Here is a 72,089-nt window from a genome sequence, read left to right on the forward strand (position 1 = left end):
TTAAAATCTAATCTTTGACTTTGTCTTATTTCTACTGATTATTTCAGACTTTTTATTTTCCCAGGTGACTCACACCTCCTGAGAAGCAACCTGCACTGTTGGGTGCTGGTCACCCCATCATAGGTTGACACTGGACTTTTGATAAAACATGTAGATCTATTTCTCAAGATTCTATTCTGTTTGATTTATTTTGTTCTTATCCTTTAGTCAATACCACACTGACCTGAATTCTATAACTTTATAGAAACACTTAAAATCAGATGATATGATTACTCCAATTTTTTTCTTTTTTTCCAAAGTTATTTTAGTTTTTTCTTTGCCTTTCCACTTACTCTTTAAAATCAGTTTGTCTGTATCAAAAACACTCTTGCTGGGATGTTGACTTTTTAAAATTAATGCAAAATGAGTGCTTTCTAGATACATTTTAAAAGCCCTATAAATAAACAGAAGAAACACCAGTAGAGTAAGAGGAAAGAGAACAGGGAGAGGAAGGAAAGGGAAAAGTAAAGTACTGGGGACTGAATTAGAGCAAATGATATTACATTCTCATATACTTATGTCAAAATGAAGCCCAATATTGTGTAAAACTATAGTGCACCAATAAATTAATGCAAAATTGCATTAAATATGTAGATTGATTTGAAAAGAATTCTCCTTTTTAACTATGTTGAATCTTCTATTCCACAAATAGTGTTTTTCTGCATTTACTTTGAGCTTCGATTTTCTTTCATCATGTTTGTAATCATCTGCACACAGGTTCTGTTCATGCTTTGTAGACATACCTAAATATTTCAAGATTTTTAAAGTAATAAAAATATTATATACATTAAATATATGTTCATTGCTACAATAGAAATTGAGTTAATTTTTATGTGTTGACCTTGCATTTTATAATCTCACCTAACTCACTTACTAGTTTTTATTTTGTAGACTTCTTAAGATTTTCTTAGGATTTTTATACATATAATTATGTCATCTGAAATAGGAACATTTAAATTTTTTCATTTAAATTTATTTTTTAATGTTTTTAAAATTTCTTTTTTCCTATCTTATGGTGACAATTTGATCTTTAAGTACTATGTCCATAGCTGTGTTAGTTTCCTGTTGGAGCTATAACAAATTAACAGTCTTAGTGATGTAAAAAAAAAACAAAAAAAACAAAAAAAAAACCTCAAATATATTTTGAGTTTTCTAACTTACAAATTTATTTCTACCTTACAGTTTTGGAGATCAGACATCTGAAATAAGTCTCGTTTTGCTAAAATAAAGAAATTGATTGACAGCAGGTCTGTCTTCCTTGTTGGAGGCTGTGGAGGAGAATCATTTTTCTTTCTTTTTCCAGTTTCTAGCGGCAGCCTGCCCTCCAGGGCTCATGGCCCGCTTTCATTTTCAACATTAACAACATAGCTTCAACTCTGTTTTTGCCTCTCACTTCCCTCCTTCTTTATTCTACTTAACAAGACCCTTGTGATTCTGTTGGACCTACTGGAATACATAGGATTCTCATCTCATGGTTAGCTGATTAGCAATATTAATTCCATCTACGTTCTTAATTCTCCTTTACCATATAACATAATCACAATTTCTGGGGATTTGCCCATGGATATCTTTGTGGAGCCCTTATTTTGCATACCTCAGTAATATTGAAAGTATACACCTTTGCTTTATTGTACTTGAACTTAGTGGGAAAATATTCAGTCTTTTACCAAAGGTGCCTTGTTAGCTGTGATTTTTTTCTGGATGCCTTTTATCAGGTTAAAATTCTGTTCTATCCCTAGTTTCCTGAGAGTTTTCATCAAGAATGGGTGTTTGATTTTGTCAAATGATTTTTCTGCATCACTTGTCCTAATTATGTTTTATTTTTCTTTTGGACTCTTAATATGTTGCATTACATTGATTGAATTCACATATTCATTCAGCCTTGTGTTCCTGGAATAACTCCCTTTCTAATTATATATTATTCTTTTTATGTATTTCTGAATTCAATTTGACAGTGCCTTATTGAGTATATTTTTCATCTACTTTTGTGAAGGATATTGATTTTGATATCAGAGTCATGTTGACCTCATAAAATAAAAAGGGGAGCTTTCACTTCTACTTGTTGAAAGTAATTACATAGAAATTGATATTACTTCTTCTTTAAATATTCAACGGAATCCACCAGTGAAATTGTCAGGGCCTTCTACAGATACTATTTTATCATTTTAAACTATGAATTCAGCTACTATAGTAAAGGACTGTTCAGGTTATTGATTTCCTCTTATATGAGTTTGGTATATTTGTCATCCTCAAGGAATTGGCCACTCAAGTTGCCAAGTTTATGTGCATCGTGTTGATTGTAGAATTCCTTTATTTTAATTTTAATAAGTGTGGAGTCTATTGATAGCTCCTCTTTCACACTACATTGGTAATCTGTGTTTTCTCCCTAAGCCTTGCTAGATGTGCATCAATTTTATTTATCTTTTCAAAGAATCAGCTTTCAGTTTATTTTTTCTATTGTTGCTTTGCAGTTGTACTAATTTATCTGTTATTTTCTTTCTTCTCATATTCAATTTATTTTGCAAGTTTCTGAAAAGAGAACCTCGATTGTTGATTTGTAATGATTCTCATGTTTATTACAAGCATTTAATGCTATGAATTTCTCTTGAAGCACTCTTGACCTGCATCTCACATTGTGACATGTAGTGTTTTCAGTTTTGTTCACCTCAAAATGTGTTATAATTTCTCTTGATACTTCTGCTCTGATCTGTGGGTTATTGGTAAACACACTGTTGGATTCTGTATTTGGAGATTTATCTACTATCTTTCTATTGAGTTTTAGTTTGATTCTTTTATACTCAGAAATTATATTTTGCCTGACATAAATTCTTTAAAATTTTTTTTTTATTTGTTTCATGTTCTTGATGTTTATCTTGATGACTGTTCCATGTGCACCTGAAAATAACGTGTTTGGTTTAGTGCTGGATGAGGTGTTCTATAAATGTCAATTAGGTTGATAGTGTTACTCTGTTTTTCTGTATCCTTTCTGATCTTCTCCTCATTTGCTTTGTCTATTATGGGAAAAGTAGTGTTGAAATCACCAGTTACAATTGTAAATTAGCCTATTACCCTTTCGGTACCATGACTCTTTTGTTTCATCTATTTTGAGATGCTGTTTTAGATGCAGGCATATTTAGGATTTATTTATTTTTCTCTTCCAGTTGAATTAACTCATTTATCAGTATGTAATGTTCCTCTGTATCACTGGAAGTTTTCCTTGTTCTGATATCAACTCTGCCAAATATTAAAATAGCTACTCCAGCTTTCTTTTGTGTTAACAATATACATCTTTCCATTCTTTTGCTTTAAGACTATTTGAATCTTTATATTTAAAGTGGGCTTCTTATAAGCAGTAGATTGCTCCATGCTTTTAAATCCACCCCAACAGTCTTTTTTTTTTTTTTTTTTTTTTTTTTCTGATTTGGGAGTTTTATGCATTCATAGTTAATATATTACTAATATGGTATGTTTAGGTATGTTTAGAAATACTACCTTACTTGTTTTCTGCTCGTCTCCGGTCTTTTGTTCCTATTTTCTGCCTTTCATTTATTTTCTTTTATTAATTCAGTACTCTTTTATTTATTTTCTTTTATTAATTCAGCACTCTTTTACATCTCTTTGTTTCTTGTCTTAACAGTCACTTCTTGTATTTTGTGATTTCCTTATGAGTTCAGTTTTTGGCCTTTATATTGCTCTTTGAGCTCCTTGGATCATGTTTGATCCTACATCTGGGAATTTGGAAATACTATAGCCCTTATTTCCATTCCTCCAGGCTTTCTTATTCTATTTAGAGTGTGATGCAAACAGTAGTGAGTCCAAAAATACATGTTCCATTTTAGAGGATAACTCTCTTGAGCTTCCTCCTCTCCAGAATTCCCTTGACTCTTTCTGGTTCCCTGGGGTCTGCATTTTACCTCTTCTGACCAAAATTTGAGACTTCAGTTTCTTTACTCTGCTGTTTCATACCTCCTGCAACTGTGTGTGCAGACCTGGTGATGGAAGGACAAAGAAAGAAAAAGCCAAAAACCAATAGGTATTCTCCCCATGGTGTTGGGACCATAGGTACTCTGGTAAGATGAAAGGATTCTCTCTGAGTTTCGCATTCATCCCAGCCTCCTGCTGCAGTTGATTCTTTGGAGGCTCAGGCAAAATGCACAAATGAACAAAAAACTTCTATGGAATTTACGTTAGTTCACAACCCCTTTCTTGTTCTTCTGACTAGCAAGCCAGGATACTCTTCAAGCTTATGTCCACAACTAGCTGCCTCTGATCCCAACCTAGGCGGTAACAGGGTGGGGTAGTGTACTTTGTGGGGCTTGGGAACTCATTGCAGATTTGAAGGTACTCTGAATTTTGACCTTATTTCCCCATTTGCCTGCTGTCATCTATTTTTCAGAGTCCTAAGATAGTTGTTCCACAAGGTGTTTGTGTTTGTATTCAGTAGAAGCTTGAGGAAGTCTTACTCAATCTTGCCTGAAACCAGAAATGCATTAAAGGATTCTGAATAGTGGATTTTAAAACACAGCAGCAGGAGTGAAGGTTTGGGATATAAAAGGCAGGAGAAAGGATTTGGACCCTTTCTTGTTTAAATTTAGTTCCTAGACATCAGCAAAACAAAAGGAAATTATTTCAAAAGACTTTGATATCATTGTTTTATATAAGACTAATTGTATTACTATTGTTTCTAAAGAAGCATTGAAGTAGTTAATGTAAGAAAAAATATCATTGGATGACACTACATTTATTTTGCAGGTTAATATTTTTTTTATTTTGATTTATATGTAGGGGAATTGCTACACCCTCTATTTAGAGCTTCTAAAGCCAGGTGACTAATGCCATTCTCAGGCATTCCAGCCAATCTAGTAGCTAACATATTTCCAAGATTATTAGAGAGCTCTCACAACCAAAATTCTGGAAAATAATTCTTTAAGCTTAGACCAAGAATAACTTTATCCTTTCTTCGCCCACTTCTTTCTGGCCACCTGAACTTAAAATATATGTCCAGAAACTTTTCATCTAACAATTTAGTTGGTACTTTGGGAACTAATGTCTTATCATTCAAAGGAAGGGAACAATCTACTATTATATAATCAAGTCCAAGGTGCAAGGTACTTTCCTGATTTCCTTTATTCTCCACTGCACTGTAGGTATTGTGAAGCAAGCTCATAGTACATTGTTACCAACTTGTCTGCATCTGGTAAGACAGAAGACATTCCCATGCAGTAAGTTATATGAAGCAGACTTATTATACACAGATAGGCAGCAAGGGACCAAAGACTAGGATCCATTGTGAGCCAGTTTCTCAAGTCTCCTAAAAGCTGCCTGGAGCAGATGGAGTCTTGATGACACATGCTCCATTTGTACCACAGCTAAAGGACCCCAGAGACAGTCTGCCCTGGGTGATGCTCCTCAGGTGCTGCATGAACCACTGGACTAAGCTTTGAAGGACATTCTGCTTAGGAGTGAGAGAAATAAACCCAAGCTCTCTCAGGTAGTTCTTCCTTACTCAAGATGTTACTTCCCTCCAGGGAGAAGAACTATTTCAGGCATTTCCTTCCTATCTCAGGGCATTGCCTTCCCAGTTCATTCTAGAATCACTGTTGATAGTTACAAGCTAGAAAGGTGGAAGAATTGAGTCATCCTGAAGCCACCTGGAGAACTATGTGTACAATAGTACCTCAGAACAGATGGGGAACCCAAGACTCAGAGAGATTCAGTAACTTGTCCATGAGTACATCATCAATTCCAAAATAAATGTTCTCTCATCATGCCACATATTCCTGCCCATTCTTGGCATCCATCTTTGAGCAGATAAAATTTAACAGATAACTTAGGGCTGGAGATATGTAAGAGATAAAGGATCTGCTGGGGAGGGATGGAATAGGAGGGAAATGGCTTCTGAGATTGAAATCCTTCCTGCATCTGTTCTGTTTTCCCTTTCGATACAGGGATTTTAGTGGAAGAAATAATCTATTTTCCCTTCCTTTCTTTTCCTTATTCTTTCTAAAGAACATCTTTATTAGGACTGCGGTATCTAGGTAGAAATGCTAGACCTCAGTCCTCATCCCTCAAACCCATTGGCACTCTTTTCCCTTTCTCTCTTTGTGTTCTAGAACTTCCTCAAATAGATGTAGTGAATTTGCTTCTGTTCCTCTCTTCTGCTTTCCAGGCCCTAGATGAAAAATAAAGGATGAAGTGTCCAGCTTCTGTGAATAAAACTGTGTGATTTTCAGGCTTGGCCAAAGACAATTGTAAAAGCTTTACCTCTCAGGCCCCAGACGGAAAATCTGCCTCCCCATGGTATTCTGGAAGGAGTCTCCATGAAGGACTCATCTCCCTCTGGCTGGTTGTGCTCTTTCACATTCCTAGTCTCAGTGCTTTCATGACTAGGTCTCTTTCTTATATTATTTATTTATTTATGTTTGATTCTCTTTATTTGAGGCCTTGGGCTGAGATCTTCGTTGCCTCTGTGGATGGCCCCTTACTAGAGGAAAAAGGGGAAACTTGAAGACATCTTCCCTGCTTCTGACTGAGTACCCATTACCTTTCCATGCATAGCACTCAGTCTTTGCCTTCTTCCCCTATTTCAGCATCCGTTAAACTGGCAAAGCCTTTATTTGGGGTTCCCTCAACAGTGAAAGGACCCTTGTGTTTATCAACTGCCCCCTGCCATGACTCTCCATTTTTGTGTTGCTCCCAGGGAAAAATAAAGCAGGGAGATTTAGGGTTTCCTCTGGTTTAGACTCCAGCTTACCCACTGCAGTAAGTGATTAAAGGCTTAACTCATTTTTCACTTGTTGCTTCAGTGGCTACTCAGATACCTGACGGCTAATTACTTGCAGCTCCGCTGAGATGCTGACAAAACGAAGTCCACTAGGAGCAAAGATGAATCTGGAAACTGAGGACTCACTGAATGTTTCACTGAAGGAAACTTGCAGGCCAGCTTCAGAGGAAGAAAGACTCCTGGCAAATTGTGTTCCCACTCTCATTTCCCAAACCCAATTGCTTCTCTCTAAATTCTCACTCACTTTCATAGTTGCTCAGTTTGAGCAGGCTTCCCATGGTGAGAAATGGCTTTCTAGTAGTGTCTGCTATATACCTAGTACTACATCATAAAATAGTTGTTTTATTTTATGAAGTCATGCAAATTCTGTTATGAACCTCACACAAAACATGTGCATATGTTTCATGAACAACTAACTAAACAAATAAATGAATGGCCAGACAACCATATAGCTACCTCAATCCTGAATCCTGGGATCAGAGAAAGGAGAAGCCACACACAGAACAGACCTGGTGATTGCAGAATCTGACAGGGGAAGGAGGGAAGAGAACAGTAGGTAGTAGTAAGTAGGAGGGGGGAAAACACAGGAAGTAGAAAAAGCAATATAATACCTCTATTCTTACCTCAAAAGTGAAAAAATCAATTTTCTGTCTCCTGACTGATGTTTCTGAAAGCTTAATATGCCTCTGTAGAACAAGACCAGGAAATTGGAGAATGTCCCTAGCACTACCCTGCTGAGCTCCACCAAGTTTAGATTGAAAGAAATGAAAAATCAAAGTATCGATGTGTTCCATTTCCATTGGAAGTTAAAAGGGTTTTTCCTTCATTTTTTTTTTTCTCCAGAAAAAAATCTTACTCTTTGAAAAATCTAATACAATCTAATCTGGAGCCACATTATTCTTCTCCCATCAGTAAATGTAAGGTCAATCAACATTATCCCAGAAACTTCATTGTCTTGCTGACAACAACATGGTAATCGGTATTAATGCCTGAAAATCAAAGCCTTTCAGAAATGATAGACTTGATTTAGTACCACTGGCAATGCTCTCATTAAATCAGTGAGGACTGTGTAGTACAAATGTACAGTTCCTTTATGCATCACTGTAGCAACCTCAGGGAGCCTCATTTAAAATGCACATGACAGATCAGGTAGGTAATGCTATTGCCCAAATAAAGAGAACATAGAAATGAGAGTAAGATAATATAAAATTTACCTTACAGAAATCATTAAGTAATCATTACCTGGGTAAATTATGCATTTTACACAATCTGTAATATTCTATATTTAAGAGCCTTGGAGGGACAAATATACATTGCACTAAATGTCTGACGATTCTAAGTCTGAAAGGGATGGCTCTTCATTATTAGCTGCTAACACAGGTCCACTGGATTACTTTAGGTGAGAATATGCAAATACTCTCCCTTAGGAAACTTGGAGGTAGAATTCTGCCTCAATTGACTATGGTCATCGCCATTTCTGCTCCCACTGTGCTCATGTCTGTGCACCGTGCACCCTGCACCTACATAAGTGCATCATACACACACACACACACATGCACGCACACACACACACAGAATGAAGATATACTATATGAAAATCTCTACAGAGAAGAAGTCATCATTCATAAAGGTAAGTGAAGAATAAAGAGAAAAGAAAAATGTGAAATGATGGGGGAAGTTGAGAAAGGGGAAGAACAAATGGGAAATAGAGAATGACATATATAGGAGGGTAGGCAGAGCAGAGTTTAGAGAGAGCATAGAGGAACATGCACCTAGGACTCTACGTGTGGCTTTTATTGTCACAAAATAAGGATTCTGCTTAAAATCGCATCCAATGGGATGTAATTACTGAACAAGTAAAAGGCATTTTAATCTATAAAACTGTCTTAGAGATTAATGACTGAGAAAAGTGAGAAAGGCATCAGTTTTGCCCTTCCAGGTATAGCAGAATTCAAGATGGGACAAGCTCATCTGCATAATAATATTTGGAAGCCAGGAACCAGCCACCAATATCAATAGGAGATCTATTAACCTGCAGATCCAGTGGAACTCTCAGATTAAATGATCCTGAGGAACTTAAAAGATTTGGGGGCTGGGGAGATAGCTCAGCTGGTAGAGTGCTTGCCTCACAAGCACAAGGCCTTGAGTTTGATCCCCAGTACCGCAAAAAAAAAAAAAAAAAAAAAATTTGGTTGCATGGTCCCAGGAAAGGGGTATAAATAATCCCAGAGCAAAGCTAACCTGTTTGGGAATCACCCAAATACTCTTGGGCAGAGTATGTGGCAACCTTGCTGGTGGAATCAGTGTGGATGGTGAAAGTACATGACAATTGTTGCTCCCTGACGGGCAACAAGGTCCCATGTACCTCCTCAGGGCCCGCCTGAGGAGAATACGGGCTAGCTGGATGATGAGTGTAGGCAGCAAAGGAAACACACCAGAGCCTGGAGGTCTGTCAGCGCAGGAAGCACAGCAGAAATCTCAACTTTATTGTATGGGTCAGGCGAATATAAGGCCTTAGGGGGTGGAGATAAGCAGGCCAATCAGGGAGTTACACATAACTGGTTGCTGGGTAAGAACTCGTTTTTCAGTTTCCAGGGGAGAGCAGCAGTACAAGGAAGTCTGGGTAAACTGTTGGCGGGTCAGACAGTGGCACATATGAGGAAGAGGTTGCCATGAGGGTGCAGCCGCCATTATAGGGTGCGTCCCCTATAGACAATCTCACGAGAAGGTGAAGTTTGGTATCTTTCATCAGAGACAGGCCAGGTACTGCAGTTAAGACAGCTGGTGAGTGGAGAGAGTTCATCTCTTGTGGCTACTGCAAGAACATTTGGCTTGTCTTGATAATTTTCCTGACAGGTTTGCAAACCAACCACTATTTCCCCTCTTACTGCAATTTTGACTAGTCCTTCTTGATTGACCTCTTATGATTCAAAGCAGCCTGGGGAATTCTAGTCCAGGGAATGGTTGCAAAAGCACAAAACAGAAGTCAAATCAACTCATATAACAGAGAAAGCCTGGGTTGTGCTTGAATAAAGTGCTTCACAATTTAAAATAAACCAACATGAAAGGGAAATCATCACTTTTTCAGAGACTATAAATAATGCAGCTATCTTCCAGAAAAAAGCCAGTTTTTCATTTAAGATCATGTTTGCTATTGAGCTATAGAAAACAACATCAAGCCCCAAAAACTGGTAATCTTTTTTTAAAATTATCCCTGAAATTCATGTCATTGCATTCCCTGAGACAGGAGCAGTTGGTTTTAGTCTGAATCTTGGTACTTCCTAAGTTTTTTGTTGTTGTTTTTTTGTTTTTTTTAACCTATATGATATAGAAATGTCCTCTCTTATTTATGTGACTGGGACACATATAAATGTCCCATTTAGTTATTTGGGTTAGTTTTAGTCTTTCATCTCATGAATTGTTCCTTGTTACATTCGACTGGTAAAGCTTTCAGCAGGTGGGTTCTCCAATATTGAAAATTCACCCTAGCTCGGTTCAGACATTTTAAGATTATGAGTGATGGAAGAATAAAGTACACCAAAAAGTAGCTTAGATTAAGCAACAGGGCATTGGTTGAGCATGAGTGCCCAAGGATGTATTTGCTGAATTGTAGCCTGAAGCAATGTAACATCACAGCAGAGAGCTGAGGAACAACTGTAGCCAAGAAAATGTGCTAGTGTGTGGCAGTCAAGGACAGGGTGACTTAGTTTGAGCAAAATTGCTGTCTACAGAACAAGAGCACCATTCTTCAAATAGCAACAAGGCCCCTAGCCTTAGTCATAAGCAAGAGATGCTAGGAAAATGCCATATGTCTTATCAATGTGACAGAGCTTTGAAGTCAGATATTATATATTTACCTATTTCTATATGCAGGTCAAAAAATCATTAGTGCATTGGTTTTGTTTTCAAGAAAAATGACTTGTAGGTGTATAGAAGGACATACACAAATATTACAACCTCAGGATAACATGATGGAAAACAGAACTAGAATTGAGAATGAGGCATATCCATGTCCAACAAAATGGATTAAATAGACCACACATTAAATGATGAGGAAGACTTACAAATTGGTTTTGTGCCTTGAGTTCCAAGGAAGTTGATAATTATGAATTCTAATAGATTGTAAAAATGTCTACCTGTGGGAAGCCATCCATGTTTAGCAGAACCAGGTTTGGCTGAGCCATGGGATACAGAGGTCTGACTCCCAGGAACTGGCAGCCATGACAGACTGTTTCAGATAGCCTGGGGTAGGTGACCCTGTACAGAGGTGGCTCACCATCCGAGGATATGCTAATTCTCTAAGCAAATGGCTTCCCTAACTCACCCCATCCTGTTCCTCACAGAAGAAGCTCCCCCTGCATCCCCCTTTACCTGTGAGTATAAATAAAGGAGAGGTTGGGCTCCACTATCTTGTATTGAGGCCAGATCTTAGCATGACCCAATCCGTTATACCCCTTCCCATTTGAAAAGTTTGTTGGCTCCTGTGTTTATTTGATTAGATACATTTCTTAGTGATTAATCAATAGCTGGCACCATCCTCCAACAGAAATCCTTTTCTTCATTCACGCTGGGCATGGCAGAACCCCCCACATCTAACAGTAATTTCAGACCCTCTACCCAAATCCCTGGTATTGCCTTCTGACAAGACTCAAGGTCCTGGTGATCTGCCTAGTGATCTTCTCTCCTGTCAATGAGATTCTAGTAGAGATGAGGTGAAGGGAGGCTCAGAAAATGTTTATGTATCAGGACTTTCTCTTTTTGAGGTTGTAATTATTTGTATATTTCCTTCTATACACCTACAAGTCATTTTCTTGAAAACAAAACCAATGCACTAATGATTTTTCAACCTGCATATAGAAATAGGTGACTATTAATGTCTGACTTTAAAGCTCTGTCACATTGATAAGATGTACAGTATTTTCCTACCAACTGTTGCTAGTGACTAGGCTAGGGGCCTTATTGCTATTTGAAGAATGGTACTCTAGACAGTAATTATTACTATTTTATACATATAATAAAATATATATTATATAATTTCTAATGCTTCCATAAGGTTGATGCTCATGACATTATTTTACAGATGATATAATTGATGTTGTGAAGAATGAATCTAGGCATATGAATAGTAAATAATGCCAAGGTTCATCAGTTCTGCCAGCCAGTGAGTTCCATGCCCTTTTCATTGAGCCAGGATGTTGATGGGAATAAAGCACAGACTTAGATGAGCTGGTTGGTTTTCTCAATGTGGCATAATATTTCATACTGTAATCTACTATCTTTATTTTCCTAATGCCTATCTAAGCAAGATATTTTAAAAAAATATTTCTTGAACTGATGTGCGAAGACTAAAATGGATTTTAGAACAGACTGGTCTGCTTAAATCACCTGTAAATAAGATAGAATAGTGGTAATGGAACAGACTTTTGTGTAAGAAAATATGAATTTAAATCCTAATTTGAGCTACTCATTAGACTACATGACCTTGTATGAGTTTTTTGTAATCTCAATGATCTCAGTGGAAAATGGAGTTGATAATACTTTTCTTAAACATTTTAATATAAGTTAATTGAGTAATAGTTTATAAAATAATTACTCATCTGGTCCACAAAAATATTCTATACATAGTAGATAACATTAACCTGTTGACTAAAAAATGAAAAGCTTTATGAAAATTTAAAATAGGTAATTTACTAGTAAATACATTAGCACATTTCATAGTGTATAGACTTCTTTTTGCAATAAGGACACAATTATAACAGAAAATATTCTAATTGTATCATTATTATTTAATTATTGATAATAACAAATATTAAAATTATATATAAAGTTTTTATGAATTTTTAAAATTTATTGGTCATTAAAGGTAAGATTTTTTTAAAAATTTGCATTTTCTAATTTGGCACTTTGAAATAACATTTGGTAAACAAAACTAAAGCATAGTTTAAGGAATTGAAATATCAAATTATTGAAAATTTGGAATTTTTAGCTCAAATAGAAATTTTGTTTCAGCAGTGACTGGACTTACTAGGAAAAATCCGTATTTGCTGAATTTACTTCCGGTTTGTTCAGGACTAGGGATTTCCCTCAGACCTCCACTCCCCTTAGATCCTCTCTTGCTCCTCTGCCTTCTATTCAAGGGTGTTTCCTGGGTCTAGGACTGTGAGGCAGCTTGTTATCCCAAAGAGAAAAGGAGAGGGCTCCATGGTATAGTCACATCTCCTGTGCTGGGGAACCCACAAGGCTTTTATGAAAGATCTGAGAACATCGTGGTATCTGCCACAGGCTGTAAACAGAGGTTTGATGCAATCCAGAGAAATGATAGCACCCAAACAGACTGCCTTACTCTTAAAGGAAAAAGACTTTTCCCCATAATTTTCCTCACTGCCAACATTGAGGAGATAGGACAATAAAAGAAGTCAGTAATCTTATCCCCAAGGAAGGCTTCCTCAAAGCATGTGCTTGGATAGGACTGGGTTTTGCACTAGGTTAATTCTTAATACTAGACCTGATTGGAAAGTTGTTATATGCAGGTTGAGGGAGAGGGTTTGGTCATGGCAAAAAACAAAACAACAACAACAAAAACCTACTCTGTCTACTATTCAGAACTTTCACTCAACTGATAAAATCTGAGTAGCTAGAAATTAGTCTTAATGTGTGATAAGATCATATAACTCTTCTTTTATAAAATGGGTTAGCAAAATTTTCTAGCATATGTGCTTCACAAAATAGAAATAACTAAGCCTTCATTTGGAGAAAGTTCTTTATTGATTCTAAAATAACCAATTTTTTTTCAAGTAAAAGTTTCGAGTTTGAATTATTTAGCAGAGGAGATGATGAGAATAAAGTTGATTATCCAGTGTACTAGAAAAATAAATAATTTTGTGGAACTTTGAAGAAGAAATTCCTCCTCAACAAATCAGTCCATTTCTCCACTTTCAACATAGCTCCTTATGACTATTTTAAAAAGCTGAACCTCCATTTCTAATCCAAGTTTTTTCAAGCAAGTATGCAAGAAAACTAGCATTTTGGTAATGATAAACTAAAAAGCTCATTTCAAGATGACTGCTTTTATTTAAGGTGTGAAATTTCCTTTATCCTTTATTATATTATATCAACAACATATTTTTAACTACAACTCTCTATATACAGTAATGATTTGAAAAGATAAATGTGAAAGGAATTTGTTGTCCCAATCCTCAAAAGCACTAAATGAACACAGTTTCACAGACTTATATGACATAAGCAACCTCTTCATCACAATTTATATATGTGTGCAAACATATATATATATATATATCTCAAATGAAAGAAACTTATCATTGTTATATTAATTATGACAAATCTGCTGTTGCAGAAAACCCCAAAATCTCTGTGGCTTTGCAAGAGAGAATTTTAGTTCTCTCTCTCATAAATCCCAGCCATCTCCTTTAAGATTTCAAGGTCTTAAATATCTGTGTTTTCTATACTTTTTTACTTTTGCTTGCAAATCGGTCAATTCTTTCCTGAGTTTATATTTGTAATACTTTGCTGAAAGACTAAAGCAAGGACAGGGATAACTACCACTCTGGTGCTTTCCTACCACTGCTCTTGATCTTCGCTGCACTGTGCATGTAGTCTGCCTTCCCTTTCATCCGAGGTGACAGTTTCATTGAATTTTTTTTAGCTTACTTTTATTGGAAAATCTATTTATTTTGCCTTTGTTCTTGAAGGATCCTCTGGATTCTAGCTTGACAGGCTCCCTGCCACTTTTTCAACATTTTACAAATGTCCTTGCATTGACTTCCACCCCCTGTTTTTTCTGAATCCAAGATCATCTGAATTGTTGTTCCTGTGTATGTAATCTGTCATTTTGGGGGGTGAGGGGAGGGGCTGGTTGTTTTCAAGATTTTCTCTTTATATGTGGCTAGCAGTTGACTATGGGAAGCTTAAGTGAAGTTATATGTGTATTCATTTATCTGGGGCTTCATCAAATTTCTTGAATCTGTAAATGTATGTCTTTCACAAAGTTTAGAAATGTTTTGGAAAATAGTTGTATTCTGCCCTATTTTCCATCTCCTGCCAGGATTGCAATTACACATATGTTTTTGCAATTACACATAGCTTTTGAAGTGATTCTTCAGGTTCCTGAGACTATGTTCTTTTACTTTCAATCTTTTTTCCTTCTTATTTTTAAATTGGAAAATTGTATTGAAATGTTTTCAAGTTCATTGACTACTCTGTTCTCTCCATTTTACTCTTAAGGCCATCCAGTGAATTTTAAAATTTCAGATAGCCTTTTTAGTTCCAGAATCTTCATGCTTCTTTTCTATCGTACCTATTTCTCCACTGAGCTTTTCTATACTTTTATTCATTATCAGCCTACTTGAGCTTAGCTTTATCTTTTCTCTTAAGAATGTTATATTTCCTGTTTTCTTTATATATTGAGTACTTTTAAATTGTATAATTAATAATTTTTTAATATTTTGAAGAAATACTCTAGATGTTATCATATTGCTTTGCCAAACCATCTTCTTCTCTGTCTGTTATTGTAGTAGTTTAATTGTACTCAAACTGAAACCCTCATCTCTTGGACAAGAGTTAACTAACAATTCAGTTATTTAATAATTTGTCTTGGGGCTTGGAGTCTTCCCCAATATGTATGGTTCAGACATTAGCAGATTTGGGTAGAGTTTATGTACAGAGTTTGAAGGGCCACCTCTCAGAATCTCTCCTTTACAAGATTCCTCCTCATTTTGCAGGAGTGTCATTACCTAAAATTTACCAATTGATCTTTGTGTTGGAAAGACTGGTTTTCTCTCATGTTTAGTCACTGAGAACATTACCCATTTAAGCCTGGTCTTTGGTTAAAAGGCACAAAAATGGAAAACTATTCTGTGGCCATTCTCTTCTTTGATTCCTTTCAGAATCTAACTTTTTATTCTCTAATGCACTCAGGTAATAGTTTCTTGCTTTTTCAGTGTTTCTTCATTAAAGGATTAGTTTAGTCTGGTCATTTGGGAATCAGAAACATTTTTATCAAATGTTTCGCACCATTTTCCAGGCTTCTGATATGAGTTTCCTGCCAATATCTTCACATTTGTAAATGCCCAATATTTTAGATTTTTGCTGTGGAAGCAAGCTCCCACTTCAGGGCATACATTTCTGTATTAAGATATTACTAGCCTTTGATAACCTTTTTATTTGAGTACCTTAACAAAATTTGAAAGTTCTCTTTTTCTGACTGAACAGTCCAATGTGGACACCCTTGTTGGGTGACTTCCATTGAGGTGATGAATGAGGAGTCTAGTCTCCTTCCCTCATATGTGTCTATCATAGTGAACATTTCCCTGGAAGGTGATCTCCGTTCCAGTCATCTGAGGGGCCAAGCCATGATGAATTGAGTGAAGGACACCTGAAAGTGTAAGCACTCTTTCTGACCCCATTCCTGAGCTTAAGTGACAGTTTTACAGTAAAATTTAACCATAAGGAAAAGTGGGGCATGTATTCTATTCGTGTTACCAGGAAGAAGGGGAACGAATTTGGTATACAGCCAATCTTTTCTGAAACTTTTTTCCTGTTCTAATCTTTTTAACTGCTTATTATATCTTAGCTTGTGTGTTGAGCTTTTCATTAGGGTTTCCCTCAATTAATCTTCCTTCTAACTTTTCTCACTAGCAGAGGTCCTTGTGTCCAGCAAAGGGTAAACTTGGGAAAAGCTTTTGTGAAGAAGATACTGGAGTGAGGACCCTGTTTCTGGGACAATTTTTTTGATTTGGGTAAGGTTGAACAGATATTTAATGAAGCCACAGCTAACTGTGGTGAATTACATTGCTTTAGGAAGGAGTACCCAGAGAGAGGAAAGTGTGTATAAGAAAACCCAAAATATGTGGCTTGGTAAAATGCCCAGATCTGGGTGGATTTTTTTTGATGACCTGTATGGAGGAGAATAAGCATCTCAGAAAGGTGTGTGCAAGCTTGGATATTTTCTACATTTTTGGCAGCAAGTTTTGTTCTTGGAAAATTACCCAATAACCATTTAAGTTTAGCTATTCATAAGTGTACATAGTTCATAGTGTTCACAATTTATAGCCTTACTGCAACTTCATGTGTGCTGCTTTTAGAACTAGCTATGTCTCAGCTTTCTGAAACATGGCTCCACCTTGCAACTAAGTTACACAATTGCAAAATGGGAAAACAGACTCAGCAGCACTTCACCTGAAAAAAGGAGATAATCAACCCTATGTAGTTTTATCATAACATCTGAAAAATCATGTCAAATTTTACTGAGCATATTTTATGACATCAAAATGGCAAAAATAAAAGGGAAAAATACATATGCTGAGAAATTTATCTTTTTTAAAAAACTTTATTTTATTTAGTTTTGTATGTGGTGCTGAGGATCAAATGCAGTGCTTCAGGCATACTAGGCAAGCTCTCCACCACTGAGCCACAATACCAACCCTGAAATTCTTTGTATGTGATTAGTAAAATGACAAACACTTCTCTTCTTCAAGTTATATATTGTTTTCATAAAGAATGCATGCCAAATTAAAAAAAGAAAACATAGATCCTATGATTACATGTATTTTCTCCCTTGCTTTATGAGATTTGGAGAAACCAATAGGTACCTACAAATCTTATTAATTTGAATGTTACATTCAAAATAAAATGTATGATGTTATACTCTGAGTTACTTTACTGACATTAACAATAATGATTGAGATGCTCATGAAGGGCAAATGTTTTGGAAATTAGCTATTAGAACAATGACTTCTGCATTTGGAAAAGTTCACAATTGAAAGGAGAAATGAAGGAACAGAAAATATTGCAACAGCATTGAACTGTCAACCAACAATTGACCTGAATAGTGTTATGAAAGTGCTGAAGGAATTGTGTGACTGAGCGCAAAGTGGGTACTACGGTCAGAGTTTGTGTACCCCTGAAATTCATAGAGAAACCTCACCCCCAATATGATGGTATTAGGTGGGGCCTTTTGGAAGATGTTTGGGTGATGAGGTCAGAGACAATTTGAATGTGATTAGTGCCCTTTTATAAAAGAGACTGGACAGAGACCTCCATACCCCACACATCCAGAAAGTGCCTTCTATGAAGAAAAGGCCCTCACTGGACTCTTTGTTGGCACCCTGATCTAAGAATTCCTAGCCTCCAGAACTGTGAGGAATAAATCTCCATTGTCTAAAACTACTCCCTTATGGTATTTTGTTTTACCAGCCCAAAGGGACTAAGACTAAGTGTAAGGGACTAAGAGTGAGAGATAAGATTTAATACTTAGCAAACAGTTTACAAGGAAAGAGACTTTTCAAAGTCTGCATATATTAGGATAAGCCTACCTGACAGAAAAGCGAACAAGGATTTATAGAGAGGAATGACCATTGCTGTAGGTAGGAATTGTCTATAAGGGTTAGTGAGCCTTGAACCAACACTCCACACATGCTCTCTGGTGGATCTTGGACAGCTCTGACTGGGGAGATTGAAGAAGGGAGAGTGGGGGAGGAGTCCTCATAGTGATTGGGCTCCACAGAGGGTACTAAGGGAGCAATCTAACTAGAGAAGAAAAGGGGAGAAAAATGAAAACACCTACCCACACCAGTAGATAGAAAATTAGACCTGTGCTCTGTACAACTCTAAGATTATAATATTGCTTTATGTTCACAAGCAAAACAGTGTTTAGGTTTAGTGAATGATTTCATAACAAATAAATAAACTTCCCTAGTGTGATGTCATGGTTTTGGTGTCAGCCAGAATAGAGTTTGAATCTTGCTCCACGCATTACCAAGTATACATATTTGAGTGCATATCACCTTAGTTTTACTGAGTTCCTCATCTAGACAAGTGGGATAATCAAATTCCTTTATAAAATTATTAATAGTTTTTTTATGAGACAATAAACAACCCAGTGTATTGTTTTATAGAAAAAAAAATCCTCAATGCATGGTAGCATGTTCCTTTTATTAAAATCTTAGTGATTCTGTGCCCAGAGAGATAGCAACTGAATTGGTTTAATGCAGGAGTTAGTCTCTGGGGATTGGTGCCTTCCAGAACTCTCTATCATACATATTATTTGAATAATGAAACATGCACAGCCAAATAAATTAACTCTTAGGGACCCTAAATCCTTTATGGAAAAAGGTAATCAAGTATGAATGAATGAATGAATGAATGAATGAATGAATGAATGAATGAATAAATAACCTTATCTATTCCCCTAGATTTTGGAGGAGAATATGCTATAGGGAGAGCCTAATGAAAGTCGGTGGAGGTCCAACAATCAATCAGTTACTGACAGAGAAGGAAGCAGGTTAGAGAAAGAGGTATGAGGGAATAGGGAGAATACAGACTGATGTGTGAACTCTGGGATCACGGTTCTGTAGGCTGTAGAGTAGCTTATAATTTCTATCTCTGTTTCTTACAAGAGCAATAGTTTCACAGTGCCTCACCGCTATCCAGGTAACTGAGAATTCATATTAAAATGGATTATTTCAACCAAGTTATGATAATTAAAACAACTTGCCTTTTTTATCATGTGCTATGGTTTGCAGAATACCTTCAGAACCATTATCTCATTTGACTCCTATAGCAACCAGATAAAGTATGTAGAACCGATGTCATCGTAATTATAAAACTATCCTTCATGAAGAAAAAGGTAGATAGCAGTGTTTAAAAACAACAGTGCTATAATATTTAATGTGTTGACTTATCTGTATTGTATATAAGAATGAACAAATTCAGTTTATACTTCTTCAAATACATAGTACTGATGATGAATTTTGAATTTATAAACATAGTTCATAGCATATTTCTCCCTTGCTGTTATCTCAGAGATTTTTAAAATGTGATTATTTGAAGTTATTTAAGAGCTGAGCTAGAATTCACTTCAAATTCTTTTTGAAAATATAAAAAAATATAATCAATTCATAATAGCTGTACATATTTATGATCACTTGAAACAGGAATATAATACATAATGATCAAATCGAGGTTGTTAACATTTCCAGCTCCTTCAACATTTATCATATCTTTATGTTGGAATCCTTCAAATGCCTCTCTGTTAATTCTTTATATGATATATAATAAATTAAAAACTACAGTCACCCTTTGGTACCTTATACCTTATCCCTCCTCTTTTTTTGCTGGTACCCTTTGTCCCCTTTTCTCTCTTCCTCCTCTCCCCTCCTGTCATAGCACCTAGTTCCCACTCCTCTCCTCTCTACTTCTACAAAGTCAACTTTTTTAGCTTCCACATATCATTGAGGATATGTGCTATTTATGGCAAGCTTTCTTACATCAGTTTAAAAGTATGATACTCAACATGGTTTGGTTCTGGGAACTAAACTGATATATACAAGTAAAGGTAGGATATAAGTAAAACTATGAAGATATGGTTTGAACTTGGGGTGAGGGAGGAAGAGCTATGCTCCCCACCTCCTTGTTGGTTCAATATCTAAATCAGTGTACCTGTATATCTTCCTTAGAGCATTAAGAGGTGCATCAAAGTGATGAGTGGGAACTTCAATAAGAAAACCCAATTGTCTCAATTTAGGAAAGTTTGCTTACTATTTCTGAATTAGTCAGGGTTGTCTAGAGGAACAGACTCAACAAGAAGTATGATTATAGAAAGAGGATTTATTAGATTGGCTTACAGGATCAGAAGCTAGATAGTATATGATGGTCGTCTGCAGGCTGGAGAGCTGGAGGAACCAGTAGCTGCACAGTTCAAGAAGCAGAAGCCTTAGAACAAGAGGGATCAAAAGTGCTGCCCTAGTCAGAGACCAAGGCTTTTGGAAACTGCCTGAAGAATCACTGGCAGAATCTGCTTTGGAAGAAGGAAGGATCAAAAGTCTCATATCCTGAGGTGATCACAGCAGCAATGAAGAACCCATTCAAGAATCAAGCTTGCATCTGCTGCTGCTTCCTTGTTCTTCCAACTTTTATTCCATCCAAGCCACCATCCTATTGGACAGTGCTGCCCATGCTTAGGGAGGATCTCCCCTTCAGTTCACTATCCTATATGCCAATCTTCCTAGACACACCTAGAAACCTCTTAATCTTCAACATCTTTTAATGAAGCAAGTTGACAATTCAAATTAACCATTACACTTTAGAACCTCAATTTACTAACCTGCACAATAGTCATAATTATGTGTCCATTAGAATATAAAATTACAGCAGGGTGCAGTAGTACACATCTGTAATCCCAGTCACTTAGGAGATTGAGGCAGGAGGATGGAATTCAAAGTTAGCCTCAGCAACTTGGTGAGGCCCTAAGCAACTTAGCTAGACCTAGTCTCAAAATATAAAAAAGGACTGGGGATGTGGTCCAGTGGCTCAATCTGGAGTACCAAATAAATAAATAAATAAATAAATAAATAAATAAATAAAATGAAATTATAATGTTTATTTCAGAGGGTTATAGTGAGGATTAATAAAGATTACATGACAGGCATCTAGAATCCTAGCAAAAAATAGCTCAATAAATGTTTCTTCTTCTACCTCTCCTCCTTCTCTGCTTCCTCCATCACCATCATTATTCTTTAATTAAGCTACAATCAGAACCATGATGTTTGACTATTTGCTGCTTAGTGATCTAAATTACATACTTGTTCCAATGGATTTATCATTTTTGTTGTTGTTTTTACCAGCCATACCTTCTCTCAGGATTCGTTTCTTTAGAAAGACCAAAACAAGAATAAAACATTCAGTAGCCATTTCTTAGCTTCTTTGTCAAAAGAAACCAAGACTTCTACAAACTGTTTAGATGGTTGTCTTTCACCGCTGACCTGTTTGTTTGGTTTTATAAAAAGGGTAAAAGAATACTTTTTGAAATTTTACATTGGAGATTCTGAATTCAAATGCATAATACTAATATGCAAGTAATTTCCAAATATATAAAGACAGTTCTAAGTATCATGTGCACAGGCTAGTGACTGATTACAGCAATTGTAAATTTAGGGGTCATTTGGTGAAAGCTGGAAAGAGAAATCCATTTAGTGACAACAGATCGCTAATTGATACCTTTGTAGAAAACTTATGGTCAGAGAGGAGCTTATGGCACAGGAAATGTCCTGTTGCAAATACTATTTGTTGTCCATTAATTAAGCACTTGGGAAGCTTCGTTAACTAGGACAGGTCTCAAGACCCTAATATGGGTCAGTATAGATACACATATTTGAAAGTGTTAATTCAATTTCCTAACATGTTCGTAAGTTCACTGAATGACTAAACCTGAATTATATTTTATCCCTCAGATAGGGACGCAGAGGGCAAAGCTGTTTAGATAAAGCATTTTTAAATGCCCATGTGGTGGTGTCATTTAGAGAACAACTCTGACAGCTTCTGTGCCTGTTGAGGTTTAAAGAATATTAAATAATACCACCTGTAACCTATTAGCGGCCACGTGCATGGGCTTTTCTAGTCCTCACGTTTACCTTTCCCACAGCATTGGAATGAGTTGGCCACGTCCTCGAACTCACGGCTCTCTTCCTTTGGTGCCTTTCACGTCACCCTTGTGCTCCTGATTGGATTCCTCCCTCCTTCACTGATTCCTCTCAGTCCTTCTCAGATTCTCGACCTCCCCCCATGTCTACACCCCTAAAGGTTTATTTTTATGATATCTTCCCATCTTTATTTTCTCTTTCATTGTACTTTATTCCAGGAAGCTTCAGTGGTCAATTTGATACTATGACTCCCCAGTTGAGACCCCCACCAGGACTCCATGTTCCAACCTCCTGCTGGACCACATGGATGCTAGGTAGGTCTTTTAGAGTTAATAGCTTTGGACATGTCCTGTCATTCTCATGTCTCCAACTTGTTCCCCCATTTGACCATTTGTATTGTTAGATCTCCTCTTACCCATGTTCAAAAATATGGCTGCTTGGCTGGGCACGGTGGCACACACCTGAAATCCCAGCAGTTCTGGATGCTGAGTCAGGAGGACTGTGAGTTCAAAGTCAGCCTCAGCAACTCATTGAGGCCCTAAGCAACTCAGCAAGAACCTTTCTCTAAATAAAATACAGGAAAGGGCTGGGAATGTGGCTCAGTGGTTAAGCCTGTATTCAATCCCTGTACCAAAAAAAAAAAAAAAAAAAAAAAAGACTGCTTTTGCTACTTTTATTCTTCTGGCTCATTACCCTTTACTCCTAACCCATGTGATTTGTTAGTAAATGCTGTGGATTATGTAGGGGACTGCAATGAAGACATAACTTTATTTACTATAGACTTGTAATAACACTTTTGAACTCCTAATTTACTGATTCTGCTGACAGAGGTGGTGGGGTTACTGGAAGTACTTAAAGTTTTCAATGAAAGCTATTTAATCTTCCTGATTAAAGTTCCTGATTAAAGTTCCTACTAGTTCATAACAATCTCTTGCACATGCAATTAGCCTTTCTAGATTTAATTCTTTCTATCATTCATAAGAAATAGTCTTGGTATAACAGGGCTACCCTAAGAACGTCGTCAAAATTCTCTTCTAATGGTTAAGGTCTCAACATTACCTTTTCATTACTCTCTTCACTTTTACTACTACAAGTCTAATTATTCCTAAGTCAAATGTCTGCCTCTGCCTAAGAAAGACAAAATTGTGTAAATTTAACAACGGCACACTAATATATTCTTTAACATAAACCTTTAGAACAATGTGTCCACAATGACCTTGGAGGCACTTCTTCCTTTCCATTATGCCTACTCTTCTCTTGGAATTCTTTTAAGTTTCTAGCTGGTTCGCATAGATCCATTCTCTTCTTCCAAATTCATCCTTCACACTTCAGTGCAAGCAATAGTCACACACATGTTGTCCCTACCCTGCTCAAGTAGGTGTGGAAACCTGAGCAATGCACACAAAGTAGACCCAGGCTCCTTTGCATCAAAACTAAACCTTCCACACCCCAGCCTAAGACATCCACTTGTTTCACATTTCTTCAAAAGAGGGTTCTACTCTTTAGCCTGCCCATGTTGGGGTTGCTGCCTGGAGCAACTGAACTCCCCTATCAATCTATGGACATTCTGTATATCTCTAAATGCCCTGCTCAGATATCACTTTCTCTGTAGACCATTTCCATATTCCTAATCAGAAGTAAATTTCTCCTTCTTCTATTCTACCCATATTACTTACTCTTGATTTCTTCTGTGCTCTTTTTTTACCTTATATATTCCACTATAATTTGTTATGTATATGTTTTATTCTATACTTTTTGATATTTATGTTCCTTGAGGGCAAGAGTAGGGGCATGTTTATGTCACAATATCTGTGTGATATTTTGTATCATACAAAGTACCTACAAAAATTACATCCTCAATGACTGTGAGCTGGGTTAAACAATATAAATATTGGGGATTTTTAAAAAAAGTCAAATAGCTGCATGTTTATTATCCCTAGTACATTGAATCTATGCCCTAGAGGCTACATTTTTGGCACATTTTGTATTCCTTAAAGTTATGCTCTTCATTTCCAGCAGGTTCTTAGATAAATAAGAAAATATTCATTTTTTTTCTACATAGAATAAATAGAATGCTTTATCAGTAAGCTCAATAATGTCATTTCAGATTTCCAAAGAAGTAACTTTGGAAACTTTGCCCAAAGTCTCTCATGCTTTCTTTTTTCCCCACTGAGCTTAAAAATTGGGCTATGGCCAAAGAAGCTAAAAGTGAATCATTTTTTCCCCAGATAGATATTAGGAATAGAACAAAATTCAGACTGCCAGCCAAAACACACAAGCTAAAAGCAGTTAAAGAAACCCCAGATGGAGAGGATATTTCCTTTTGAAGTTCAAGTGGCATAGTGGCCATTGTGATATGTGAATCCTAAGTTGGCATTTTATTAGTAAACAAAATTTGCAGGAAATAACATCCTTCATTTCCTAAACTGCAAGTCACCTCTGGGATTTAGGCTAAAGCCCCTCCATTTATCTCTCCATGGGCAGGTGCCACCCTATTTTTTTAGGGCATAATAATGATGCTATGTATTATTCATTATGCCTTAAGAACATGAAGACCGGGAACATAGATTCCACTTAGCTCTCCCCATTTCAGGATTGTCCACAGTTAAGTCTATTTTCACCTGAGTTGCACTAGGACCAGTAAGGTGGGAGAAAATGGCTATTATAAAGTTGAAAATTATAATGCTTTTTGAGGAGACACATGAAGAACCACCTATTTCATCAACTTATTTTTCAAAGCCTCTCTTTAGATGCTCAGTGACTTTCTTAAAAGAGTCATTTACTCTCATTGGAAAAAAATAAAGTTTCCAACCCTTCTGGTTGCAAAGATAGGCCCTTTTACTGTAAATCAATGTGTTGCTGTCTTGTTTGCTGAGCTGCAAGAAAGATGGACACCGCATAGAACCAATGGTGCTGTCTCCTCACCTCATTTATCTTGTGGATCTGTTCACAGTGCAGCCCAGCCTTAACCATTTCACCTCCCTTTGCTGCCATTGCTACAGGGGCTCTGAACACAGCTGTTTAAGGAGATAGAAAAAGGTTATCTTCCTTAATTCTCTGTATATAAAATAAGGGAGATTGGTTTAGTTATGGTCCTGGGTTTATAGCGCTCTACATTTATTTTTCTGTGCTGTGCTCTTTTCTGGTTATTGCTTTATTTACAGTTTTATTTTTTTCCTTTTGATCCCCTTCCTCATACTCATCCCTTTCCCATCTCTAAAACACAACAAACCACCATTCTAACATGTTGGTATATATCTTTCTATTTTTGTGTTTTGTAAAATACAGATTGTTATTTGTGTGCGTGACATTTAAGTTTGCTCAGATGACATTGTAGTCAAGATCTCATTCGGTTTCTCATTTTCTCACTCAGCCTGATGCTTTAAAGAGCTCTTCATGTTGCTGTGTGTACCTCAAGGTGACTTTGTAGTCTACTGGTCACATCTAATCTTCATGAAAGGATGCTTTAATGGACTCCAACTTTCTGTCAACACGAGATGGTGCTGTAATAAACATCTATAAGAGATTGTTGTGCCTAAGAATAAATTTAGGATAAATTCCTTAGTTAACAGGATTGCTGGATCATGGAGCATACATAAATGTAATTTATCAGTATGCTAATTTACCTGATCCTGTGCATTTTTATTGAGTGGGTTAGTTGACATCTTACTGTTTTTGTTTTGTTTACGAATGATGTATTTTTAAACCTGTTTTCTAGTTTGTTCTTTCTAGTATAGATAAATACTATTCATTTTTGTTAGTTGATCTTGTGTTCAGTTACTTTGCTGAGCACTTTTTATTTCTAATAGTTTCTTAACTATATGTATGTATGTGCATATATATACAATATGATGCATAAGTATGTACATAATATATACACATATGTTTTCATCTAAAAATGAAAGTTTCACTAGTTTATACCATTCCTTACATAAACTTATTTATTTTCTTTTCATATTAGTGAATCTCTAATACCTTGTTAAATTTTGTTAAATAGTACTACTGATAGAGATACTCTTGTCTAATATTTCTATGTTAAAAATAATATTTGTAGTAGATTTTTAAAAACTATAACCTCACTAAATTAGGGACATTTCATTTTATTCCTAATTCTCTGTTTCTAAAAAATTATAAATGGGTGTTGAATTTTATCATATGTATTTTCTGCAAACCATTGTGCTAAATATGCATTTGTTCCTTTGATTGTTATTTTGGCATATTATAATGACAAAACTTTGATGTTGAACTATCCTTGCATTTTTTAAGCATTTTAAAAGTGGATCAATGTGTGACATATTTTTTGAAGATGTTTGCCCAGATTCAAGTGTTCTTCATTTAAATAATTGTATTTCAAGTTCTAGTTTTGAAATTAGTTGACTCTAAAATCATGGTCCACTGCCTCTTAAATCTAGTGTAGGAGTTGAAATGTCTGATGTCAGTGTGATTATTGATCTTTTCAGATAATCTACTCTTTCTCTTTGGAACTTAAATTTTCTCTTTGATACATATCTAGGTGTGGGCTTTCTTTTTTTTGAACTCCACAAGCATTTTCAGTCTGAGGTCTTCTGTCTTTCATCTTGAATCTGGGAATTTCTTGGAACTTTAAATTCTATCTACTCTTTTACTTTTCTCTGGGACACCTATTTTCTAGATTTGGTAATTCAATTTTTTATCTTTCATGCCCCTTTTTATTTTATTTTTTTACCTTTTTTTCCCCTTTCCTCCTGTTAGCAGAGCATGTTTTTCAATCTACTCTTGCAGCTCTGGATAATTTTTTCTACCTATGGATCCCTCCTACTCTTTATTCTACTCATTGCATTGTGTAATTTTTTCTATTCCATTTTTTAATAGTGCAATATGGTTTCTTGTATTAAATAACTTGTTTTTCCAGTTCTAATTTATGGTTTTTTTTTATACATACATGTAAATATGTGTATCTTCTCTTATCTTTTAGGTATATTTGCCATATTGCAATATACTTAGTATACTTTTTCTTGTGGTATTTGTGTGTGTGTGTGTGTATGTGTGTGTGTGTGTGTGTGTGTGTGCGTCAGGAGGAGCTGATGTGATGAATTCTGTAAGGAGAACCCTGAGCACCACAGATTGCTGTTGATATTTTTGTTTGCTAATTTTGGGCTAGGGCAATACCCACAGAAAAGACAGTACTTTAGTCTGTGTTCCATCAAATCTGGACTCCCAGTGGTAGAAAGGGTGAACGATACAGGAATGGAAGATGATAGTGAATGTCTCTGGCAGATGATAGTGAATGTCTCTGGCCAGCTGGTCAGCCTATCCAAGTTTTAGTTATCTCTGCATCTCAACAGAGATTCTGAGCTGTCTATCTTACACCTCCAGTGAAGCTTCCCACTCAGCAAGACAGAAAAATTTTTAAAAAGATATAATTTCATATGATGATATGAACTTCGGAAAAAATTATTTCTTAAAGGATTTCAGAAATGATGATCTAGGAAAGCTGTTCTGAGAAGTTGACTTTTGAACTGAGAACAGAATTAAAAAAAAAAAAAAAAGCCAGCAATGTAGGGATCCTGAGGGAAAGTATTCCAGATTGAAGGAAGATGTGTTAAGTTCCCAATGTAGGGAGGAATGTCTCCTATTGAAGGGTAGTTGGTGTCCTGTCACTGAGTAGAAGAAATTTAGATCAGTGTTTGAGTTATACAGGAGCAAGTCTGCTGGTTTTAAACATTAGGGCATGGAGTTCTCATTCCAAGTGTAAACTGAAACCATTGAAGGGTTTTAGAAGGTCCTTGTAGCCATGATTGTCTGAAGCAGAGTGCTTACAGTGAAGACAGAAAAAAATATGCTGTACTTTAGAATGCAATTGATGAACATAGTTTGTAGCATAAAACATTCATTTGTATCATATTTTATGACTTTTTTTTCCACCAACTTCATTTTGTTCTGGAAAATTAAATCACTGTCTTCAGCATTTCAGAATGCTGACATTTAATCTAGATGTTCTTTTGTTATTGTCTGCCTGTCAATCTTTGTAAAATCTTTATATATCACATCGAAATGATGGTAAATTATTTACATTAAATCCTCAATCTTTTTACGACTTAATGTTTGTATTCAGGCATTCAACATAAATGCTTGAAACAAGCAAAGGACTGAATTTTTTCAAGTTTAGAAATTTCTTTCTTTTGTAATTGTACAGTTCTTCATAGTTCTCATAGTCACAAGTTTTTCATCACCAATTTTGATTAAATACCACCTTTTATCAACAACCTCCCTCAAAAAATAGATAGAACGCCTCTTTAAACAGCCTGAGGCTTAAGATGGATTTTATATCATAAGAGAATTATGATGCCAAAGTGGATAATTAAATGAGCATCAGACATCATTGCTCCTAAAGTCAGTAACCACAGTCTATAGCAGAGAATCCCCCAAGGGTACCCTCTCAAGATCTGTGGACTAGTCAATGAAGAGGGTCATTTTCTATAATGAATAAATTAAAAGGCCATTCTAGTGTCCTTTCAAAACAGAGTCATGCTTCATGGTGGTGTGCTGTTTCTAGTATTAACAGCAACCCTATGATGTAGTTGTTTTGCTAAAATAAAGTTCTTCTCTGGGCACCATGGTACATAAAGTTTTTGCAAAAATTGGACCATACTGTACATGTTCTTTTCTTACTTTAAAAAACACAGCAATGTATTATGAGCTTTAAAAAATTTTAGTGACTACGCTCTCAAAGCATGACTTTTAATAATAATTACAACAACAATAATAGCTTTTGGATTTTTTCTAAGTGCTTTACATTTATTTATTCATTTAATTTTCACAATTTATTATGTAGATATTATTACTATAGTCCAAAGCTACATAGTTAAAAGAGCCAAGTTTATAACTTCTAATAATTAGAGCTAACATTTACAAAATACTTATAATTAGCTGATCACTGTGATGATTACTAAACATAAATTATTTTATTTATCTTTTTCCTGATAATTCTATGAATTTTTACCATTTGTTAAGTGGGAAAATCTTTTATAGAAGTAAAGCAAGTTGGTCAATCTAATAAATACCGGAGCCATGATTCAATCCTGGGGAAAAATATGAGTCTTTAAAAGATATAAAGATATTACAGTAAATGTTACTGGATTACCCCATCATTTCAGTGCCCAAGTGCTGGGGTCCAGCCCTAGCAGGAGTCCATGGGTTCCACACAGGTAAATGGGGTGCGGGGAGACAGCGTCGGCGAGGGATGGAGAATGAAAGACACAGACTCTAGTTCTGGTGCAATCACTCCCACTTTATTCTGGGGAAGGTTGGATTTATATACATTTTTCTTCAGGCTATAATGGCAGTCTTGTGTTTGATGAAATTAAAGAAGTTTCCAAAGTATAGGCAGAAAACAGTAACCTTACAGATTATCCTTACCTAATCACAATTGTTTTAAGAATATCTAACTACGTCAATGAGCTAATACAATATTTATTTCCTTAATATCTAAACTCTATGTGACCTAAGACTATTCTTATTACTCTCGTGGTTAAAGCGATAGACAAGTAATCTCATGTGACCATCTCTACTAGGTCCATCTGGTTCATATCTAAATTGCTGAGTTAAGGGTTACAGGAGGGCAGTGGTCACAATGGTTATTGTGCACCAACGTTTATTATAGGGGTGGCCTAGTCTTTGTAGGAAGGAAGGAATGTTGTGAAACCTTCTTCTTTTACCTCACCACCACACATAAACAAAACCATCATTAGAATTTAACCAGCCTGTTGGAGACAAAGACAGATCTATATCTATTTTCTCCAGAGACTTTCAGGGACTCATTGCACAGTTGCAAAATTATTTTTGACTTTGTTAGTGGTAAAGACCCATTGTTTTTCAGATTGTAGGTAATATTTTCTGGAATTTTTGTTGTATTCCCCTCATCCCCTTAAGCAATCCATTCAGACTGAAATGAGTAATATATTATCAGAAAAACACAGCAGAAAAAACATCATGCTCCAGAGCAAAACATCCGGCAATTCCCTTTTGATGAGCCTTTGCAAACATCCTCCAGGGGATCTTTGTCAAGCACTGGATGGAATTCCGGACCCCCCCCCTCCCCCCCGCACCCAAGTTCCAGGAGATCTGCTCCTAACCAAAAGCAAAAGAGTAATTTGCCATCTGGTACTTGGAGCTTCCTAGAATGTGAAAAAAAAAGAAAAAGCAGTGTTGTTAATTTTAAAAATATGCAGATTGATTCAATGGTTGTTCTGAGTTTTGCTGTCTGCCGACAGAGTCATTCTTTCTGTTCCCTGCTCTGTGCCTGAAAATTCTGTTTTTTTCCTTGAGGTTAGTCAATGAAAAGATCCAAAGGAGATGTGGGAGGATAAAAGGAATGTCAAAGCATTTCTTCACCCTCCCTCTTTTGATTCTTTGGTGCCTTGTCTTTGGCAATAGCTGTGTTCTTCCACACACATAGCTCCTGCTCTGGGGTTTCCACCCACCACAAGTCACATGTCTCAGGAAACTCTAAGAGGAAATGTCTTTCCTTTCCCTTGTCCATTCAACCTTCAGTGTGGCAGTTTTCCCTTTACGACAGTCTGTTTATTGGAAACCTCAAGGATTGAGCTTTGTTTCCTACCAGCACCTTAACTGATATGAAAGAAAACACACACACACTAAGCTGATATGGTGGAGTGTTGGGCCTACATTTTCTTCTACTAGGTGCAGGGTCTCTGGTCTAATGCCAAGGTCCTTGATTCACTTTGAGTTGATTTTGTGCATGGTGAAATATAGGGGTTAAATTTCATTCTGTTACATAAGTTTTTTCAATTTTCCCCAGCATCATTTGCTGAAGAAGCTATCTTTTCTTCAGTGTATGTTTTTGACATCTTTGTCTAGTATGAGGTAACTGTACTAATGTAGGTTTGTCCCTGTGTCTTCTGTTCTGTTCCAGTGGTCTCCATGTCTGTTTTGGTACCAACACCATGCTGTTTTTGTTACTAGAGCTCTGTAGTATGTTGGCTTAGGAACCAAATTTCTGAACAAGACTCCTAAAGTGCAAGAAGTAAAATCAAAAATCAATAAATGGGATGGTATCAAACTAAAAAGTTTCTTCACAGCAAAGGAAACAATCAAGAATGTGAAGAGAGAGTGTATAGAATGGGACAAATCTTGGCCACCTACACCTTAAATAGAGCATTACTCTCCAGGATACATAAAGAACTCAAAAAACTTAACAAAAACAAAACAAAGAATCAAATCAATAAATGGGCAAAAGAATAGAATAGGCACTTTACAAAAGAATACAAATGGTCAACAAATACATGAAAAATTATTCAACATATCTAGCAATTAGAGAAATGCAAATTAAAACCACACTGAGATTTCATCTCATTCCAGTCAGAATGACAACAATCCAGAATACAAGTTGTGATACATTTAGGTGAGGATATGGGGAAAAGGGTATATTTATACCTAGCTGATAGGACTGTAAATCGGTGCAACCACTCTGGAAAGCAGTTTGGTGATTCCTCAAAACACTGGGAATGGAACCACCATTTGACCTGGTTATACCACTCCTTGGTATATATGCAAAGAATTTAAAATCAGAGGACTACAGTGACACAGTCATATCAATGTTTATAGCAGCTCAGTTTACAGCTATGCAACCAACCTAAGTGCCCTCCCAACCAGATGATTGGATAACGAAATTGTAGTATATACACACAATGGAATGACTTTATGACATTTGCTGGTAAATGGATGGATCTGGAGACTATCATGCAAAGTGAAATAAGCTAATCCCAAAAAACCAAAGGTTGAACATTTTCTCTGGTATATGGATGCTAATACACAACAAGGAAGGGGGAGAATAGAAGTTCAGTGAATTAGACAAAGGAGAATGAAGGGAAGGGAGAGGGGTTAGCAATAGGAAAGATAGTAGAATGAATCTGACATAACTTTCCTATATTTGTATATGAATAGACCACAGTGAATCTCCACATCATGTACAACCATAAGACTGAAATCCTAAGTAGAATAAGATGTACTCCAAATTTGTATAAATATGTCAAAATATGCTCTACTGTCATGTATAACTAAACAGAACAAATAAAAAAGTAACAGCATTCTGAAAAAAAATCAAACTAATATGATTAGTAAATTACTTCTTCTAGTAAGAGAGATAGTGAAGGCAGAATATTTTGACAGTGGAACTTGAAAATTATGTGGCAGTGAAACTAAGAAGTATCTGATTGTGTAGATAGACCAGGAGGGAAATATTTAGCCAGTTATTCTGAGGATTTACTTGTCAGCAATGATAGCCACGTTGCACAGAATTTCTCATAAAACAAAACAACTTTACTGGGAACTATCAATCAGGGTCTTTAACTAAAACCTGAAACCAAGGCAATAGAAATGTTGAGTAATGAAGATATTGTAAGGTATTTCATAGAGACCCTTTGGCCCTTTAAACCAGAAGAAGCAATGGATTCAACAATGCAGCTAGGAGAGAAGAATTATAGAATTACAAACTTTTACCTGCCCCAGGTTAGCAGTTATGGAAACCTCCTATCACATGCTTATACAGTACTAGTTCATGGCTGTGGTGTGTGAAAATAATTCTTCCATATTTATTTAAACCCTCAGGACAAATCAGTCTAAGTTTGTTGGAGCTTCCTCTCTAAGCAACAAATTTGAGAATTAGTATGATTCTGTTTTGGAACAATACTTTTGGTGATTTACTATACTGTACAAGCGTTTACCTTTCTACTTCAGTTTCATTTTTATTTTGTCTCATAAATTCATGCAACAGAAGAAAATTGCTGAGTCCTGTTGTACTGTGAACACACTAAGCTTTTAATTCCTATGTAATTTTACAAAATTGATAGAAATGTACCATTTCCTCTAGATCACCCTAGCTATCTGTATAGTATATGCCTACTTTCCTTCAAGACATTTCTCAATGACTAACTCAGGCATGAAGTCCTTTTTGACATTCCTCTTTCTTATTTCCCAGGAATATTTCACCTCTTCTTCTATTGTTGATACTGCTCACTGCCGATAGTGTTCATAGCTCCTTCACCATTTTTACTCTTTTATGTCTACCTACCAGAGGATTAGCTCCCTGATGGCAGCTGTGTTCCTCCTTTGCGTCCTTAATATTTAACTGAGTACCTGGTCAGAATTTGCATAAAATTATCATTCTTGAATGAATAAATAAATATCACTTAGTCTGACATATGATGTTAAGAGCAAGATTATAGGCCCAGCTTTTTCTAGATTTTACACAGTTATGGCCTTTTAAAAAATGGTGTAGAAAAACCTAAGATAATTGAAGTAGATATTCCTAATTGCCTACTCAATATCATTCCCCCCCTTATTAACAGAATTCCTATTTTTGGAGGAAAACAATGCATTGCATTTAAAATACTTTCCTTAGATTTCCTTGAAGCTAAAGGAAGTTATGTTTTCTAGCCCTAGCCAATGAGATATAAGTGGAGGTGTTCATGGAAAAACTGGGGTTTTCTGGTAGTTTAGTTTATAGGTATGGCTGTCTGTTACACACACTATAAACTGGTATAAAATTTACTACTTCATCTGCCTCTTTCCTTCATTAAATATGAATATGATGTCTAGAAATGTAACATCTTTTTGTCTTCTGTGTAGAAGTAGGCTTGTTCTTTGTGCATCGGCCCTAAAATGGCTTTCAACTTTGTTCCTTGTTGTATGAGATTTAAAAAAAAAAATCTTTACTTTTCTGAGCCATTGTTTGTCAGATTTTTGTAATATGCAGCTGAATACAATCCTGAACAATTCAACAATGTGTGTCTTTTGGTAGCTCTCATTAACTTTTCACTTGTCATCACTTCTGTGGATGGGAAAATGGCTATGGGCCAAGATGCAGGAGGTTAACACACATTCTCAGTTCTTCTAAACTAATTTCAAGTGTTGTTTCAGTTTCTTTCCCTTCTTTAAAAAATTATATCTTAATAATCTGATTCCCTTTTCAGATAAACTTCATGCATAGGACCCTGTAGTATGTGATGACATCTTTAATAGTGGGAAACAAGTGTGAACTTAGGAGACAAATGATTCTAGCATCTAGCTGCCTTCAGAGGAGGAGTGCTCAGAATTCTAACTACAAGAAAACTAAAACATAGACTGTTACAGACATTCCCTAATGTTGCATGGGTCACTTTTAAATATCACCCCACATTTGGGAAATTTATTTGGTTACCAAAATGGCAGCTATATTAGGGCAATAATCTGTTTTTGCCTTAATTTTGGTGGTTATGATGTTTAGCTGCAATTTTCCACAACAATGCTATTGAGATTACCCAGTGGCTATGGCACTATTATGGTAATACATACTCTAAAAATGAGCCAAGAAAAAACATTATCCTGCTCCCTAGTGTGGAAGTTCATGATCTTTGTCAAGCATTTGGCCCAAGAGTCTACTAAAGAAAACATTTTTAGATAAGAACCAATTTCCCCAATAGCCTGCTTCTATAAAGAGGGAAGTAGGGCTTCCCTTGGTGAGAAAACTCCATAATCAATCTTTTTGCCTGGTTTCCATGTTTATAGATCTAACCTTTATATAATACTGGCATTGAAGTTTTTGTTTCACAGAGTTAACTTAAAATAATTTGCTACCTAGTCCCTAGAATAAGTGTTTATCAATACAATTAGTGAGTGCTGTTTACATGGAATGACTTACAAAGTCTTGAAGCCTGCTCCTTCCTGGTTTCCTCTACGATTGGGTCCTGCCACATAGTGTCTCTGTTATGGTTAATTCAAATTGTCAACTTGATTGGAGTAAGAGATGCAGATGATTAAGAAGCTTCTGGCTGTGTCAATGAGGGCGTGTCTAGGAATAATTGGAATGTAAGATAGGAACTAAAGTGAAGCCCCTCCCTAAGTGTGGGCAGCACTGCCCAATACGAGGGAATAAAAGCTGGAAGAATAAGGAAGCAGATGCAGATGCAAGCTCGACTCTTTTTGAAGGGGTTCTTGATTGCTGCTGTGATCATCTGAGGACATCGAACTCTTGCTTCTTCACTCATCCAAGGCAGACTCTGCGAGTGATTCTCCAGGTAGTTTTCAGAAGCCTTGGTCTTGGACTAGGGTAGCACTGTTGATCTTTCTTGTTCTGGGACTTCTGCATCTTGAACTGCACAGCTACTTTCTTCTAGCTCTCCAACTGCAGACGGTCATTGTGTACTATCCAGCTTCTGGTCATGTAAGCCAATCTAATAAATTCCCTTTTTATAATCATACTTCCTGTTGATTCTGTTCCTCTAGAGAACCATGACTAATACAGTCTCCCTGTGCTTCTCCCATCTTTTACTTCCTAACTTTCTGAATTTGTATTATACAATACCAACAACCCACTAGGTCTGAAGTTTACTTTGAGTTAGAAAACTAGTCAAAGGAAGTGCTTTAAATTCATTAATTCAGCAATTCTGAATCCAAGCTCATTTGTATAAAACTAAATAACCAGGCTGCATATATAGTTCTCATCAGCCTTGACTGAGATGTCCTCTCCTAGGGCCCCCAACTTCTAACAAAGATGAACAAGAAACAGTATTGTAAAATCCATCTTTGTGACTGTAGTAAACCTGGCATAACATTTTCCAATGTGTGATTGTAATAGTTACTGTGGTTAGCCTGTGACAGCATTAATCCCTTTTTCCTTTTCTGTAGCAGAAATTAGGATTTTTTATGGTATTCAACACCAATTTACAGAGTGCACAAATGTCCTTTCCATGGACTTATTGGTCTAAGAAGAAAATATCCCAATTCAGGCTGAGACATGGAGACATGTTTTGTAGGCTTTTGGAGGGTTCTTCCTCCTTTTTTCTCAGTTAGGCTTATTTAGGTTAGCTTGAGTTGTTTTTATGTTACTTTTTGCTAAAGGGATTCTGAATAATAAACTCATTGCTGTTTTCCAAATAATTTTTCTTTCTGAATACAGTGCCAGGAAACATATTGTATTCCTTACTGAATTATTTTTCTCTACTCTTTCTGAAAATAAGAGCTATTCAATTTACCTGACTTTTGGCATCTTGCAAATCTAGAGCCAATTTTATATGCAGCAATAGCTATGTTGACATTTGATGTAAGCACATTTTCTCCTTTAATTCTTAACCTCAGTATTCTTCAGGTTTTCCTTAAGTTTGATGTACATATTTGAATTTTGTTGCAGTCTATATTTGTTTAATAGTAAGAATACATAATCTTACATAGATTTAATGTGTAAGAGAATTGTAATTGAAACATTTTATTTCTTCTCTAAGTGAATAGTTTTCAAATTATTTTGTGAACTACAGATTTGGTTCTATAAAGAAAATCCCTTATCAATTTTGTTTACTTTTTCAAAGAACAAGTATATGAAAAAGTGTTCGACATCTCTAGTAATTAGAGAAATGCAAATCAAAACCACCCTAAGATTTCATCCCACTCCAATTAGAATGGCTTTTATCAAGAATATAAGCAATAATAGGTGTTGGTGTGGATGTGGGAAAAAGGCACACTCATACATTGCTGGTGCAGTTACAAATTGGTGCAGCCACTCTGGAAAGCAGTATGGAGATTCCTCAGAAAACTTGGAATGAACCACCATTTGACCCAGCTATCCCACTTTTCAGCTTATATCCAAAGGACTTAAAACCAGCACACTACAGTGACATAGCCACATCAGTGTTTACAGCAGCTCAGTGCACAATAGCTAGATTGTAGAACCAACCAAGATGCCCTTCAATAGATGAATGGATAAAAAAAAAACTTGTATATATACACAATGAAATATTATTCAGCCATAAGAAAAAATGAAATCATTGAATTTGCTGATAAATGGATGGAGTTGGAGAATGCCCTGCTAAGTGAAATAAGTCAATCCCAAAATAATAAAGGCCGAATGTTTTCTCTGATAAATGGATGATGTATATAATAGGGGCTGGGGTTGAGGGGTAAGAGAAGAATGGAGGAACTTTGGACTTTGTACAGGGAAATGAAGGGAGGGGAGGGAGCAGGAGGAAAGGAAGATAGTAGAATGAGACAGACTCATTACCCTATGTACATGTATGATGATATGAATGGTGTGAATATACATCATGTACAACCATAGAAATGAAAAGTTATACCCCTTTTGTGTACAATGAATCAAAATGGAGTCAGTTAAAAAATAAATAAATAAAATTAAAAAAAAAAAAAAAAAAAAAAGAAAATCCCATATTGAATCCCCAAAAATACAATGAAGTGGAAGTATTCTGGTGGAAGCTTGGCAGCAACGCCTAAAGTCTTATTCAATTAGCCTCATGCCATACCTCCCAACTCACACATAACTTCTTTAAGCCCTTCTGGAAAGTTCTTAAATCTTTTTTTTCTTCCCTCATTGGTGATAAACCATTTCCCAAAGATTCTGGACCACAATCAGATTCTATGACTAAGCTCCCAGTATTTATCATAATATCATTACAGATGATCCTCATGCAAGTATGCTTTATGTGGCCATTCTATTCATGTCATCAAAAAGGTACTTTGGAGACAGGGCCTCACAAGTGGCTGAGGCTGGTCTTGAACTTGCAATTCTCCTGCCTCACCTTGGGATTACAGGCATGTGACACCATGCCCAGCCAATCATTTCTCTGTTGATGAGGATTGAACGTCTTTCCAGTCTTCTGCTTTCATAGTCTCATGATAACTCTGTGCATTTCTCTTTCTGAAAGTTTCCAGTGTATTTTCAGTTCAAAGCAGTAAAATTTCTGGGAGTCAAAGGGTAAATGCTTAGACCATTTTCACTGATAATACCAAATTTCCCTCCATGTGTCATATAACCTTTTGTTTTTCCAACAGTAATATGTGGGAGTGCCAGTTTTCCCACAGCCTCCCCAAGAAAATATGTCCTTTCATTTTGGATATTTGCCAACATAATATATGAAAAATGGTATCTCAGTGTAGCTTTAATCCACATTTTTCACTGAAGAGCAAAGTTGAACATATTTTCACATAGTTGCTGTCTAGTTGTATTTCTTTCACTGTGAACTATTTGTTCATATCTGTAGCTCAGTTTTCTGTAGAGTTCTTGATGATTTTCTTCATGTCTAGAAGTGTATGTATTAGCAATGTTAACATGGTACATGAGGTAAGTTACAAATATTTTTTGCAAGAATATCATAATTTTTTATTTTGCTCATTTTTTCTTGGTCATGTATTTTTAAATTTTATGTAATCAAATGTATTTTTCTTACCTCTGGATTTTGTGTGAAATTCTAAAACACTTGCTCATAAGGCATATAGAGGATTTCCCCATATTTCCTTCTGTTACTTGCATGGCTTCATTTCTATGATATGTATCCAATTCATTTAAAATTTACTGAACTATATATTTTCCACTGGTTTTTCTTTTTAATACATTTTCCTCCACTAATTTGAGTTGCATCTTTAAGGTATACTATTTGGAAAATACATGCCATTATATATGGTTGGGTCAAATTATGAACTTGCTCTTCTGTTTCATTGGGTGTTTCTAAAAATCCAGACTTAACAGTATGTTTTAGTATATTGCAGGAATAATTCTCCTCGTTGCTCTTCTCTTTGCTGTATTTCTATTTCTGTAATGTTTGCCTTATGAAAGATATTACTGTGGTACTGAATCCATATATACTAGAAATTATTTCAATTTTAGTCTTTGCCATCATAAAGTGGCCTTTTTTCCCTTTATTGCATTCATTTTGTCCTGAATTCTATCTTAACAGAAATCAAGATAGCAACCCTTCCATCTTTTTATTTGCATTTGTCTAGGATATTTTGGTCAGTTCTTATAACAAAAATAAAAGCACTCTTTAATCACTTTCTTTAAGATGTGATTATTTATTTCTCAGACATCTAAAACTTTCCTTTACAAGGTATGTATATATTTTGTAAAATAAAGGAAATTTCTAGATTGTGTGTATGTATCTATATCTATATTCTGTGTAGTCATATTTTTATATTTTGCTAATGCTCAGACAAATATTTTGTTTAAATAGTTTTTCATTAAGTGGCCTTTTTTTTTCTTATTTTCTCTTTTTAAATAAACATTTTGGTATTTAGGAAGGTTTTGTTTTTCCCTAATGTTTATTCATATATCAATACTATAAGACCATTGTTCTCTCTTGCTCTATCACATTTCATTTTCAGTTATTAGATGTTGGTTCCTTGTGATGAGAAGTATTGAGATTTGCTATTAATTTTACCCCCCCTCAATTTTCCAGTGTCTTTTTCCATAGGGGTTCCAGGAAACATGAATAATAATCACAATCATATTCCTGTGGCCTTTATCCTGACAGTCAGTTTGGATATAAAATAAATTCTCAACTTCAATTTCTTTTCAGCACATTTAATAAAGTGATAATAATTATTGTGTGATATATGACACCTGAAAATTCACACTACATTGGAAGAACTATTTTATACCATTCGATCAGATAGATGGTTAATGGAGTTCAGGTATACCACTTTTCATGACCTGTTTATTCACTAACTCGTAAGCTTTAACCATATTCGTAATCTCACAAAGACCATTTGAAGCACTATCATACTATTTGCTTACAGATTTATTTTATGCTCATTGCCCAAAAAACTACAGTAACATATGTACCTTTTCCGCTCACTGGTATGTTTACATTGTTTACAGAACTCTCTCTACAAAAAATGAATGGCAATGAACATTCTATAGATCCCATGTTAATGGCTGAATGGATACTTTCTTAATACAGAAAAAGATTTAGGATTTTCTAAAAGCAATTGCACTGTAAATTCTTTGACCAAAAATAAATAAATAAATAAATAAAAATTAAAATTAAAAAATCTAGTAATGTGATGTTGATTTTCTAACCATGTCTAAGCAAAAATAAAGAATATGATTGCTGTGCTTTTTCTAAACCTCATTCAGAAAATATTCTGTTTCTTTTGCACTTTGAAATTAGCAAATCAAGAAGTATTGCTAAGTAACAAATCAAGAACACAAACTTGGGCTACAATACACATTTTCCAAATAATTAACCAAAATATTTCATAGTGGTTTAGTTGTTTTTAAAATATGTATTTTTTAATTGACCAGTAAGTAAAAATGTAAGTTAGTCAGAAACATGAGTCATAATTCAACATTTTGTGTCTATTTTCAATGCTGTCTACACTAATCTCTAAGTATAATAGATTAGAAACACATACTGAGGCGAGACCTCCATACTTTAGCTCAGGAAGTATTGAAGAATCCATGTGTCAGGGAACAGGGAAGTATAATTGCAGCATGTAAGTGCTAAAAGAACAGCAGTTTTTCTATCTAAACCAGGGATGGTATAAAATCCCCTCGACTGCTAATGTTGAGACAGACTGTTGGAGGAGTCAGCACTAAGAGCCAAGGGAAGAGAATGAAAGAGTGACCTCAAGGTAGAGTGAACGAGAATCATCAGTTTCTCACAAACACTCAATTAAAAGAAGTTCTCAGAAATAATGACAACAGGAAGAACCAACATTTGTTTAGTGCCGGTTATTGGCAGACATGGTACTCCTCCTTCAGTAACTCACTGAATTCTCACAAGACTCCTTGAAGTACTTTTATTTTTGTCCTCATTTTACTGATAAGAAAACTAAGGATCAGAATTTCAACTCCTTGCTCAGGGTCACAGCCAGTGTGTAAGCAGCTGAGCTGGGATTCATATCAAGGTTTTTCTGTATTGCATAGAAATATAAAAAGTGGTAAGGAACCAATTCCAGTTTTCTAAAGTCCACAGACAAAGGAACATTTTGACTGATCCATGCCAGGGTGCCAAATGATCATTTTCATTTGCAAATTTGGTTTTTGCTTTAATCAGAGATCTTTGGATAAAGAATACAGTTTTTGATGAAACATGTATTTTAACAAAGATAGTTAATGATCAAGTACAGAAGATAAGAAAGGAAGAAAAAGACCAACAACTAGCCTTTAATTTTTACCCGTTGATCCCCAAACAAAAATTGAACAGAGCATATCCAACAACTGTAATAAAATTTGTAATAATTAAATTAAAAAATAAAAATTGAAAAAATGGAAACCTAGAGCTCCCAAGTAACTATTGTATCAAAAAATCTAAAATAATGTTAGATAATATAAAATGTAAAGAAAATGATACCACTGCCCATTAACTGTCCAATTAATTCCTAAATGGCTCTTAAATGAGAAAGGATAAAATAGATTAATAATGCAGAAAGAGAAGGAAATTTTAAAAAACAAAATAGGAATCAACAGAGATAACATAAATCAGTGAATAAGGATATAGAAAAGCAGACAAATGATCAATTCTAATAACTTAAAAAAGTACACCAAGTCCTGAAAATCATAATTCAGGAGCATTAGAACTCACCCAGATACATATAATAAAGATTGGTAAAAGAAATTAGTAGAAAACAAAATTATAAAAGGCTGTGTCAACATAGTTTTTAAATATCAGTGAAATGTTTATATTCTTTATTAAGAAATAGAAATTCCAATTTTTAAAAAATCTTTGATGACAATTTAATTATTAAGTAAATACTCAGATAACTTTTTGGATAAATTCCTTTGAATTTTCAAGAAATAAATAATTCCCTTTCTATATATACCATCCCTAATAATAATGGAGATAAGATAAAACCTGAGATAAGATTTTATTGTAATGGCCTTGTATCTTGGCTTGAGAGGATTTCAAGCAAGACCTAGGACTTAGAAGGACAGCAAAGTTTACCAGAGGTAAAAGAAGGTGGGGGAAGCACCCTCAAGGAAGAGAATGGGTAGAAAGGAGGTGGAGGGTAGGAGTACTCACTTCCTTGTGAGCTTTTATGGGGTAGGAGGGAGATTGTTAGAAGGCCCTGCCCAACCCTCAGCTCTGGATTGACAGACTACATCAGCTAAGGACCTAAGGGCACTCTTGGTCATCTTGGCCAGGCTGACAGGTCTTAACTAGAATTGGTTTTACAGAATTTATGGTCGGTGGGCTCCAATTTTAATCATCCTTCTTTTCCTAAGTCTTGGAATCTCTGATCTGTGTTGTTTGTATAGAGTCTTGCTTAATGTGTCTTAGCAATTAGGCACAGCAATTAGGCCTGCTAAGCAAACATATCTTGCTTCTCCTCTGAATTAATCTGTCTTCCTCCTGTTGTAGAAGAGTAGTTTTTAGGGCTGAGAAGGGAAGGGTCCTGAAACAGCTATTTTGTCAGAGCTTGAGGTGCCACTCAGGCAGAGCTGTTGATTTGCACTATTATCTTTCTCTTTTTTTAGTACTGGGAATTAAATCCAGGGGTGCTGAGCTGTATCCCCAGTCCTTTTTATTTTTCATTTTGAGATAGGATCTCACTAAGTTACTTCAGGCCTCACTAAGCTACTGAAGTGTTCTCAAACTTGTTATTCTCCTGCTTCTGCCTCCCGAGTTTCTGGGATTACAGGCATTCTCCACTCTGCCCAGCTGTGCTAAGTACTTTTTAAACTCCTGATCTACTGCTCATGTCTGACTGCTACCTAACATTCCCCCCTCAAGAACTGGAGACTCTGAAATCTTTTAGGGATGTGGATATCAAGGTCCTTCTTTTATTATTTCCTGCTGGCCCGGGTTATAGGCCAAGGTGACAGGAATTTCTTGCTTCTGCTCCTATAAGTGGGACATGGATAATAGGTAGTAGCATCAGAGTGATCAAGAAGTCCATGGTAAAAATCAAGAGTGTCTGCAGATGAATAGTCTCTGAGAGGTAGTTGAGTCTTGACAATGAAATCTAGAATAAAAAATATACTCGTAAAAGAAGTAAAAACTATTTTAAAAAATCAATAAAAGGGCAGTAACCTAATTACTTAATGTAATTAAGACAATCCTGATATGTGTAATATGTCTGCCCATCCTCCCCAAAATAAAATGTTTAAGTATAGAGGCAATTACCCTAAATAAGAGACCTATAAACTGAATTTGACACAGAGAATAATGCAAAACAGTTCTTGGAAACAGTTCTCTAAGGTTGGTTCCAGGAAGGAAAGATGACTTTTTGGGGAAACCCGTTACCTGGTAAGGTGTGACAGGTAATGGCCTACCAAGGTATCCTAGTGGGAGCCATCAGTTGTCCCTGTGAGTATAAATGGGTACATTGTACACAGAGAACTCAAGAACAATAATGAAATAAAAATTCCCTCCACTTTTTATCATAACCATGCACTAGTAATTCTAAATAATGTCAGAGATAAAATATCTTCCCAGACAAAACACTGTTGTTGGTCTAAATTCTAAACAATCTCCTGTACCCAGACCAGACAGCTCCTACTGCCTGACTTTGACACACTACTGCTCATGAGTAAAATTCAACCAGGGCAAACCAAAACACATGTGAACATCAATTAAAGGACATAGTCTCTGATAAAAGTCAACCTCTCTTCTTAATGTTTTTCCTTTTTTGGTAAAACTAGGCATACAAAGATAATGGCATTAAAAAATGTGCTCTTAAATTCACATTGTAATTTATTTAAAATATTAGATGCATTTCATTTAAATTTTAATAAGGCAACAGTCCTTTTTAATAGAATTATTTTTTTTACTTTGCTAGTAAAATTGTGAGGATTACAATGAAACAGGAAGTAGAAATTAGCTGAATATTGACAGAAAAGCCACAAAGCATCATTATTAATAGATTACATATACCTAGTAAATCCAGATAAAGAATGGAAAAGAGTTTGATAGACTCAAGAATAAGTGAGAAAACATCATGCTGGTCTGGGATTATGGCTCAGTAGCAAAGTGCTTGCCTAACACATGCGTGTACCATACACATACAAAAACAAAATGAAGAAAGACATGCTTTATTTTTCTTTGTCTTATAAATTATGAACAATAAAGTGTGATGAAAAAAACAAACAACAAAAAGAAAAAACATAAAATACATGAGCATTACATGAGTTGAATTATGTGAAGAAAAGATATTTCATGGAAAAATAAGAAAAAAATTTAAATAATGTAGATATCAGTTGAGATGAAAAGACTGAATACATGAAATATATTTATTATATTAATTGTCTATATTTAATGACATTCAAATAAAAGTCCCAATAGCTTTTCTTTGAATTGTTAAACTTTCAATTTTTTACTGGAAGAAGAATAAACAGATAAGAACAAATAGCTGTTTTGAAAATTTTTTTTTCATAAATGGAGAAGAAGGGTCCTTGCCCTGTTAGATATTAGATGCATTATATAAATTCAAAAAATAAAACAGTATAAATATAAGAATTAATTGACATGGAGCTGGGGCTGTAGCTCAAGTGGTAGAGCCCTTGCCTGGTATGTATGTGACCCTGGGCTCAATACTCAGCACTACAAAGGAACAAAAAAACTCAGAGAGTTAACTGACAGAATCAATGAACACAAATGACATAGACTAACACTAGTACCTAAGAGCTTAGGGTGTAATATATAATTTTTAGAAATTAATGGGTATTGCAAAGGACCATGAAAATCAGGAATATTTTAAAGAGCAATTCTAGAAAATTTGCCCTACCAAATACAAACATTTGTGATGAAGTTGTAGTGAGGAGGTTTATATGGCATTGGTACAGAAAAAGGCAAAAACACTAAGAAGCCAAAATAGAATATCAGACACAGGCCTGCTTATATAAAGGAATTTTCATATGACAGAGGAGACATGTAGAGCAGAGAGACAAGCATAGTTTATTTAACAAATGGTTTGAGAACAGCTGGGGAGGAAAGGAGCTCCTCCCTTACACCATACACACAAAGTCAAAGGACATTTAAAGGAAAACTTCTAAAATTTTAGAAGTATTGAATAGTATCTTTATGATCCAAGGAAAGAAGAATATCCCAAACAAAACACAGAAAGAACAAACCCCAAATCCTAATTAACATGAAAATTAAAACTGTGAATTAAAGCAAACCAGAAACAAAGTGAGAAAATAATCTTCAGATTTGGGAAAGATATTTACAATTAGCATGACTGAGAAAGAGTATATCTACAAATACATAAAGAGCTTCTATGGATCGATAAAAGATTTTGAAAAATTAAGTAAGGAGGCCAAAAATATAAATAGATAAATTACAAAAAAGACACCCTAGTACCCAGGAAACATATAAAGATTCATATCTTCACTAATAATCAGTAAAATATTATAAAATCCCACAACACATAATATAAGGCACATCATTTATCAAAAAAAATTTAAGTGATGATGACTAAAATTCTTGGCAAGAATGTGGAATAATAGGACCTCTCATATACAGTCAACTCATTTTTTAATATAAACTTAATATTTTGAAAAGTTGAAGATATGCATAACCTATAACAATTACTTCCACATTTATATCATAGAGAAATACACTGGAGCACAAGAGAACATGTTCAAAAATATTTGTTGCAGTAGTGTTTGTAGGGGCATGAAATAAAAAGCATTTAAATGTCATCCAATAGGAGAATGGATAAGTTATAGCTTATAAATATAATTAAATTCTGTATAATAATAACATGAATTACTTAGATATGTTCATAGACACAAGGATGAATTTTACAAGTACTGAACAAAAACATACTGTATTGCAGAAGGCCTAAATGTACAATGCTCAATAATATATTTATACAAATAATACAATAATATTTATACAAATAATACAAATAATATTTGTACAATGCTCAATAATATACAGAAAACTAAATATTTCACCCACCAAAAATTATGTAAGGGACGAAGGCAAACAAAAATTATGTAAGGGATGAAGGCAAACAAAACTGACAAACCTGAAGCTGGTTGATGAGTACATCAATTCATTGATTATTCTTTCTGTGTTGCTGTTTGTTTGAAAGTTTCTAACATAAATTTTTTAACTGGCCAAACACATGGATCTGTAGTAAAAGTACAAAATATATGGGAAGGATTAAACACAAGTTCTGGATTAGAGATAACTCAAGAGGACTGAATGCATGCAGTTAGATGGATTATTGGTGAATTTTATTTCTGGTATCAGACAGGGGGTATACATAAATATTGGTTCACTTATTCTTTATAACCCCAAGTATGTCTGAAATGCTTCATTTTAAAAAGTAGCACATGAGGAGGACATATTATTGAGTGAAATGTTTTGTGAAATTCATTCTATGGAGAAAATACAAGTTTATTGGCATCTAAGAGATGTCTAGATAATTACTAACACTTCAAGAAATCTCCTCTGTGTGGAAACACAAGGGAATATGTTCTAGAGAGTAACTTGCTTTCATAAACCAAGTAGGAGCCAGTGAATGATTGATTATCCATGCTTTTGCTTGTGTTGCAGACATTTATGTTTAGAAAGATGGAGTCCCACTTTGCAATGGGGAGACATTTGGTAATACTGTCACTTCTGATAACACAATAAGCATAACGTACACCTAATGAACATATTTGTCTATTGTGAGAATTTGCAAGACAAATCTTATAAATGTATGCTAGTTGTTATGGGTCATGCCTGGGAAAGAATCATAAGAAATGCAGCTCTGAAAAGACCTTCTTCTTTGTAAGCAAGAATGAAAAGAAATAGTGCAGATATTTGGTGTCCTTGAATAAGTGGACACAGTAATTTCTTTCCAATCCTATACAGTAAGAGATAAATGGCAAAAGACTTTAAAATTGAGCCCACTACAGAAAACAATGAATAAACAGCAAGAATAACAAAAATCTCCATGCACTTTGACTTGTTAAGTTTTTAGTAGAATAAAATGTCTCAGGGTAAAGATCAAACTAACTAAGGTCCTGAGACCCAGTGATCTTTCCATTTGGAAAAATGCTCAGGTAAAAGAGTTTAAGGGCTCAGCTCTCCCACCAAATCCAAATAGACTCAAGGTATTTACCACCTCCTTAAGCTGGAAGAGGTGTGGGCACAAGAATGCAAAGAAATGCAGTTGATCTGAGAACTATGCTAGGCAAAGTATTGTAGCTGAAATTACTGACATATGGAATTTATAGGGATCAAGCAAGTTGGAAGCCAACAAAGTTTTAAGTGTTATATTGGCAAAGAATAAAGTATTTGAAAGTGATAGGGCTCAAAAAGAACTATTGAGTACTTGATAAGAAGTGGACTAAGAAAGCTGCATATTCTGTAGCACTCATTTTAAAATGAATTTAAGAAAATATAATGTTTTAGTCAGTTTTTGCCTGGCTGTGACCAAAATACCTGATAAGAACAACTTAGAGGATGAGATGTTTATTTGGGGCTTATGGTTTCAGAAGTCTGAGTCCTAGATGTCTGGGTGCATTACTCTGGGCCCAAGGTAAGGCAGCATATCATGAGGGAAGAACTGAGTGGAAAAAAACTATTACGCTCATCCTGGGGTCAGGAAGCAGAGATTGAGAAAGAGAGTGGAAAGGGCTGTAGGAAAGATGTCCTCTTTCCAGGGCGCACTCCTTGACCCATCTCCTCAGGTCATGTATCATATGCCTACAGTTACCACTCAGGCCATTCAAACTAGGATGAACTGATTAGGTTATAGCTCTTACAATACAACCATTTCATCTCTGAGCATTCCTGCATGAAGACAGATTAAGAGACTCAAGGCAAAGGCTTGGTTGTGAACCCTTATAAAAAAGTCCACAAAAATACAGTATGACTCAGAATATTGGAGCTGTAGCTAAGCAACAAAAGTTCATTCAAAATTGATTTTCTTTCAGGAATCCTTGATATTCTTCATTCCAATTGTTCACCTCAACTGTAGTAAACACTTAAGGAAGCTGCCATGCGCTGCAGCCTGCTGGAGACATGAAGGAATGTAGAGCAGGATAATCACAACATCATCAACCCAATTATCCAAGGTAGCTGGCCATTAATGCTGTTCTAATTGAATAACTTATCCACAGCTATTTCCCCTGGGAGAGCCGAAGGCTGAGCCTCGGCAAAGAGGCAGATGGTGCCGCATATACACTGAAATCTGTAATTTTCTCTTGCCATTGGACATGTTAACAGTGGGCCATTTCTGCTTATTCTTTAATATTTTATTTTAATAGTCCCTTCCCAAATTATAATGCACCATGAAGCAGCCAAAGACGGATTCAGTGATACATATCATATTTAATTTATCATACCTCTAGCTCACCAAACAACTCACTTGGTAATCAGCGGCAGAATATGTCAGAGTCAGGTGCAAACTGAAATGAAAATGACAGAAAAGAACCCAATTAAAACCAAAAGGGGAGATGAGTCTTTAGGGTGGCACAGCATTAACTAGCAGCAATGTATGGAATATCAAATACATTCTAATTCTGATTTTTTAAACAGTAATTTGCTGTGGAATATGCACACTGAAGGTATCTGGGAAGACAATGGGGAGGTTCTGTTTCCTGCTGTGAGATTACTTTAACCACTGGGATTTGAAAAGAGATGAAGGTCTGTATGGCTGCTTGATTTTTATCCTCTAGTAGCAGCCAAAGTTGGAAGACAGGGAAGCACAAGCTTTAAGAGCAAGCGGACAGAGCCCATCAGTGGTCTAACAACATGACAGATGACAGGCCCAGAGGCGAACCAGGACTGCCAGCCCATCATCCAGCGTGGGCTGCCAAGGAGCAGCTGCAGCTGCAGCAATGGAAGATCATCCAGACTTGAGTGCTGAGCTCTGGCCAGGGCCAGAGACTTTTGTGTCTGGAAACAGCCCATGCAGAACCCTTCCTAGAAGAGTGAAAAGGAACCAGGGTGGGAGTAGATGCAGAGACAGCAGACCACCTTATTACGCTTGTGCAGTGCCTCCTGGGCAGAAACCAAGCCATAAAGAATGTTCCATTCTGCAAAGCGATGTCTCTGTGGTTTACCTAAGAGGAGGAAAGCTTTCATGGCTGTAATGAGTAAATGCACGATTGCTGATATTTATCAGAATGCCAGGGAGCAAGAAGAAAGCACTGAGGTCAAAGGGCAGCACAGGTCTGCCTGTGGTAGGGGAAAAAAAGGAGATAAGATGGGGTTATTTGATTTTGGGAAGGTAAACTAGTGCTGCAGCCCCCTGACATGGATAATTCATGAAGCTTCTGGTCTGTATTAGACACCCAACATGCTTTTCAGAAAGAAATGACACAACAATTAATGTGTCAAATAATAACGTGCCACTTGGAGAAAGATAATTGTACCCAGCGTCAGATAGTTATTAGGTCAAAGCGAATGCTCATCCTTTCAAAGGCAGCAGTGTCTATTCACTCTGGCATCCTACTGTAAGTACAGTATTGTGTTCATAATCACACAGGCTGCAGCCGGGAACACTGGGTTTTATCTGATTTTCCTCCATTTGGAATAATACCCTGATGATTCCCTGCACAGCGAACTCAGTCATGTGAAACACAAATGAGTACGCTTAAAGACGGATTGCTATGCATGGAGGAGAGGTTTCTTTGTTTTTCACATAAAATAAAGCATGAGAACTGTCCCTGAAAATGTTGGAGTATATGTAACAAAAACTATCAGACCTGAGTTTGCTCATGTGTAAAAGATAGTCTTTCCTGCTGGTGATTTAATGCACCAGGATATCAATCAGTCACATCATGGCCTCAGAAGTCCTTGTTCAATTTCTGGTGTCATAACTTACATGATGTGGGATTTGGACAAGTCATTTAACCTCGCTGAGATTCTATTTCCTCATTTGAAAAATAGAAATTGAAAAATCTGCTATATATTTAGCTCCCTCTGTTGAGGAGATCAAGAAGAAAGGAGATGAAAAGGTGTTTTGTATATATGAAGGACCATGTAAAGGTTATCTTGTGGTATCTCCATTATGTTATCTTATGAATGCTCTGGATTAATTAATGCTTAATTAATCATCAAATCTGTCATCTTTTAAGCAGAGACAGTTTAACAAAAACTGGGCAATGTCTTGGGTTCTTAAAATTCAAAGGACTTCAGAGTGGATGAAGGATATGAAGACCAACTACTCGAGACTGAACTAAATACTTCATCCAACCAAGAATGAGGAACTAAAATGTATGCTTATTACATATACATTTACTCCTGCTTCATTTATTCAAGCATGAATTAGTCATTCTTAGAAAGAGAGAAGCACTTCATTTGGGGCTATTTTATCTGCATGGTCCACCAAATTGGACCATACATTGTCAAAAGTATTTTAAATAAATAAAATAGCACTGTGTGTTATGTAAAATATTCAAAATGTTCAATAGAACTTTGTGGACAAGAAGAGTTCGTACACCTTGTCCTTTTGTGAGGAGCCATTCATAAAGGATAGCTTGACTATGTGGACCATCGATGGGAAAAGAAAATTTAAAAGAAAAATGGTTCCATCTTTGACTTTGAGTGGATTATTACATATCTTACCTGTAAGGAGGTCTTGTTAGAGGAACTCAAACTAATGTATAAAAGATAAATAATTACAGTAAGTAGTACTGTATTAATACAGAGGGATACAGTAACTTAACCTGTTAAAGATAAATATTCTACTAATTCAGATCAGAGCATGCAGGTACATCTGTTATGAAACCACGTGTTCCCCCCCAAACCTTGTATGTTTGCAAAGAGTGCTTAAAAATTAACAGCACTTACACAAAATAGGATGTCAGCATGAGTCAGTGCCCCCCTCAAAGTCTTTTTATAAATCTCTCTTGCAACTGATACCGCATCACTTCTGCCTTTTGATATTGAATAGAAGTAACTCACTAAGTCCAGCTCCCCTTAAAGGGAGAGGAATCAGTAACTGCTCATTTGTGATCAGTTATTGCAGGATGTCTCTCAGGGGTCAGAAGAGCACAAGGAAGAGAGAACAACATAGGTAGAAAGGCTTACAGGGTTGAGGTGTAAAACCTATAAACTCATAAGCCCATGGTCCTTGGGGTCACTGGTATTGGCAGCCACAGAGGGAGCCCGTGGCAACAAGAATGAAATCAGCATGAGCCCTGTCCTCTCTTACTGGAGGGCAGACGAAGGTGTTGGCAAGGGTCCCAGGTTTTGAGCAGCTTGGGGAAGGGCATCAAAGCAGATTCTCTTGAATTGATCGGTAATTCCTGGCATGATTCCAAGGCATAAATCAGGCTGCTCTTCTTTCAAGCTATTGCCTAGAAAATAATCATTTTATATTTGAGAATACTAAGCAATGCTATGAGCTATGGTCTTCTTTAGACCTGACCATCTCTTTCAGGAAGGCAAATGAACCATTGGGTATAAGAGATTTAAGCACAATTTTAAACCAGTACTTTGTGATGATGATTACTGGACCAACCCCTGGCTCCTGCTACCCTTCCAGACTTGGGAAGCACCAGTGGCGCTAGGTTTCACATGGCTTTATGGTCCATTTCCCATAAAAACCACTATCCTAGGGAGTGACCTATTCTCGAGTCCCCATGAGCCATCTGTTCCCTAAGTTTTTCACATTCTCTTTTGCTGGGCGGGTCCTTGTAACACTCTAATCTCTCACCTCAACTCTATCAACTTTTGTTTCCTCCACTGTACCTCCATACATGCTCATGGTTCCAAGGTCACGTGGATCCTAGATGAGTGATTCTCATTCTAGGACACCACCAATCCCAGGGACCTACCCCAGACAATTATTTAGAATTATTTCTGGTGATTTGAAAGGGAAACTAGAGCTGAGAAACCCTAACCTTAATTTTAAGCATCCTACTTAGAAGCCACATTTTCTATCTGGCCTTGTTCAAGCACTCTTCATTTCACTGTCTTATTAACCTCATAGTGACCTGTATTCCATTGACACTCTTTAACAAATCATCTCTATCTTCTTGAACTCACCTTTTATGGGAAATGTTATATAGTTCTATACTACACAGCCTCTCCTGTTCAAGGTCTATAATATCTTTTTAATTCTTTCTGTTTGTAGTACCTTCCTGGAAAAATCACAACTCAGATTAAATGAACTCTCCACTTTATTCATGTTGGCATCCAAGAGGCAGAACATTGTTAGGAAAAAAACACCTGCCACGTGTGATGGTGCTCATCTGTAATCACAGAGAATTGGGAGACTGAGGCAGGAGGATCGCAAGTTCAAAGCCAGCCTCAGCAACTTAGCAAGACCCTAAGCCACTCAGTGAGACCCTGTCTCTAAACAAAACATAAAAAGGACCGGGGATGTGGATCAATGGTTATGTGCCCATGGGTTCAATCCCTGGAACAGGGGGAAAAAAAAAATTACCTAATGGTGTGGACTTGTTTCAATTTGTTATCGAAAGTTTATGTGGATTTTTACCATCTCCAGATGGTCTTTCTGTACTATCCTTTATAGTTTGGATCTTAAATGACCCCAAAAGGCTATGTGTTAAAGGCCTGGGTGCCAACTTGTGGCACTGTTGGGAGATGGTGGAAACTTTAAGAGGTGGGGCCTTGTGGAAGAAAGTTAAGGCATGAGTTAGGCCAATGGAGCCATGTCCTTGAAGGGAACACTGGGATCCTGGGCCCTTTCCCCTCTCTTCTCTTTGCTTCTTGGCCAACTTAAGGGGAACAGCTCTCCTCTGGTACATTCTCCCACCATAAGTTACTCTGCCATTACAAACCCAAAACAAGATGGCCAAGGGACCACAGACTAAAACCATAAACCTCCTTTTAAAAAGTTGTTTATCCTCCTGTGAGGTTGTTTATCTCAGGTATTTGTCATAGTGAAGAAAGCTAACCAACATTTTTTCTAGTTATTTTACCTTTCTGATTCTTCTAGGTGATTATAATATATTACCTCTATAATGGGTCAAATAGATTCCCCCCGAAAGATATGTCCAAGCCCTAACCTAATACCTGCAAATGTGACCCTTCTTGAAAATAGAGTCTTTTTTGCAAGTGTAATTAAAGATCTCAATGTGAGATGATCCTGGATACAGGGTGGGCCCCATATCCAACGATGAGTGTCCTTATAAGAGATAGGAGAGGGAAGGCTGAAGCATAGAGGCCCAGGGAAAAATGTCGCACGAAGATGGGCAGACTAGAGTCACGTTGCCACGAGCGAAGGGAGGCCAGCAGTCCCCAGACACTGGAAGAAGCTGAAGAAGTTTCTCCCTCAGAATATCAGAGGAGGCATGGCCCTGACATCACCTCGATTTTGAATTTCAGGTCTCCAGAACCAAGAGTGAACAAATTCCCGTTGCTTATAGCCTCCGGGTTTGTGGTCATTTGTTATGGCAGTAGGAAACAATGAACGGATACAACCTTTCATCTCAAAATTCCAATCCCTCCACTTCTTCCTGCTCTGCTCCCCTTATAGACGATCTCATCCTGTATTTTATTAGTAAAAGAGATGACAGTCAAGTGAAAAATCTCATGTTTCCACCAAACCTATAAACCCACATGCATCTGTATGCTTGGTCACCTTCCTATCAGAGGCTGCTTGTCCACTACTCTTTCTTACTCATGAATATGTTCAGTTATTCTTATTTTTGTTCTTTTACTATTATCAGTATGTACCAGATCTTTTCCATTGGTTCAAAAACATGCCTTGACATGGAATTGGCACCAAAATAGACAGGTAGACCAATGGTATGGGATAGAAGACACGGAGACATACCCACATAAGTACAATAATCTCATACTAGACAAAGGTGCCAAAAACTTACAATGGAGAAAGATACCTCTCCAACAAATGATGCTGGCAAAACTGGAAATCCATATGCAGTAAAATGAAATTAAACCCCTATCTCTCAAACTGTGCAAAACTCAACTCAAAATGGATCAAGGATCTAGGAATTAGGCCCAAGACCCTTCACCAAATAGAAGAAAAAGTAGGCCTGAATCTCCATCACGTTGGCTAAGGAACAGACTTCCTTAACAAGACTCCCATAGTGTAAGAAATAAATGCAAGAATCAATAAATGGGATAGATTCAAACTAAAAAGCTTTTTCACAGCACAGGAAATAATCAATAATGTGAAAAGACAGCCTACATACAGAGTTGGAGAAAATCTTTTCTACCAGATAGAGCAATAATCTCCAAAATTTATAAAGAACTTAAAAAATTTTACACCCAAAATACAAAGAACCCAATCAATAAATGGGCTAAGGAACTGGGCAGACACTTCACAGAAGAAGATATACAGGTGATCAACAAATATATGAAAAAGTGTAATTAGAGAAATGAAAATTAAAACCACCTTAAGATTTCACCTAACTCCAATTACAATGACTATTATCAAGAACACAAGGAGTAATAAGTGTTGGTATGCATGTGGGGAAAGAGGCACACTCATATATTGCTGGTGGAATTGGAAAACAGTATAGAGATTCCTCAGAAAACTTGGAATGGACCCACCATTTGACCCAGCTATCCCCCTCCTCGGTTTATACCCAAAGGACTTAAAATCAGCGTATTTCAATGATGCTGCCACATCAATGTTCATAGCAGCTCAATTCACAATAGCTAGATTGTGGAACCAACCAAGATGTCCTTCAATTGATGAATGGATAAAGAAACTGTGGTATATATATATATATATATACATATATATATATATATATGTATATATATATATATATATATATACACAATGGAATATTACTTGGCCATAAAGAAGAATAAAATTATGGCATTATACTGGTAAAAGAGTGAAGTTGGAAAATATAATGCTAAGTGAAATAGGCCAACCCCAAAAAACCAAGGGCCAAATGTTTTCTCTGATAAGTGGATGATGATACATAACGAGGGGTGTGGTGGGGGTTGGGGAAGAGAAGAATGAAGGAACTTTGGATGGTGTAGAGGAAAATGGGGTGGGAGGGGGTAGAGGAAGGAAAGATAGTAGAATGAGACAGACAGTATCACCTTATGTATATGTATGATTACCTGAATGGTGTGAATCTACATCGTGTACAACCATAGAAAGGAAAGTTGTACCCATTTGTGTACAATGAATCAAAATGCAGTCTGTTAAAAAACTTTTTTAAAAAACATGCCTTGATATTGTCTGTCTTGAAAGTGAGTATGTGGTAGTGTATGGGTGTTTATACACATTTTCTTTTCCTTGACATGATACCCCTCCTCTTGTTTATTCTCTGTTCCCACTGATATTTATATTCCTCTAAAAGCTGTCGAGATTCACTATTTCCGCTTTCTCACTTTCCCTTTTCTGCTCAATTTATTTTAATCAACTTTCTCTTTCCATCACTCCACTGAAATACCTGCTATCAAGGTCTCTAATATTTTCGATTTTGCCAAACCCAATAGCTAGTTCTCTGATTTTATTTTTCCCAAACTTGAAAGAGTTGACACAGTTTACCACTCCCTCCTATCCACTCCTTCCTGCCCCAGCACTCTGTAAATCTTACCTGTTATCATTTCCAGAAGGGGTTGAAATGATTGGAGAATGACATTTTAAAATAAGCTAGTAATTCTAGTCTTGTGCTTTTTAGGTGTGTCTTTTTAAAGCTTGATACAGGGTTTAGGATTAATTATTTTGTTTTACTTTTATTATACTCATGTACATGGGCCAAGTGTTTTGGGAGGATATTTAGAGGTGAACTGAAAAGTCACAGTAATAAAAACAATTATTTTGAAGCAACACTGGAATCTCTATTAGCAGGTCTCACTGATAAAACATAATTACAGAATAAGATTGCCCAATACTCCAAGGAAGCTGATTCTACATTTTTTTCCTCATGTGTTATGCTTGCAGATAAAGAATGTGGATAAGTGCTATGCTTAGTTCTTGGAGTAGAATTCTAAGTTGGGAACTCAGAGCTTAGTATCCAGAGTGAGGTTGGGCTACAGATGAGTTTGTGATGACAAGTGTGAGACTTGAAATAGAGTCTTGTCTAACACGAATGTTTATAAGTAATGTCCTGATATGACAAATGAAGACTAGCAGAAATCCAAGTTAATATACAGAGGTGTGAGGCATGACCATGATTTGTCTTTGCTCATGAATATGCATTTTTCCCAGGGACCTATCCAGGCTAAAGCAAAAAGGAAGGAGAAAGAGAAGGACAAGGAAAAGGAGCAGAAGGAGAAGGAGAAGGGGAAGGGAGAGAGAAAGGAAGGAGAGAACACAACCACCATCACCCAACCCCAGGCAAGAAAACTGGTAATTATATCTTCCCATCCTTTTAGCTCTCTGGAGTGATCATTTTTTCCTTCCCATATTTCCCTGACCTATTACGCACTCTTTTTCATGTCACTTCCCTTCTCCACCCCCTTGCTCCTGTCCATATACTTCCCAAATAACTTTCTCTCAAAGTCTTGCCTCAGGATCTTTAGATGAAGGTATGAAAGCCAAGACATCATCTCAACTATTGGATGCCTTGGTCCCAGAGAAGGGTATGCATATATTATAGGTTGAATATTGTATCCTTCCTGTTTTTGTTTGTTTGTTTGTTTGTTCATTTTGTTTGTTTTGTTTTCAGTGCTGGGAATCAAGTCCAGGGCTTCATATACATATGCAGGTATTCTACCAGTGAGCTGTAAAGCCAGTAAGTTTGAAATCTTAATTCCTCAGCATTTTATTTTGACATAAGGTAATTTGCAAATGTAATTAGTCAAGATTAAAGTGAATGACTATGTTTTAGTCACCTTTTTTAATAGCTGTAACCAAAAGTCCCGATGAGAATAGTTAAAGAAGGAAAAGTTTATTTGGCTCTCAATGTTTTAGAGATCTCAGTCCACAGATGGTCAATGCCATTACTCTGGGCCTGAGATGAGGCAGAATCCCGAGGTGGTGGGTGTGGAGGAGGAAAGCAGCTGGAGACACCGCTATCAGGAAGCAGAGGGGGAGAGTGTTCCATTCATCACAGACAAACTATATGTCCCCAAGGCACACCCCTAATGACCACCTCCTCCAGCCACATTCTACCTGTCTATGGTTACACCGAGTTAATCCTTCTTAGGGGATTAATGCAGTGATTAGTTCAAGGCTTTCAAGACCCAATTACTTCTCATCTAGAACAGCCTGCCTTGTCTTGTTAGAAATACTGAGGTGCCGCAAGAAATCAAACACTTGCTCAGGAATGGGTGGGCAAGGTCAAACTGTACTTCTGCAGAAGGGTGCATCCCCAAAGGAAATCTGGTGAGCACACACACCTGGCAGTCTGCCAGTTTTTATCCCTAGTGAGGCACTGCACCTCACTCTGATAGGAAGAGCTCAGGGGAACTATTTACTCAATTAGGTAATTTAAAATTGGGGAGGGCATGAGAAAGGGCTACAGTTGTGATTGGATACCTATTAGGAAATTTAAGAATGACTTCATTCTGACCACATGGTTTCCTAACTTAAGATGGCCCCATTATACACCTGAAATTTAAGTTACAGTAAACATACCTATGTTGCATTATAAGTTTAACTTTGATAGAAAAGAAAACATAAAGCTTATAGTCTTACACATGAACTTTTGGGGGATACTTCTTATCTAAACCATAATACCTTAATTCAATATGACTGAGATATTTATCACAAAAGGAGGAGAATTTGGACCAAGAGACAGACAAGTACATAGTTATGGAGGACACCATGTGAACGTGAAAGTAATGATGGGGGTTGCTATGGACGGAATGTGTCCTTCAAGAATTCATGTTTGAGGTCATAATTCTCAATGTCACTGTATTTTGAGAAAGGGCTTCCAAGGAAGTAATTAAGAATAGATGAGGCTCTAAATGTTGAACCCCAATCTATTAGGATTAGTGTGTATATAAGCAGAGACATCAAAAGGATCCTCTCTGTATCTCCACAACCATCCTCTACCCTTTGCCATGTGAGGACACCATCCTCTGTGACCACAGCCTGACTGAGCAGGGACTCTACTGCTGTGTGTTTCCACCAGACAGCGAGAGACTGAATCAGATTTTGGACTTGCTCCTGAGGGTGGAATTGTGTCTGCCACAGTCCAGATTTTGATTTTCTTATGACATTTCTCCAGCACTTCTGAACGGATCTTGGACCTTTATTCTTTTGCTCATTTTTTTCTCATGACTTCTTTAGCAAAATGGTTTCTAGAAATCACAATATGGAACAATTGTAGCAAATTACTGTAAGTAAATGTTTTACTTTCATGGAAAAGCATGTAAATGAATATGATGCTCACGACAACTTTCTTTTTCTTGGTCCTCAGGAGAAATAATCACAAATTAAACTTTTAAAGAAATTCCCAGAAAAATGAAATAAGTTAATCAAAACTTAAGGAAAATAAAGGAACCAAATAAATAATCTAGGTCCTGGAGCAGAAAGAGCCTTGGGATTGAGATGAGAATGTGTGGACTCTAAGACTGGCTTTGCTGCTACTCATAAGGTAAAGCAGTCAGTCTCCCTTCCTTCTAGCCTCGTTATTCATCTGCAGGGTGATGGGATTGGACTCAGATACCTCTAAAACTCATAGGCTTTTTAAAATTCCAGTATTCCTGAGATTTGTCTGACTCATCCCCACCTGTACCAGGCTCTGCTCCTGGCAGGATTGGGGGCCATGAAACTGATGAAATGGACCCAGGTGGGAATTGGAGTCTCTGGCTTTCCTGCATAATTCAAATGCCAGACCCAACCAACATCAATGCATTGGCCAGCAATGACCTCGTGGAGACTTGTCAATGCTCAACATTTATACCCATAGATTTTTTCATTATTATTTTCAGCTTCACTGCGCTTTTTGTTTCATTTTGTTTTTTAAATTGTTTTAGAACACTTTATTTTACTAGAGAATTTGACAGTATTGGCAATCATGGTAACATTTTCCCCCACACTGTGATTTAATGTGCAGCTAGCCTTTTTCCAAAGCATTACCTATTGTAGATGTGTGAGTCTGTTTTCTCTTGTTCCAAGATCAGTTTTCCTCCCTTAGGCATAAAGGACCAAAGAATAGCAAAAACCAAACAAAAATACTTGAAGCTTATCACATTCTGTAAGCAACTTCCTCTATTCCTATTTTGGTTCAGAAGATCATATGGTATAGGACTAAATCTTCCAGTTCATATGCACTTGGAAGACTGATTGACTTAAGCTGATGAATAAGAAAGTCATGAGAATATTTTCCTGAGCTCCTGTTTATGGAGAGAGCAGCAAGCATCTATTTCTAGATACAATTTCATATTTAGATAACCCCATTTAATACACAAGCTTTTTAAAAGCAGAAATCAGAATGTAATTGATAGTGAGAAAAACCAAGAGTAGCAACAAGAGCACATCTATCTCATTCTGAAGGTGAACTTTTTCTTTTTCTAATGCCAAGACCTCTACTTGTAACATGCCTATCTCATTCCTAAACCTTCGCTTGCCTTGCAGTAATTGGTCATCTGGACATTCTTTCATTAATCTGTCACCATGTGGTAGATAGAATCTCACCTTTTCTAATTCGGTTCCCATGCTCTTATAGCTTTCAGCACTGCAATGATCACATAGTAGCTTCTGGAACAAAATTTGTATTGATTTTGTTTTCTTATAAGTATCTTTAATAGTATAAATACTGTGCCTTTTCATTTGAGTAACGTGATTCACTTCTTGGGAGTAGGTGAGTCGAGATGGTTTTTTGGCTTACTACACCTAGGCATTTGTCCAACATTTAAATTACAATAGGAGTAATTATGTTCTTCGTTGGTTTTATTTGCAGGTCAAATTCTTGGTCTTCTTTCATTACAACTATAACAACTTCTGGGTTCCTTGAATTTTTATTTTCTGTATTCTTATAAAATTCTCCTCCTCAGTGTTAGAAATATCTTTACTTTCTAGTTGATCATTTTCAGGCTCTAATTTATTTTCACTTAGATGCATCTCAGAATAATTTGTGAGAATGTTCCAGAGCATGTATGAGAAGGACATACATTTTCAAGACTGGGTTCTTTTTATTTAAGACATTTCTGCATTACTACAGAGACAGACAACCAGAAGCAAACTTTCCTAACAATCAAGTACAGGACTTGTCAAATTTGAGTGTGTTTTCTTTAAAATGGTTCTTTCTTTGATGTTATCACATATTAAGAGCCAATATCAATAGACATCAAATAAGGCAGTGTGTGGACGTGAAGGACCTGAGGAGCAAAAGCAGTTGGATTTTACTGGATGTCAACAATATGGGCTTGGCAAGGTGAGCTGGGGCTCTATCTGCCAGCACAGCTTGGCAGCCCCTCCCACAGCCCCTTCCCACTCACATGATAATTTCACTAGATGCAGGAAAAGCATTTGACAAAATAAAGGTTAAAAACACAAAAACAGGGGAGATTAGAAACATGCCTCAACATTTCAAAAGTTATTTTCTCTGCAAAATGGCCAACATTATACTAAAAAGGAGAAAAACTGAAATCATTCCCCCCAAAATTGGAACAAGACAAGGATGCCCTCTTTTACCACTTCTTAATAACATAGTCCCTCATTGCTCTAGCCAGAGTTTTTAGGAAAATAAGAGAAAGAAAATGAATTCATACAGGAAAATAAAACTAAACAGCTCACTTTGACAACAATATGATTCTCTCTCTAGAAGACCCTAAAAATGCACCAGAAACATTCTAGAACTCATGACCCCATGCAACAAACTAGCAGCATACAATATTAACACCCATAAATCAGTTGCATAAAAGTAAACTCCAACAACTCATGAACACTAACACAGCACTGCTGAAGGTACTCAAAAGAATCCTACATAGAAAAGAACAAGACAATAGAGCATGTGAAAGAATAAATATCACATGAGAAGGGAAGCAAATGTGAATTAGAGGTGAATGCAATATTAAAAATAAAACAAAATGGCACAAAGATATACATACCACTCTACCACTCATACTGAATGTACATGGACTTGATCCTTTAATTAAAAGACATTGAGTGGAATATTGAATGCAAAAGTCAAGACCCAACTGTATCTTGTCTGCAGGAAACATGTCTCATGCAAAGAGACTCACAGAATGAAAGGATGGAAAATGTTATGTGCATTTCCTACAAATGGAAGCCCAAAGCAAGGAGCAGTTGCTCTTCTCGTATTTTCCAAGAGACTTCAAACCACCATGTGCCAGAAATAACAAGGGAGATCAATGTACTGGTGAACCGAATATTCCAACAAGAAGCATAAAGGGTTATAAGTAATTATGCCATGCACTTCAGTGCCCCCAAATTCATGAAACAAAACCACTCAAAGTAAAGGGACAGATGAGCCCCAGGAAGATCAGGATAGGTCACTTTAATATACCACACTCACAAGTAGCTATGACATCCATACTACAAATCAACCATTACTACACAAATCAAATGGTACTTTGGATCAAAAGCACTTTGCACGGTCTATGGAATATTGGTTAGAGACAAGTTGAATACTCATTCTTCTTATACAATTTTATCCAAAGCAGGTTCCATGTTGGACATCAAAGCTATTCTCAAATACACAAAGCAATCAGAATAATTACTGGCATAGTATGTGATGATAATAAAATAAGTTTACAAAACTACACAACCCAAAAGAAAGGAGTCAGTACAATCACTGTGAGAATGAACAGTATACTTTTCTAGTATGAATAGCTCTTCAAAGAACTCAGGTAAAATATTTAAAGACCTTTAGAATCAATTGAAAAGAGAAACACATCATAGAATCTCTGGGATACAATGAAATCAGTGCTAAGGTGGAAGAGTATAAATGGGACTACCTAACTGCAAATCTGATGGAAGGCAACTAAATTAACTAGAGATAAGTCTTGACATCATAATGAAACAAGAGAAAGAAAGAAATGGTAACTATTAGTGCCAACTTGAATGAATTAGAAAATGAATAAGTAATACAAAGAATAAATGAAACAAAGAGATGGTTCTTTGAAAACATCAAGAAGTTTGATAAACACTGAACCAAACTAACAAAGTAAAGAGAAAGAAGATATCATTGATAAATTTACAGACAAAAAAAGTGACTTTTGAAGAGAAACCTTTCTGAAATCTACAGAATAATTAAGAACCATGCTGAAAAGTTCAATGCCAATAAAACGGAATTCTATAGGCCTGCTGGAATCACTTACAGTATAAAAATAAGAAAATGTAGAAGAAATGAATGAATTTCTAGACATATATGATCTACAAACATTAAACCAAGAGAACACTGGAAATCTAAACAGACCAATACCATGCATGCCATTATATTGAAGGACTAATGAAATGCCTTCCAAAAACAAAAGCCCAGGACCAGACATATTCCTGGATGAAATTTCTCAGAACATCAAAGGACAAGTAAAACTGATGATCCTCCAAAAATTACATAGAAAATAAAAGAGGAAAACAGGCAGAGACATTTTATGAGGGCAATATCTTCCTTATAGAAAAACAGCATAACAACAAAACAAGGAAAGAAACATATTTAATAGTATTCTTGAGGAACATAAGTGCCAAAACCCTCATTAAAACCTAGAAAACAATTTTAACCCTCATTTTAATGGTCAAACAACAACATAATATTGGTTTAATTCCAGAAATGCAAGGATGCTTCAACACATGTAAATCAATAAATGCAGTACAGCACAAAGAACATGAAGGATGAAAATCTCACAGTCATATCAATAGATATATAAGAGCCTTTGACAAAATTCATCAGTGTTATATTAGAAAAGTCTCAAGAAGCTTAGGACAGCAGGATCTTGCTGTAGGATTACAGAAGCTGTGTATGCCAAATCAAAAACCAATGGCAGACTGAATGGTGAGAAACTGAAAGCCTTTCTCCCCAAAATCAGAAACAAGAAAAGATGTGCATGCTCATGACTCCTATGAAAACAGCACCTTACATTTTAGTCAGAGCAATTAGACAAGGGAAGGAAGTACAAAGCGAGTGTCAAATTTACCCTATTGACAAAACATCACATCCTCTATTAGAGGATCCTAAAGGCTCCACCTGAAGAATTTAAGATGGGATCGACCAATTTAGTAAAGTAGCTGAACACAAAATCAACAGAAAAACATGAAGAATATATCTATACCATAAAAACAACCCCATGGAGAATGGTATGCAGATAACAACTCCACTCACAATAGAAGAAAAATTATACATCGGGAATAAACCAATATAGGGAGTTGATACAACTATTCAGGCAAAGTGGCAGAAAGAGAAATGGAAATTGAACAAGGCAAGATGCTAGAGAGGCCTCACATGTTAATAAAAAGGCAGACATAGTATTGGAGAAATATTTGCATACTCAAATTGTTCACTGATTTTAGTCAGTCCCAATCAAAACTCCCATGATGTACTTCCTGCAACTGGAAAAAATTATCCTGGAATTTGCATGGATGAAAAGAGACCAAAAATAGACAAAGGGATCTAGAGACATAACAGCAATGCAGAGCCTCAAAATACTCACATTCAAAACATAACACAGAGCAATAATCAGGAAAACAGCATCATGCTGGCAATAAAATACACACAAACCAGAATTGATGGAAGATACAGAGAAGAAGCCACTTGGCTAGAGCTTTTTCTTTTTCTTTTAAATAGGCAAACAGCAAGCATAATCTTAATGTTGTCGTGTCATTGTTGCTGCCACGGCTATGTTATTCTTGCTAGGGAACATGTCAACTGTTAGGATTGTAGGAGTTCTATCATTATTCACGCTAATTTAATAGTGTGTATTTAATATTTTAAGGTCTTTGAAATATTATAATAAGATATTTTATAGCACAATAACATCATGAGAATATTTCCAAAAGTTTGTCATGCACATCAAAGTTTTCGTAAATATAGTGAATTTTGACATTTTCACACATAATTATCCTTTAAATTTATAGTAATATTATAAATATGGAGAAAATAGTAACTCTGTTTAGAACAAAATGTGCCAGTTCCAAGTGCTTGAGTTTGTTCCAATGCACAAGAACGATACATTGGCTGGTTATCATTTCCAACCAATTATTGCTACAAAATCAGAAGTGACTGAGATAGCAAAAGAGACCCACATGAGTCACAGGTATTCCCAGCACTAGCATTTACTAATTACTAGCAAAAAACACAAACAAGCAAGAAATAGCCTCAGCTTCTCATCACTTTCCAGAAGTTCTATATTTCTAAGTGTCTTGTCATTCTAGGATGTAGATGAGTTTTATATTGATGAATGCCAGTAGTAAACCATACAGGTTAACACAAAGAAGCAACTAGGTTTGTGTTCCTTTCACTTCCGATAACTTGATTGTCATGTTGTTAGACAACCCATGTGACCTGCCTGAACCAGTTGTTTGATAACTTTCATTATTCATTCGCTTGCAAACCACATTCCACAAATTCCAGTGTCATTTACAGCAAGTAATCAAATTAGATGAGGACTTGGTACAGAGAAGATTGTCTAGCCTCTGTTTACAAGGGGTTCTGGCTGCAGAATAAATAACTCTGCCCCTTTGGGAAGAGGAAGCAAGTTACAGGCTTTATGTTTACTTTTCTCTCCCTTAAGCAAGAAGTCACATAATGAGTCTGAGTCTCATTTTGTAAGAGAGATAAAAATCCAGATTTTTATGTGAAATCTCCTATGCATATATTGTTTGAAAGTCTGTAGGATTTAGCTGATAGGTGGCTAAGATGTTTCTTCTAGTCTAGAAAGATTTAAGACTTTCTTAATCTTGGTGTTTTCTTTAATCTAGCATAATATTCTTTTTAAAAAATGTGCTCACTTAGAATCATCATAGACATTATTAAACATTGTTATTTATTGGTCATATATTAAGAGAAGGTAAACTGAATTATGTAAAATAATAAAGAAATGTATTGTTTAATAAACCCAAAGGTCAAACAATTAGGATTGGTTTATACTTAGCAGCTGGCAATATCTTAGTTCCAGATGTTTATGCCATTCTCAGGTGTTCTTCCTCATCAGGTGGCAGATTAGCAAATAAAAATAAAGAACATTCATTGGCTTATGTTTTCCTTTACTAATAAGATCAAACTTGCAGAAAACATCCAGAAGCCTTTTATATCTCTATGACTAGAATTGTAACCTATGTCCCTACCTGAACCAATCATTTGATGGGACTGTGGAGTCTACCATGACCAAATTAACCTTTTAAGAAACTGACCTCCTGAGACTTGCCATGATCCCTGCTTCCACTGAAAGATACTGTTACCTACCAGGTACTGTGAATCAGGAATGAGAACAGCAGGGATCAATGAATTTCATATCTACCTTGTATCAATTTTAATTTAGAGTAACTTAAGTACATAACTTGTCCAGGCCCACCAAATTGCTGTCTGATTTACTTCTTTTAAAACTGTGGCTTTCTTCTTTGAGGATGTCTTCATGCTACAATATGTCATCAAATAATTGTCCCGAATAAATTAGAAAAACTTTCCTCACTATATCTTCATACGTCACAGAAAAATTTTTGGAATAGAATAGATGTCTTGACAGTTTGCCAGTGTACTTTTAAATTATGTGATAGTACAGAATGTGATGGTATCCTCTAAATCCTTTTCCATGCTGTTACAAATGGAAGGGACTTGACACATACAAATCGATTGATTTAACTATCAGATGGTAAATACTCTGAAATATTTTCATGATTTAAATTTGATACATGTCCCTTTAAAACTAGTTGTGTATAAAATCTGACAGAGTAAAATCTCTTATTTATGCCTGTGATAGAAATTTACATCTTTTCTAAATTATTCATTCTAGAATATAGTCTCCATTGAAGCTATTTTCCTACATTGCACTCTCTAGTCTTGTGTTTTCAGACACCCTTGAAAAATATTTTTGCAAAGCTTAAAATATTATTATGATAGCAACAATTCCCAAGAAAGAGAAATCACAATACTGGGATATAAATAATTACTTTTAGTGAAATTTAGTATGTGTCAGGAACAGATTATGTTATTTGCATTGTAAATTTATTCTAAATAAGATGATTTAAATATTTATGGCTCTTAAAGTGGATATGTGTATATAGTGTTATTTTCACAGTTTATGTCCTCATTTGTTTATTTCTACAAATAGTATCACAAATAAAAAAACATAAAATGCATAGCATAAGTCATTAGAAGAAAAAATTTCAGAATGGTTAGTTCACAGCAGTTTTTCTTACAGAAAGACTATAGAACTTTAGAATTCTTTAAAGCATTATAGAGGGAAAATCACCTGTTAGAAACTAGTGACTTTAATTGCAATATTAAGAAGTGTATGTTAATAAGTCAGGGAATAGAAGGGAGGTTCTTTTATGATACACTAGAAATTATTTGAGTTATCCTAATGAATTTGAGAAGATTTTAGGATGCTTTCATTTTAAGATAATTCCAAGTGTTATTTCCACACTATATCATTGAAGGAGATAAATATATCAAAGACTTACTGACATTTGTGGTTCACCATTCCTCAGGTATGATTTTATGTGCTTTTCATGTACTAATGCACTTAATCCCTACAACACTCCTTTGAGAGAAGTTTCTTTATTGTCCTCATTTTGCCCGGAAGCCAGGGAAGTAGAGAAGCATCCAGGTTCAATCTGGTAACAAAAATGATATTAACAGCCAAGGTCTTTTAAGGTACATACAGACATTCTATGCAAATCAGAATTACAAACTATCTCTTTTTCAGTAATGTGACTGTGAGTGGAATTTTATTGCTGAATAAAATATATAGGAAACATAAATTCATGACAAATTATAAAAATAAAATGAAACATAAAAATATTAAGATTTAAACAATTAAAAAAAAAGTCATTAGGAGATGTATTTTTGAACAAATAACTATACATCTTTCAGTTTAGGCAAAAAAAAAATGAATGTGGAAAAGTCTTTGCTTCTAATTCAGTAATTTAATTTTCTTTAAAACCTGTTGTTAGATTTTGTAGAATTATTTAACATTAAGATTTTATAAATTTTTTATCATTTTAATTTTAGGATTAATTTTTCCATGTTTGCCAATAGTATCAAATTGAAATATGCTCTGAAATCCAGCAAATATTCAAAGAAATGTGTTTTTTGATTTATACTATAATATTGAGAATAATATATCAAATAGTAATTTTTGGTTTATAATATGTTAATATAACACCAATACAAATATTCACCAGTCAATTCAATTTTAAAGTTTACTCCTTTGGTAAAATTTATATTATTGCAATACTTAGTTTTGAATATTATCAACAACACTAAAAGAATGTTCTAAGTAATTGTATGGTATAATTGGTTATGATAGCAAATAAAACAGAATTTGGAACAGTCACATTTAAAATAAGTCTTCTTTGTTGTTTTTAAACTATGTATACGTGGAGAACTTGGTTTTGAGTTCAAGAAATTCTGCTACAGAGGAGTGCATGTTGCTCTAATGGAGTATTTAAAATGATTGCATCAACTCAACTTTCCTATTATATATGCAATTTTTTCTCAAAATTATGCTTAATAAGAAAATTATTTTTGCAATGTGCTCCAAAGTTTTGTCAGTAATCAGTTGAACCACAAATTTAAAAAATGGTAGTATTTTGTGCATTGATACCTGAAAAACTATACCAATGCAAAGAATATAAAATACCCTGAAATTTGTGGAGAAACACAATATAATGTATGATCATGTTCTAATAGAATGATACAGATTCATTAGGCAAATGACAGTTGAACATCTTTCTAGTGGAGAGTTATGCAATTTTATAAAGTATAATATGAAAATAAAGGCAGTGATGTTGTAAAAAAAATGTGTCAGTACATTTACATTACTGTGACTCAACACTTGAGAAAATCAGATTATAAGGAGCAAAGGCTTATTTTGGCTTATACTTAAAGAGGTTTTGGTCCATGGTCTCTTGGGTGTGTTGAGCCCATCATAGCACAGTACAATCTGGCAGGATATATGATGAAGAGGACTATTCTCCTCATTGTGCCCAGGAAGGAGAGAGAGAGAGAGAGAGAGAGAGGGAGAGAGAGAGAGAGAGAGAGAGAGAGAGAGAGAGAGAGAGAGAGAGAGAGAGAGAGAGAGAGAGAGAGAGAGAGAAGGGACCTAGGTTCCAAACAGTCACTTCAAAGACATGCCCCCAAAGACCTAACTTCCCTTCACTAGGGCTCACCTAGAGGTTCCATTAACACCTTTTAGCATCAGAGATTTGAGACAGAGCTTTTCAAGCTTTGGGAATATTTAAGATTCAAACCACAATATTGGTATTATGAGTAAAAAATTTAAAACATTTTTTCAGCTTATTATCAATATATTTAAATATATGGAATGTAACTTTTTCTATGCACAGAACTTTTTTTTCCTTTTGAAAGTGTCATGTATGATAGTGAAAGCCCTGGGAGAGTCTCTCAGGAAAGGGTTAGATCTCACAAAAATATAGCAAATTATTTATGTCATAACTGTCATGATTCATAAATTCATGTATTCCCTACTGTATTTTCTGCTCCACTTTTAAACAATCACCAAGTAAACTATATTTAGCTGAGTATGAGAGGGAGAGTATGAGGGAGGAGCAAACAAATTATTTTTGCAATTTTGCATTGATATTAAACTGAAAAAAATCTAATACAACTCAAATAGAATGAATAAAGCAAAAACTAAATTTTGAAATTTTCTCAGAGGACCTATAGCATAACTGACCTAGAGGATATGTAAACACACATTTCTTCAGGCAAATAAAACTCCCTTTCTCTATATGTGTGCATACATATGTGTGTGTACTGTATATGTATATACATATAATAATATAAAATGCATATATTTATGAAAGTATTTCTTGCACTTAATATTGTCATGAGGAGAAAATTTGAGTTAGGAAAATTAATTAAAATAAATGTTATTTATTTTAATATCTTCAGTTGGTTTGATTACTCATACAATAATCTGGATATCTCAGCAGTAACAGTCATTGAGGAGAAAAGATTAGTGGAAATGAGATGATCATAATAATGTTTCTCAATAAATTTATCAGAATATAATACCAGGAGTAGATATAAAAAGGTTCAAAAATACTAGCTACAATATTCATCATCAACATTTTTCTTGCTAGTACAAGTGCTATGTACAATATTTCATTCTATAATGAGAATAGAATTTATTATTCCTTTGCTTTATATTTCACTTTTTATACATAAGCAATTATTTTTTCTTCTCAAATCATAAGAAAAAGGGAATATAACCAAATGATTTGACTTCAAATATAGGTCCAATGACACAAAAAATGTCCCTTGGGGGAGGAAAAGAGGAAAGTTTCTCTTATCAGCAGCTTCTCCAAAGCAACGATACCACAAAGGACACCAAGGACGGTTTAGGAAATATGCATCATACACATGGTATTCCAGGGACAGATGAAGCAAATTAATCTTCAATTGAACAACCAGTGATGATTGTAGTGGTGTAAGTTCTACAGGCCAGACATTGTTTTCTGACAACTTTGTTATGGTCTGGATGTGAGATGTCCCCCAAAAGCTCATGAGTGAGACAAAACAAGAAGGTTCAGAGAAGAAATGATTGGGTTATGAGAGCCTTAATGTAGACAGTGAATTAATCACCAATTGGGATTAACTAAGTGGCAACTGAAGGCAGATGGGGTGTGACTGGAGCGGATGGGGCATTGGGGGTGTGGCTTTGGGGTATATATTTGTATCTGACAAGTGGAGACTTCTCTCTGCTTTCTGATCATCATGTGGACTGCTTCCCTCTGCCACACTCGTTTACCAGGTTGTTCCTGCCTCACTTCTGAGGAATGAAACTGGCTGTCTATGGATGGAGACCACTGAAACCATGAGCCCCCAAATAATCTGTTCCTCTTCTCCCATAGTTCTGTTCCAATCTTTTTTTTTTCTTTTTTTTTTTTGAGGTGCTGGGGATCGAACCCAGAGCCTTGTGTTTGCAAGGCAAGCACTCTACCGACTGAGCTATCTCCCCAGCCCCTGTTCCAATCTTTTGATCACAGCAGTGAAAAAGCTGACTAAAACAAACTGCTCTTTTAAGGATCTCCATTTCAGCATTTAAGATTGAGAGGCAGGGTCATGAAAACTGAAAGAAGATCACTAGAATAAAGGGAAGGGACCAGGAGTAGAAGGATGGGAGGGAGGGGAAAAATGCTGAAGGGTGATATTAGCCAAAATGTACTGTTCTTTTGTCTGCATGCATAAATATGTAACAACAAATTCCATCATTATGTGCAACTATAATGCACCAATAAAAATATAGGAAAAAAAAAAGATTGAGAAGCATCAAGAACTGATTGAATTCATGATGGGTAACTATTTTCCAGAGTTGGCAGGGCAGGTAGTCAACAATCTACTTGTCCCAGTGAGCATAATAATCGACTAAATTGTGCTACCATCACTTTGTATTTCCCTGACTTCTGGATTATTATCTCTTCTTCTGGAAATGCTGCAACTTCAATTTAGAACAAGCTGAATGTTATAGGAAAAGGCAGAACAGAGATTTTTTTCTTTAAATAGACAATGTTGACAGGACAAAAAGATTCAATATTAAGTATTTTCTTAAATAAATTTCTCTAATGAAAATTAGAAGGTTTATTTTTAGCAGGACTCCATCTTTTGATGCTATTTTAGTTCTATGCCAATTAAGTTCAAATGTGAAAAGCAGAAGTTTGTGATTTCTAAACAATTGCATATAAATTTAAAAAGAATGGCATTGGTTATAATATTTAAAATTTTAGCTTCATGAAAGTGTCAAAATATTTCCAATAATAAGATGAATAGCATTAAATTGATGATGGATCTGTTCCAAAGCTGTAAAATATTCACTTTCAAAGGAAATGAAGAAAGGGTAATTTTACAGCATACACATATTCATAGGAGAATGATTACAGGACCCCTGGGGATAGCCAAATCTGCAGATGCTCAAGTCTCTTATAGGAAATGACATAGTACACAAACATGCATCCTCCCATGCACTTTAAATCATTCCTAGATTACTTGTAATACCTAATGCAATGTAAATTCTTTGCAAATAGTTGTTACTATGTTGTTTGGAGAATGAAATGAAAATACCTGTACATGTTCTTTACAGACGTAATTATTTCCTAATGTTTGAATACTTGGTTATGTGACCCACAGATTCAACTATGAAATGAAAAATACCTCTTCATGCCCAGAATTATGTCCTACATTCTATGCATTCTTCATTCTCTAATTAAAAGTTTTCAGATTGTATTAAAAAGTTCTGGCATGTATGAATGCATAAGAAATAAGAAAGATAAGTTCCTTGATCTTGATTTCTAGGAAGAAACTACACAACCTGTAATATTATCTTTGTTCTTTATTTTCACAAAATTATGTTATGTATAACAATAGTTTAAGATACTTATTATATGGAATAATTTTTGAATGTTATATAATATAATGCATTCCTTGTGAAAATGTAGGCTTTACAATGTATAGTTCAAAGTAATGTATGATTAAAATATTTTTTGCATATGAAAGTAAAGAAAATTTAAAACATTAAATCTAGATGGAACTCGTTCCCATTGAGACAATTTAGATGTTCAATACCCAAAAAAAGCAAAAAAAAAAAAAAAAAAAAAAATTAACAGGAAATCTTTGTGTTGTCCTTTATTTCCTTGTTTATTTTGTATGTAGGATATGAAATATAAAACTGAAGCTAATCATCTTTCAGAGTTTGTGAAGTTCACTCTGAATGTATAGTTTACATAACCCTTTTGCTGGTTATTTCATTTCTACTACCAAGTGAAAGAAATACATGAAATTTCTGTTCATTTTCTTCAGTGAGATAATAATAAAACTTCCTAGTATTTGCACATAGTACACAGCAATTTATAAGAAAGATAAAGTTCCAATTTAAAATATAATTCATTCCATTCAACAATTCCTATTTGCTTTTCTTCTCAATAAAAGGCAGTATTCTGTCATACATTTCATGTGCTTGTACTCAATATACAGAGAGACTGTAACAATTCTGAAAGATGACATAGAAAATCAAAATTCTCTGCATAGGATACAGAACATTATCAAAGTTAGGAGAAAATCACTGCTGTGCTACACTGTGCTCCATATGCTCCACATAGAGACAGCATTTTTCTCTCAGAAGCAGCACAAA

General features: G+C 35.7%; 1 long non-coding RNA gene across 1 annotated transcript; it reads left to right on the top strand.

Moving 5' to 3' along the window:
• The first annotated feature begins 22,254 nt into the window (after positions 1-22,254).
• Positions 22,255-58,487, top strand: LOC306658837. The gene is made up of 3 exons (XR_013763165.1): positions 22,255-22,571; positions 56,080-56,220; positions 58,238-58,487. It is a non-coding gene; the product is annotated as an uncharacterized lncRNA (long non-coding RNA).
• The last annotated feature ends 13,602 nt before the right edge of the window (positions 58,488-72,089 follow it).

This window comes from Sciurus vulgaris (genome assembly GCF_902686455.1).
Source record: "Sciurus vulgaris genome assembly, chromosome: 4".
Classification (NCBI taxonomy): domain Eukaryota; kingdom Metazoa; phylum Chordata; class Mammalia; order Rodentia; family Sciuridae; genus Sciurus; species Sciurus vulgaris.